Here is a 72089-nt window from a genome sequence, read left to right on the forward strand (position 1 = left end):
TCAGTGGGTTACCTGCGGCTAGCCGCGGGTAACAACCACCATGTCATTCTCTACCCACAACCTCAGGGTGCAGAGGCTATAGCTCCAACCATTATGCCACACTCTCCTCCAATATGAGATCAGAAGTGAGCCAAGTATAGAACAATGAAGCCATTGTGACATCACTGATGAAGTTGGCTCCTAGGCATTGGAGGAATGATGCATTATGACATCACAATATGAGCTTTGGAATGTTGCTACTATTTGGGTTTCTGCCAGGCATTATGACATCAGGGAAAGGGATTGGGACTTGTATGCCACCTTTTTGTAGTTTTACAACCACATTCAAAATGGTTTACATACAGGTACTTCAAGCATTTTCCCTATCTTTCCCAGGGAGCTCACAATCTATCTAATGTATCTGGACAGTGGAGGATTAAATGACTTGTGCAGGATGCTGAGGCTGTAGCTCTAACCATTGCACCACACTCTCCTCCCTAGCCAGAGATGTGTGAAAGGAAATATTCAATCTGATTTCTCATTGCTTCTCACTTTCATGAGTATAATTTTGTTTCAACACACACTAACCTGAAATAACACATGTTAAAATGAATTAACATGCTAATGCAGGAAGCTTCTTTGTGAAGCACAGTGAGAGATTTTCAAATTGGTTTTCCTGGGGGTTTTGGGATCATTAACCCCTCCCCTCTTTACAAAGCAGCTTTAGGTAGTAAAAGCTCTGATGCTCATATGAGTGTCAGCTTTTACTGCCGTGGATGGCGATAAAAAAGCCTAATGTGGCTTCATAAAGGGGAGGGGGATAATTCTTACGTGGTATAAAAATTTGAGACTCCTGATGCAGGTGGGTGTCCACCGAAACATGGCTCCATCTTCAGTTTTGACCTGATTAAATTTTACATTGGAAAAAAAAAAAGACTTGATATTATGAAATTTTACATTGGCTGGAAGACATTGTGTCAGACCCCCTACTCCTCTGCATCTTTTTTTTATTTCCTAATAAAAAACAAAGCATGATAGTTCATTTTAGCATGAGTTAGTGTTTGCTAAATGACATAGATCATAGATAAGATGGGCAAACATGGTTCTAGAGAGACACAATCTAGTCAGGTTTTCGAGATTTCCGCTGAGTATTAATGAGATTGATTTGCATGTACTACTTCCATTGTATGCAAATAGATCTCATACATATTCATTGTGGAAATCTTGAAAACCCAACTGGGTTATGACCCTTGAGTATTGTGGTTGCCCATCCTTTGTTTAGATAGATGTTTTTGGCTCTTTAGGATAAAACCATTTGGCAGGGTTGTTTTGGGGTGGAAGAGAAGGGGCACAGGGAGTGGAACAATTTTCACTGAAGCTAGCACACCCATTCTTCTTCTATATATCAAAAAGATGTCCCACTCCTTTCTTTCATTATTAATTTTGTATTTTAATTGGTGGGTGGATGGCTCAGTTTCAAGGGAAAGGGTGTATTATAACTAGCTGTGACACCTAATGATTTTTAACTCTAACCTTTCAGTGTTCATTCAACTGGAAATTAAATGTATTTTGATGATTAACAATAACTGAGCTCATCACCTTACTTATGAACTTGTGTGAACTCTAGAGCTGCGCAAGGCAAGCTAAACTAAGGGTCTAGGTATGGCTTGGCTTAAAGTCTTCTTGGAAAATGAATCTAAGCATAAGTTGTTACGAAAACTGCCTTAGGTAGACAAGCAGTATAAAGAGCAGCCTAGTGCAGTGGCATAGCGAAGGTGAGAGGCGCCCAATCCGTTCCTACCCTGCTTCCTCCTGACACGCCCCTTCCCTTCCCACGTACCTGTTTAACATTCCTGGCGCATGTAGCAATCCCAGCCCGCTGTTTGTGCCAGCGTCGGCTCTTCCTTTGGTGGCACTTCCTAGGCTTGGGCCCAGGAACTGATATTGGAAGAAGAGCCAACACTGGCGCAAGCATCAGGTCAGGGTTGTTGCTAGTGCCAGGAAAGTTAAAGAGATATGGAGGAAGGGAAGGCAGGCATGCGCGCAGTAGTGGGGGAGGGGAGGCGGCACCAAGATGGCACCTGCAGCAGACCGCCTCTCCTTACTATGCCACTGGCCTAGTGATTAGAGCAGTAAACTAAGGGTCAAAGGAAGCCAGCATTCAAATTCTGCTTTTCCCGCTAATGTTCCTTGTAACCTTGGGCAAGTTGCCTCATCTACATCTTAAGTCATTAGCCTACTTGGACAGAAACCTACAAACTGTACCTGGATTTGTGAAAGTCAAGTAACAAAATCTCATTCCAGAAGCACTTTGATCCTCTCTGGGGTCCACTCCAAAGTGTGAGCTCTTCTGGTCTGGAATAAGAAAGAACAGCTAGTAGTGTGATGGGCACTTCAGTCCCTGAGTTTGAGGCTTGTGCAGATGAGGACAGAGCTTGCAGGGACAGAAGTCATAGGGGTGGGGACAAATTGTTCCTGTGTCATTCTCTACCTCTCACCTCTCTTACTCTAATGCAGAATCTGCCCCACCAATTCTGCAGTTCCGCCTTAACTTGTATTAATTTGTACTGATTCGTGTTGATTTGGGTTTATTTTTTTCATCTAACATTTTTAGTGGATATGTTTTAGAAATATTCATTTCTTTGATGCTCTCAAGCTCTGCCAGTGATGGATCTGTGAAGTGTGCTAGGCCGGGAGTTGTAGTAAAACTTGCACTAAAATAGGACTGTTTGCTATCAGGCCACTTCAGAGACTTTTCTATCTCTTAAATTTGTTTTATTTTATTTTTAATTTTTTATCTTCTTTCATTATTTCTATTTTTTCTATTTCTTTGATTTGGAAATATATTATATGTTGTTATTATATAATTTTTAGTTTATCAGGTACTTTAGCTAGATTGTGAGCCTTTGGGACAGATAGGGTCGTTTTTCTCTAAAGTTAAAAAGGGATAGATTCCGTACAAACATAAGGAAGTTCTTTTTCACCCAGAGAGTGGTGGAAAACTGGAATGCTTTTCCAGAAGCTGTCGTAGGGGAAAACATCCTCCAGGGATTCAAGACAAAATTAGACAAGTTCCTGCGGAACTGGAACGTACGCAGGTAGGGCTGGTCTCGGTTAGGACGCTGGTCTTTGACCTAGGGGCCGCCATGGGAGCGGACTGCTGGGCACAATGGACCACTGGTCTGACCCAGCAGAGGCAATTCTTATGTTCTCTTTCTGGGCTCCCTTTACAAAGCTGCAGTAACAATACCCATGTGGTAAATGCAAAGCAGCCCATTCAATTCCTATGGGCTGCGTTGCATTTGCTGTGCCAGGACTCACTGTAAAGGGACCCTCTGTTACAAACAAGGTGCATTCCTTAAAAAAAGTACAAATGAAGGGACCCTGTTACTATAATGCAGTTGGTTTTGCAGACAGCACATGTTTAACACATGAATTAATGTGCAGCAGCTGCAAAGGGAGTGGTCAGCCTCTGTCTTGCATTTTCCACACAGGGCACGCATTTAATGCAGAGCCATCGTGTTTCTATAACGCAACCAGAAGACCATCCTTACTCGAAAGAGCTTTACAAGCTAAACAGACAAGACAGACAAACAGGATGTCATGGATACAGTTATGGGGAACGGTTAATCTGCTGGCTGGGTTGGTGAGCAGTGGGGAGTAGGGTTATGGATAGAAGGCTATATCAAACAGGTGGGTTTTCAGTCTGCTTTTAAACAAAGTAAGAGAAGGGGCTTGGCAGACAAACTTGGGCAATTTATTCCAGGCATAGGGGGCAGCTAGATGAAAGGAATGAAGTCTGGAATTGATATTGCTGAAGGGTTGTTGGGTAAGATTTGCCTCTTTGCAGATGATACCAAAATCCGCAATAGAGTAGACACGCTGGATGGTGCGAATAACATGAGAAGCTTGAAAAATGGTCTGAAATTTGGCTAAAATTTAATGCTAAGAACATAAGAATTACCGCTGCTGGGTCAGACCAGTGGTCCATTGTGCAAGGTCATGCATCTGGACTGCAAAAACCCAAGGGAACGGTACAGTTTAGAGGGGTGAAGAACTTATGTACATGACGGAAGAGCGGGACTTGGGTGTCATTGTATGTGATGGTCTTAAGGTGGCCAAACAGGTTGAAAAGGTGACGGCGAAAGCTAGAAGGATGCTAGGTTGCATAGGGAGAGGTAAGGCAAGTAGGAAAAAGGAGGTATTGATGCCTCTGTATAAGACTCTGGTGAGTCCTCATTTAGAATATTGTGTACAATTCTGGAGGTCGCACCTTCAAAAAGATATAAAAAGGATGGAGTCGGTCCAGAGGAAGGTTACTAAAATGGTGTGTGATCTTCGTGATAAGGCGTATGGCGGGAGAGGGGAAATATGATAGAGACATTTAAATACCTACGTAATATAAATGTGCATGAGTCAAGTCGTAGCAGCTGAGATTAGCTCAGTGGCCCAATCTGGAACTTATACCTGTTTTGACTTCGTCTAAGTCAAAACATATACATTCCGTACAGGCAACCTGTCAAACTACCAATTATCAGCACTTAGATGACCTGTCTTTTTGATCATTCAAGTGTCAATTTAGGTGGGTTTTTAGACATATTTTCGTTTTGATTACGAACCCCTTAGTCCAGTGATTTTCTACTTTTTTCTTTCCGTATTTTTCTGACGGAATGAAAAAAGTGGAAAATCACTGGACTAACCTCCCCCCCCCCCTCTTCTACAAAGCCAAGATTTAAAAGGCTTCAGGGCTGTTGCCGCACGGCTTTGTAGAAGAGGGGGTAAGTGTATAGCCCTCGATGGAGACTGCCCCAACTTTGTTGGTCGGGCTGAGAACTTTTCAATGGCCCCTCGTAAGATGAAATGCTTTTAGAGAAGTAGGCAGATTCTTCCATTCTTGGAAATGAAATTTAAGCTGATAAAGAATTTACCAATTAGCCCTTATTCCAAATATCCTGTCAGAAAACTTTGCTAGAGTACACAAGTGGATTGAGGTTGGAGTGGATTTGTGTAATTCAGCTGAGAATAGTTGATGTGTAAACAGTTGGCTCAGACTTGTGGTACACACTGCACTTTGCTCTGAAGAGTTTCTTTTTGTTTTTTTGTTCACTTTTCTTCAGAACCTAGTTGGGTAACTTAAATGACCTTTACCAGCTCGCCCTTCTCCACCATCATCAACCTGTCTTGTGTGATGCAACCCTTTCTTTGAGCTTTGAAAGTTTAAGGCAGTGTTAGGAGTTGGTAAAAGAAACAGGCTTGGGAGGTGTCCTCTTTCCTCTGAATCTCCTCCCTCAGCATTGTCTAGGGGCAGAGCTTTCACTTGACTGATGCTCTGGGCTGATACACCTCCTAAATAACTACAGTATATAGAGTGAGGGAACTCTTCCTAATTGCAAGGCTCCCTCAATACTCCCTTGCACCATTTGTGCTACATTTGCTTTTTACAGGCCAAGGCTCTCACTTCTTTCCTAACAAATTTTTTTTGTTCAAGATATTCAATTTTTATTTATAGAAATCATTAACAAAATAACAATGTTAAAAAATACGTACATGCGCTGGAAGCTTCCCTTGATCTGCTTTGTCTGGGAGACTGCCATGATCATCCTGTTTGGGGTTTTTGTACGTTATAACAATGAGGCTAATCCTTCCTGGGCAGAATTTAAGAAAACAGAAAATATCAGTCTTGATATTCAAAATGATTTTTACTACAGGTATCCAAGTAAGTACAAATCATTAAAACTAAGTCAAAATATTTGCTGCCTTTGATCTCTACAATGCAAATTTGGGGTAAATGTGTTTTCATTAGAGTAAAATTGTAATGTAGGCTGGAGGGGTTTATATAAAGGATGTATTTTCAAATAATATATATGTTCTTAGTCATTTTTAGTCCAGTTTCTTTTGCTGTTTACATTACTTCAAGTCTTTTTTTATGAGACTATCAATGTTTGTATTCATCATATGCATTTTTAGAAACTATATGTTTATATTATGTCAAGTTTTTATGAGTTTTATTAAGGTTATCATTTTTTTTTTAAGTTTAAAATTTGTATGCAGTTCTATATGTATTTTTATATGTATCATTTATATGTATGTGTTCAGACTCCTGAGGCAGGCCCTTTGGGCCGAAACACAATCGTGTCGAGTCATGACATATTAATAAAAGATATTGAGCACCAGAGTCTTCCTTCGCTGTTTGCTCATCACTTATTACGAGGGAGTGCTGAAAAGTTCTCAGCCCAACCAACCAACTTCCTAAATTCTGAGTGTTATTCTGCCACTGTAGCCGAAAATAGTGTCATCTTATTTCATTGTGCCAATCTGCAAAAATGAAATTCTCTGTTTTCGCATTGTTTCAGATCATTGATTAAACCAAAGCCACGTCATTCTCTTCTTGGTTGAGCTGAGAACTTTCCAGCACCCCATAGTATTGTACTTATGGCTTGAGAAACTTTGTTCTGTAGGCGGAATAGAAATATGGTAACTGAAATCCAGTTGTGTTGTAGGATGTTTAATATATTGCACCCTAAAAACAGAATAAAACTCCATTCACTGAGTTTTTCATTTTGTTCCATTGTGAATGAACAATTGTTAGCCAGCAGGTGTTTTGTAATATCCTCACATATCAACCTGTCAGTGTACAGACATCCTGAAGTACAGCATTTTCTGGTACTCTGCTCGGTTGGGTCACACTCAAGCCGGTCTCACTTGTGCCCACACAAACAGATACACCAAAGTTTCTGAAACTGTTTTACAGCCTGAAATGCTGTCATACACTTTAGCAGAAGTGAAGTGGCATATTTCTTTGTTATTTTCCAGCTGGTCTGCTGAACAGAGATTACAGATTTTGCCAGATGTGTATAGTGATAGCGTGTCCAGCTGTTGATCCAGGAGTATTTTAATGCGACCAAATTAATTTCTTACTTGTTGGTCAATTTAGTCAGGTAGAATAAAGCAATGCCGTGAAAAGCAGGTGAATTTGCTTGAAGGTATTGCGAACACCCCCTCTTGTCTTAAATTTTTTACTATAATGGTCTCTTATGTGTATGAGCTGACTGGAAATGGTCCACCTTGGGGTGTTTGTGATGCGACAGATGTTGCATTGGACTGAGTGAAGAATGGTGAGAAAAGGGATTAAAAAAAGAAATAGGGAGGAGAGCAGGCAAAAAAAAAAAAAAAGTTTTAGTTCATTGTCAGAAAATTTAGCTTTCTTTCCCTCTTTTTTAAAAATTGTTTTGGTTTAGTTCACACACTTGGTTTTTATTTATTTGATTTTTTAGCCTGTCCTGTCAAAGGAGCTCAAGCATTTCCCCTCTCTGACCTGGTAGGCTCACAATCTATCTAATGTACCTGGGGCAGTGAAGGATTAAGTGTCTTGCTGAGGTCCAGAAAGACCAGCGTGGGGTTTGAACCCACAACCTCAGGATGCTCTAACCACATTGCCACACTCTCTTTTTTTTTTTAAGTTGCATTACAACATTTTAATCCATGCAGTTTTGCTAGTACATAAGCTATTTTGTAGGTTAATGTGCATTGAGTTATTTTTATGAACACTAAAAATTTTAAAGGTGTTTTAATGAAGAGAATGAGTGACAATGAATGCATACACCTACCGGGCAGACTGCCATGCAAATATTTCCGCCTATCTTAATGTGGCTGAACACGTTAAATTTTTTTTCCATAGATCCCAAAACAGGAGAAAAATTCTAGTGCATCTAACCTAATCAATATACCCTCTGTGTGGGTGTCCACAGCTGTTGGACATATACTTTCCTGGGGGAGAGTGAATGTGAGTGCTTGTTTGTGGGTGCACTATTGAAGCATATGTAACTCTGCAAGTGGGGGCAGGGGGATCTTCTCTCATGAACTGTTTCAACCCTCCACTCTCACCCAAATATGTTCTTCCTATCACAGTGTTGCCACCTGTGCTCCATCTCTTTTATCCTTCATTCTCTCCATCTTTCTCTTCTCAACTTCCATTTCTTCCCTTCATTCCAATCTTTTCTCATATCCTTTTATTCCATTACCAATCCCTCTGTCCAGGCTTCCTATTCCTCCATTTTTATCATTAAGAACATAAGAATAGCATTACTGGGTCAGACCAATGGCCCATCTAGCCACAGTGGCCAATCCAGGTCCCAAGTACCTGACAGAAACCCAAAGAGTAGTAACATTCCAGAGCTGAGATTGTGATGTCATAATGCCAACCTCATCAGTGAGGTCACAATGGCTTGATTGTCCTATACTTGGCTCACAGAAGAACATAAGAATAGCCTTACTGGGTTAGACCAACGGTTCATCTAGCCCAGTTTCCCATCTTCACAGAGACCAATCCAAGTCACAAGTACCTGGTAAAATCCCAAATAGTAGCAGCAATCCATGCCACCAATCCAGGGCAAGCAGTGGCTTCTCCTATGTCTGTCCCCAACTCTTTCACTGCCTTCTCCCGTTCCTCCATCTTCATATCATTCTTCATCCATATAATGCCTCCTTTCCCAGCCTTCTGTGTTCCTAGCAACTTGCCTCCATCAGTCATTTATTTCTATCCTTTTCTACATCTTCTGTCCTCTGCCTTTCCCCCTTTCTTCAGTCTGTCACCTGCTTCTTTTGCTTCCTTCATCCAGCATCTGCTCCTGCTTTGTTTTTTTCTCCCTTCCACATTTGCTCCCTGCTTTATCCTCCCTCAGCATCTTCAAATTCCCCTTTGCCTCCATTCTTAGCATCTGCAATCTTTAACCCTCTTTCTCAGAATTTGCTGTATGCCTACATCCCCAGTTTCTGTTTTTCCTCCTTTCCTTAGCATCTACTCACCTGCTTCTTTCCCCTTCTTTCTCTTTCCTCCAGCACCTGCTCCAGATCATCTCCCTTTTCCCCAGCATTTGCTCCTCTGTCTCTTTTCTCAGCACCTGTCTCAAGTTTCTAGTTTATTTAGCTTGGTACACCACTTTATACTTCTCCCTCCATACTTGCGGTTTCAGCACTCACAACTTCGATTATTCACGATTTTTAGCATGCTGGCTGCCCCCCCAAAATTACATCATCCATGGCCAATTTATAGAACTGCCACCAACACCTTTTTTTGTTTTTTTTCTGTGCGTATAAATGCAAACTCGGACACAGTTGCATGGGTTCCAGAAGGGGTGAAAAGAGGGCAGGGAATAACCTTACATACCTGCCATTGCAAAGGGGTGGGCTAAAGCCTCATTTCCACCTGGCCACACTGAGAGAGAACATTGCTTCCTCCAACTTTTACAGACTGCTAAATCTGGGTTGACCAAATATCCAGGCATGAGACCAATTTTGCAGGAGCTAAATTAGCTTCTGATTGGGATCAAGAAAAAATTCAAACACTTTGCTTTAGCTTCAAGGGGATAATTTTATAATAGGGTGCCTAGGTTAAAAGGGTAAGAAGGAATTTATTAGCCGGTATCTTTATAAAATAGAAGTACCTATGAGGTAGGCTTACCAGATCGTATGACTGGAAAATCTGGAAAAGTGACCCTGCCCTCCAGGCCCACCCAGGTCCACCCAGCCCCATCCTGTTCTGCCGAAGTCACTCCCCGTTCCACCCTAGTTCTTTTGGGTCCAATTCTTGAAGTACGCGTCTTGATTGCCAGGCGGTGATAGGCATCCTACCAAGCTTCTAGTAGCCAATCGGGATGCACATTAAAAAAAAATTGTTTGAGGAAAGATGCCTTCATTTTAGGCAGCCATAGTTCATCTACGGAGATGCGTAGGGACGCTTACGCATGGACAAGGCGGGTTTTGTGTAGGTATGGTTTTGCCTGGAAGTGGCCTTGGGCTTAAACGTCCTTATACATTTTCATAGGTGTGAGGCAGACGCCTTAAATGCAGGCCTGTAAAAATGCTGGCCTACATTTAAAGCATCTGTTCATCAATGAAAATGTGATTCTCTTTAGGACGCCAATGCGTGAATGACACGTGATCAGTGGCTGCCTCTTAGGTTTCCACCAAGATCGGCGTCCTAAAGAGAATCAGGCCCTTTGTGCACATAAAACCTGAGTTTCTGCATGGAAAAAAGTTTATAAAGTTCTCATCCGAAAAGTTCAAATTAATCATCTGCTGAATATCTCTTCCAGCTGTTGCTCGCCTACACTTGAAAAGGTAACTGATCCTCCTAGTAGGCCCTTCTGTCGTCCCCACTACTGATAACAGTATGCATATGGCTTTGTGTTTTCAGCTGCTTTGCACCCAGTAAGTGCAATAAAATAGATTTTAAGCTTTGCACAGAAACAACACTTGGCTGTTCAGCTAAGATCTTCCTCTACAGTAGACTTCAGTACAGATGATCTTCCATCCTAGCCCTGTCTGCCATTAGCTGTTGATGTCAGCCTGTTTATTCTCAGAGAGGGTCACCTATGTGTGAAGGCCAGGTAGGGCCTAGTTCATATATTTGCTGTAAAGACTTTTAAGCACTTATGTGTCTGTCAAATTGTTGGGCAAAGCAGTAAATTACACCTACGTGGAAGCAGTGCACATTTAAGTCTGTTTAAGAGTAGGCATAACTGTTTGCATGTAAAGTGTGTGTATTTTATAAAGATTTTGTGTAAGTCATGACTTCCCAAACTCTGCCCTTGAATATGGCTATACGCAGGCCTTCTGGACACCAGACATACTTTTCACTTGACATAACATAGTTAGTTAAAAAATTTACCAAATAAGTATGTTTTTAACAATTTTCGAAATGCCAGATAGTTGTTGGAACTTAATATAAAATTGCCGAGATGTTTATCTCATATACTGGCCTGATAAGATAGAATTCTGCCAAAGAATCGTTTGTAAACACATCCCTTAATAGATGGAAAGTCAAATATCCGCAAACCCCATGTAGGGTGTTTTCTACTAACAAATTCAAAGTGGTCAAGAAAATAACTAGGTAAAAGACCATATAAAGACTTAAAACATATACAACCAAACTTAAACAGTATTCTCGCCAGTGCAATTTTTGGTAATATTTTGTCACATGGTCGAATTTATTTACATGAGTAACAAATGCTTTTCCTTGCAAAAACCCCTTTAAAAATTACACCCGTGAATGTTCACATTGTACTCTTACCTTTTTTCATGTCTTTATCTGCGTATCTCGCATGCAGGGCCACAGCTATGGGTTCGTCTGAATTAACCTATCCACTTTTGCCTCGGGCCTTCCCAGCATCCAGGCATACCAGTTATATAGCTTCTAAGAATCCTCAAGCCCCAGCAGGTGAAAAAAATCCAGAGCTGCCCCAAGTCTGCTAAAGTGTGGCAGTCATCAGCAGCAGATTAGGGCTTTGATGTCATCACTATGAGCATTCTCCGTTCTTAAGCATGCTAAGTTCACGTGTAAGAACTGAGCATGCTTGCAATGTCAGCATTGGCAAATCAACTTGCTGATGATGATTATTGATAAATATGTTAAAAAGCAGTGGTCCCAGCACAGACCCCCGGGGAACCCATTTACCCTTTTCCATTGAGAATCTTGACCATTTCAACCTACTCTCTGTTTTCTGTCTTTCAACCACTTCTTAATCCATAATAGTATATTATCTCCTATCCCGTGAGATTTAATTTCCTCAGAAGTCTTTCATGAGGTACTTTGTCAAATGCCTTTTGAAAATCCAAATACACAATATCAACTGGTTCATCTCTATCCACATGTTCATTCACCTCTTCAAAGAAATGCAATAGACTGATGAGGCAAGATTATCCTTGACTAAATCCATGTTGGCTTTCTCTCATTAATCTATATGTTCTGTCATTTTGTTCTTCATGATAGTCTGTACCATTTTGCCCGGCACTGATGTTAGACTCACCAGTCTATAATTTCCTTTGGAAACCCTTTTTAAAATTCAGCATCACATTGGCCACCCTCGTCTTCAGGTATTATGCTAGATTTTAAAGAAAAATTACAAATTACTAACAACAGCTCTGCAAGTTCATTTTTCAATTCTATCATCATTCTGTGATGCATACCATCCTGTCCAGACGATTTGCTACTGTTCATTTTGTCAAATTGGCACATTACATTTTCCAGTTTTACAGAGATTTGTTCGAGTTTCTCTGATTCATCAGAATTGAATACCATTTCTGGTACCAGTAACTCCTCCACATCTTCCTCAGTGAAGACCGAAGCAAAGAATTCATTTAATCTCTCCGCTATGGCCTTGTCTTCCTTGAGAGTCCCTTTTATCCCTCGGTCATCTAGCGATCCACCCAATTCTCTTCCTGGCTTCTTGCTTTTAATATACCTAAAAAAGTTTTTATTGTGTGTTTTTGCTTCCAGTGCAATCTTCTATTCAAGGTCTCTCTTTGCCTTCCTTTGGATTGACATTCCTTGTGCTGTTTACAATTATTTTCAGTCAGATCCTTCTTCCACTTTCTGAAGGATTCCCATTTAGCTTTAATAGCTTCCTTGACCTCACTTGTTAACCACGCTGGCTACCGTTTGGTGTTCCTTCCTCCTTTTTTAATACATGGAATATATTCGACTCAGTTGTTGCTTTACAAGAAAAAGTGCCGCTTCATCCCATTGATATCTTGGCTAGGGTCTCCTTATCTACTCGCTTTCATATGGTAAATTTTGGCCTGGTTCAGGTGCGGCTGTGCCCTTACATTCCAAGGTTTTGTAGGCCTCTGTTATCTTCAGCTAGTTCAAACCTGAAAGTACGTATTTGATCAACTTCCAAACAGGTTAAAACTGACCGATTGCTCAAACAAGTTTAATTTGCCAATTTAAACCTGGATGCAAACTTGTTTGGAGGAGATTTGTGCAGTCTTATTTTCTTGAGTGGAAGGTTAACCCTTGACCTCTCATTTCAGTGTATACTGTTGTGGTTTCTCAAAGTTACCCTAAACTGTGAACCAGCTTTCTGTTTTGAATCAGAACAAGAAAGACTGCAGTTTCACAATTTCATGTAGGTTGAACTAACATTTTATCTCCCTCTCTCTTTCCAGAATCTAGGACTTACATTTCATCCATTTCATTATGCATTCATCCCATGATGTATTCCATTCAGTGTTTTTTAATGCCATAAGAAAGGTATACAGCAGTGTCTCTCAAACTTTTTCAGTTCTGGCACACTAAACGGAGCAAATGTTTTACACGGCACATTATAATTGAAATTATAAAATTGCAAAGCCAACAAAAAATTACATTTGAGAGTTATTTATTTAAAGTTCTTTAAGCTATGTATGGGTAATTGTAACAACAGTGAAACTAAAGTAGATAGAATTGCTAAGCAATACGATGGATGCAGTGGTCTAGCGAGGGTGAGAGGTGCCCGGGGCAGTGGTGCCCCTCCCCCACCCCCATCCGCGCGTGCAAGCCTCTTCCTTTCCCCCAGATCTCTTTAACGTTCGTGATGCAAGCAGCAACCCCAACTTGCTGCTCGCGCCAGCATCGGCTCTTTCTCAGACGTCACATCCTAGGTGCGGGTCCAGGAAATGACGTCAGAAGAAGAGCCGACGCTGGCGCAAGCAGCAGGTTGTGGTTGATGCTCATGCCATGAACATTTGTTGTCATTTTGCCTGACACTAGGACTGAACTAGAATAATTTAAAGGACTTTCAGGGGGTGTCCAGAAAGGAATATGTTGGACTGCTCTCCATGATTTTTCTTTTCAAAATTCTTTTACTTATTGAGCGTATCCTAATGCCAAAGAGGAGGAGAAGGCAGCAGGCTGTCCCTGCAGTTCCTGTGGCAGGACTGATGGACTGCTTTAATGCTTCAAGCCTTCAACCTGGGCAGTTGACCTCGCTTGTGGAAGGAGTGTCGAGAGGGACAGTGGCTAACTCTATTAATTGAGTTTGTTTTCTATCCCGCTCTCCCCAATGACCTCAGAACGGAGCCATCGATGCCGGTATCAAGGGAGTGTATGCAAGAGGATCTCCCTTTACCTGATCAGGCTCCAGTACATGGCCTGTATGGCCCAAAGATACACCTTGTTTGGCTGTCGTTTCTTTTGCATATTCAGAAAGTGAAGGATTTGTTGCTTAGTCTACAGCGGTAATTCTCGATCCAACGCTAAAGGCACACATCTAATCATTCTGGTTTTCAGGATATCCGTAGTGAATGTGCATGCAATAAATATGTATATAATAGTTTCTCTCGTACATATTCATTACGAATATTCTAAAAACTAAACTGATTACACTGAGAAATGCAGAACTATAGAGCTCTCATTGCACCATCTTTTCAAAAGGACCAAAAGGAAGACAAAGCATACTGTTGCTCAATGTTTTACATGAGGCTGAAATCTTATTTAAATGTCGATTCCAGCTAAGTATTGCGAGAAACACGCCCTTTGATCCTCCTTAATGTCACTATGCAACAACAATTATGTAAAAATGCCACAAGTTCATACTATTCAGTACTGAAATAGTTCAAGCCTTGTTGAATCTATTTATTATGGGAAAATCTTGGGCAGAGTGAAAACAAATGACAAATGAAAGTGTCCAGGTAGATACTCTGGTTGTATGCACAACACCCTAGAAACAGCCACCAATCCAAACAGCATAGTCAAGCAGAGTAAAAACATTTCCAGTTTCACAGTATTTTAGGCCAAGGGCCTTAACAGGAGACTGTTGTGGGGAAAACACAAAAGTCCCAGAATTTATACAGTAACAATTAGCATAAGTTGCAGCAGTTCTCCTTGGAAGGCTGAAATTAATAAGCAGCTTTTAATTATTTGGCTGCTCTTCCATGCTGCTTTCAATGTCAGCACAGCAGTGCTCCGTTACCTTCGATACAATCCCTTTAAATCTAGTTCGCTTAGAATAATGTGGCAAGCTGCCAGGGCAGGATTAATTCGTCGAGGGCCTCTAGGCACCCAAGTACACTGGGGCCCCACCCCACCATACACCCAGGCGGAAACAGGAAGCTGCGTCAGAGGGAAGCTTTGGGCAAGCAGCACCGCTTGCACAATTACAGTTCCTGTTGCCTTTCTTACCTTCGTTGCTTGCTTGTCTTACTTTCCGTCGATTGGGGAGGGGGGGGAGGCCGCATTGCCGATCAATGCTGGAGGGGCCCATCGCCGTTTTAAAAAAAACAATGTTATTCCCTCCTTCATCGGGCCACCCTAACCATTTTGGGCCCTAGGCATGTGCCTACTTGGCCTACTGGTTAATCCTGCCCTGGGCAAGCTCCTGCCAAACAACATATATACATTGGTAGGGTTACCATATGGCTCCACAAAAAAAGAGGATGGCCTTCATTAATAGACTCTTAATTCCACATTCTTCACAACACTGCCTCCGTTCCATTAATCAAAATCTGCTTTCAGTCCAATCTTTAAAACACATCAACACTATGTGAATTAACATTTTTCTGTGACCGCCCCTATGTTGTGGAATTCAGCTCCAAATTACCTACGAGAAAGTACATCACTTACCATCTTCAAATCAAATTTTAAAACATTCCTATTTAAAGACTTATGATCGTCCTTTTAAGGATGCTACTCTTACTTTTTACCAGCTCCAGTGCTACCCTTATGACTCCCTGCCCTTTCGTTCTTTCCTTCCCTTCTTTACTATCCAAAATATTGTAGTTCTTCCTCTTTCTTTATTCTCTTGTAAGATTGGAAGGGTGTGAGGGATGGGAAAAAAGTTTTTTTAATCTATTAGTATCATAAATGATAGAATTTCAAATGATGTATTCATTGACAAATGTTTTATATATATGTATTTGTTGTAAGATGAAAAATGAATAAAGATTAAAAAAAAAAAAAAAATTTTGGAGAATTCAAAAATATAACCTTGCTGTTAAAGAAATCAAAACTAAAACATTTATATACCGACTGGAGTCTCAGCAGTTTCCAAAATAACATACATAACATTAAACAATAATTCAAATCAACTCAAGAAGTGGAACCTAAAACTCCTTGATATCATCCTTCACTATTATTACAGTTACATGAGGCACAAATCCTAGGGAGCAATTCACAGATATGCAACGACAAAAAGCTTAGTTTTAAGCAATCTCTTAAAGCTGAGACGGTCCGAACATAGCCTTAATTGACCCCGTAATTTATTCCATAGAGAAACATTTTTAGTTGTATGGCCACATACCTTATTTTCGTAGCCGATTGAGATATCAATCGTGTGCTACCATCCGATCTCAAAGCGCGGGATGATCTGTAGACCTCCCAAACATCCTGAAACCAATTTGGCACATAATGGGACACAGACTGGTGCAACCGATCTTTTGCTTTCTTGTTTGTAAAAATTTGGAATGAATTCCCTTCAGAAGTTAGACTTCTTCCTTGTTTATCAACCTACTTGTTTCAGAAATTCCTAACTGATTCTTCTACTTTAAATTAATGATCCTAAAGGATGAGGTTTATAATTTAATACTCCTAACATGTTCTATAATTATTTTGTTAACTGAGTTGAGCCCTACTGGAGGGATGAATCCGTATATAAAACCAAGGATTGGATTGAATCTATTCCATCCCCACCCATACCTGCATGAGTCAACGCTATTATTTATTTGCTTGCAGCCCTCCGTTTCCCAACCCCAACAGCTTCCTGTGTTTTTTGGGATTGTATTCACTATTCAACCAATGAGTGTTCCAGCTTCTTCTCTTAGCTTTCCAAGCCTCATTCTGAAGGCACCAGATATTTTGACTACACTCCCACTGGAATCTCATGGCAACTTCTTCCATCCCCAAGGGAATTCTGCAGGTTCCACAGAATGCCCGTAATCCCCATTCCCATGCAGCTCTCTGCACTCCACTTGAGTGTATAAGTGTACAAAGTGGCATTCTCATGGGTAATTGTACACTTACACACATAAGTGGCAACAAAACACCTATAGGCAATTGCTATTCTGTAAGGGTGCATATAGCGGTCCAATGCATAAATGCACATCAGGCAGTGTGGGGTTAACCCCCTACATCATCGGAGACCTTTCCTGGTACATAAAACACCAGTGCCCTTGAGGTGCATGGCTGCAGGGTGTGGCCAAAGGAGCGTGCCCAAAGAAGCATGTCCGTGGAGCTCCGAGTTTAAAAAAAATTTTGATTTCCTATTTTTGCAAGTATGGGGAAGTGCAAAGGTACTGTTAAACCAAAGGTTTGCATACCAATTGTTACAGGACCCATGAATAAGCCTATGACTCCAGTTGGGTCAAAGAATACGCCAAGATTTTAGGTACTGTCCTGAACTCGTCCCCATCCATTAATTCTTCCTGAGATAAGGGAATCCCAGGAACTTTTCCAGTCTCTTTTGGAGGCTCTGTTGAATTTAGCAACTCAACCTCAAATTGTGTCCTTTATAAAGAATCTGGAAGAAACCTTTGGTTCTATAATTCATGTGGATCCTCCAAGATTAGAAAGATTGGCCTCCCTGAAAACAGATTTCTGGGCTGGATGAACCATTAGTCTGACCTAGTAAGACTATTCTTATGTTCCTATGTGTCTCGTCATCTATCAGGGGAAGGAATTCATTTTTTGGGAATTCTTTAGAATGAGGTTTTCTTAAGGGTCATGAGAAATTATCTTAAGCAGTATTGGGAATAAAAATTAAAGCCACTTAAACTTAAGAACATAAGAACATAAGAATTGCCGCAGCTGGGTCAGACCAGTGGTCCATCGTGCCCAGCAGTCCGCTCACGCGGCGGCCTCCTGGTCAAAGACCAGTGCTCTAAAATGAGTCCAGGCTTACCTGTGTATGTCCCAGTTTAGCAGGAATTTGTCCAGCTTAGTCTTAAAACCCTGGAGGGAGTTTTCCCCTATAACAGACTCCGCAAGAGCATTCCAGCTCTCCACCACTCTTTGTGTGAAGAAGAACTTCCTTACGTTTGTACGGAATCTATCCCCTTTCAACTTTAGAGAATGCCCTCTCATTCTCCCTACCTTGGAGAGTGTGAACAGTCTGTCTTGATCTACTAAGTCTATTCCCTTCAGTATTTTGAATGTTTCAATCACATCTCCTCTCTGTCTCCTCTTTACAAGGGAGAAGAGGCCCAGTTTCTCTAATCTCTCACTGTACGGCAACTCCTCCAGCCCCTTAACCATTTTAGTCGCTCTTCTCTGGACCCTTTCGAGTAGTACCGTGTCCTTCTTCATGTATGGCGACCAGTGCTGGACGCAGTACTCCATTGTGAGGACGCACCGTGGCCCGGTACAACGGCATGATAACCTTCTCTGATCTGTTCGTGATCCCCTTCTTTATAATTTCTAGCATTCTGTTCACCCTTTTTGCCGCCACAGCGCATTGTGCAAACGGCTTCATCGACTTGTCGATCAAAACTCCCAAGTCTCTTTCCTGGAAGGTCTCTCCAAGTACCGCCCCAGACATACTGTATTTGTGCATGAGATTTTTGTTACCGACATGCATCACTTTGCACTTATCCACGTTGAACCTCATTTGCCATGTCGCTGCCCATTTCTCAAACTTGATTATGTCTCTTTGTAGATCTTCGCAATCCCCCTGTGACTTCACTACTCTGAATAACTTTGTATCATTCGCAAACTTAATCACCTCACTCGTCATACCAATGTCCACATCATTTATAAAGATGTTGAAGAGCATGGGTTCAAGCACCGAGCCCTGTGGCACCCCGCTGGTGACACTCTTCCAGTCCGAGTATTGTCCATTTACCCCCACTCTCTGTTTTCTATGCTCCAGCCAGTTTTCAATCCACGTGAGTATTTCACCCTCGATTCCATGGCTCGCAATTTTCTGAAGTAGTCGTCCATGCGGAACCTTGTCGAACGCCTTCTGAAAATCCAGATATACAATGTCGACTGAGTCACCCTTGTCTATCTGCCTGTTGACTCCTCAAAGAAGTGCAGCAAGTTCATCAGGCAAGATCTGCCTTTGCTGAAACCGTGTCCTGGCTGGTCCTCATTAAACCGTGTTCGTCAAGGTGATCAATGACAATTTTGTCTTATTTTTAATTTTGTTTGTACTGTATTTTGTTTGAGTAATGCTGGCATTTACAAAGCTGCAGTAGAGGTTTCTATTGCGGGTCGGTGAGGTAAATGCTCCGATGCCCACAGGGCTCTAGGAAGATTTGGATGTGGTACTGTTGTGAGCAAACAGCAACTGACCTAGCTTAAATTAATCTGTTCAAACTGTTCCTCTCCTTCTATAAACTGCTGGGGCCATGTCTGCCAATCCATAAAGTCATTACTAGCTGCTTTTGTGTTAGCAGGCAGCCCTGGAAAACTTCCTGGTATGTTTGTTTATTAAAAGCTTTAACCGCACTTCGGTTTGCCAACAGCATGATATACAAAATATAAAAACAAGAAATGAAAAGAATGCCATGAAAAATAGGAAAGCAAAAGAAGAACAATAAAGAAAGAACAGAAGAAAAATAAAATATAAAAATTTAGTTAAATCTAAAAAAATCAAATCTCAAAGAAAAATAAATTTGTTTAAATCTTGTTTAAATAGTTGCCAGAAAACAGGATCATAATTTACAAAACATTCTCATAGAAATGCTAAACCAAAAAGATATGCCTTAACCGTTGATCTAAATGTTACATAAGACAGTTCTGAACGAATCATAACCGGAGGAGAATTCCAAAGATGAGGAACTGCTGCAAAAATGGCAGACCTCTGCGTTGATGCCAAACATACCAAATGAACGACAGGCAAAGCCAATTGATGAGCAGTCAATGAACATAGGCTTATAAGGAACTAATTTTCCTAAGTAATCTGGTTGACCTGATTGCAATGCCTCATATGCAAGGGTTAAGGCCTTATGCATAAGGCAAAATTTAATGGGAAGTCAATGGTACTCCTTTAAAAAAAAGAGACATGTGATCATATCTCCGAGCGTTAACAAGAACTCTGATAGCAGTACAGTGGTACCTCAGAATCCGAACACCCTAGAACTCGAACAACTTGGAATCTGAACTTTTTTTAAAATTAATTTTTGCCCCGGAATCCAAATGCTGCTTTGGAATCCGAACGTACGGGAACTGCAAGCGTTGCTCAGCCCAAAGCTTCCCCTCTGATGCAGCTTCCTGTTTCCGCCTGGGAGGAAAGCTATGCTCAATGTTTAGAGGCTAGTAGCCTGGGAAAGATTACCGTGATCATATTTAAATATAGGCAAAAGGGGTTATTAAGTATTCCATCCCAATGCACAGAGGAACAGTCTATCCCCTAATGCATAAAATTTACCATCAGCATGGAGCTGGCGTTGGGTTGTGATAGCCTCTACTGGCTGCAGATTGTCTGTGCTCCAAAGAAAATAAAGCTTCCTAAGCAATGTAAACTTTAATTGCCTTCTTTCCTTCAAACAGGCAAAACCGTTTCCTCTCACTTCACCGATAAAAGCAGCACCTACGAGTCCGTGTGGAAGAGGCAGTTATTGTTCAGGATGGAAGAGCATTATGGGGAGGAGGGAGGAGCAAGAGAAAAAAAGCTGATGACTAGGCAGCGGGAGCAGGAGAGCGAGGTGGTCAACCCTTTTCCATTGCAAATGCAAGCAGTGTCTCACTTCCGGTTCACCACACAATTGTTTCCCACGTACTCACCTTTATAGGACCCCCCAGGGACCCCTGAAGAAGACTTTTTGTCGAAACGCGGACCGTGTTGGGTCCTGTATCCCTAGCGGACTAGGTCCTTTAAGGCTCTTATGTGGATGATTTACTTTTATGTGGATGGAATTATTTTATGTGGATGATTTCAGTGTACCTTTGGAACTTTGACACTTTCCAATAAAGTCCATTGAGGAACATCGTCACTCCACAGAGTTTTTTTGGTTTTCTCTGGATTTTCTTCTTTGTGGATATTTTGGGGTCAATTCCTTTTGTTTTCAACCCTTTTCTTCCCCTAGGCATGCACACAAGAATTATGCGTACTGCAAAATTATTGTGCGCATGCATGATGTACGATCCTCCCCCTAACTTCCCAATTCTCAGTGCTAACAACACACGTATGATTTGCATACTATTAGCGATGAGAACTGGAAAGTTTTTTTATTGGCTCTGCCCCGGCAGTATTTTCCGGCTCTGTTCCTTACAGCATCAGAGTTCTGAACATCTGCCTATAGGTTGCTAGAACTTGTTTGCCTTATTATTAGCTTCTCCTAATACTGAAGTTCCTCCAGCCCATCCCCCAAATGACAAATTGGCATTTCCTCTGTCCCTCAGCTCAAAGATCACAGATTCCATCCCTCCTGCATATAAGAGCAAGGGGGTTTTGAAATTCTAGTTCCCCTGCATATCCCAAACTCAAAATACAAGCAGCTTGTGTTTTGATTCCCACCCCATATGCAGAACAAGGCACTGTGATACCCTAATCCAGTCCCCTAGCAAATTCTCATCTTCAGCAAAGGCCCCACTCCCTGCCTACACCTTATGAAGCCACTGGAGCAGGAGAAAGATGATCCCTTTTTGGACCCATTGCTGCTGAAATCCAAAACTGTACTGGTTGACCTCATCTGTTCCTTTATCCCATGCATGTGCATTTCAATGCATAAGACCCCCGTCATTTTTAAAAATCCCATAATCTCTATTTGTCCTCCAGAAACCACTCTAATAATATCAGTGCCTAGACTAGCTGTTGAGTCATATTTTCTTATTATGAGTGTAGTCACCGAAAGTTATTGAGAGAGAAAAAACATTCTGTTCCCGAAGTGTTTTCATTTTAAACCTCATCAAATTGTTTTTCCTAGTTTACCATATTTAACAAGACTAATTTGTGTGGGGAAAACACAGTACTTTCCTGTTCATACATCCCCAGTTATTAACAACAGTCCACATCACGGAATCAGACTCTCGCTTTCCACTGGTTGACGATACGTGAAGAGTGAGAACACGTTTGTTTTCCTGATTTAAGGATTGTCTAGTCGCAGTGGTTCCCTTCCCAACACTGTCCTGGGGGTCCACCAGCCAGTCAGGTTTTCAGGATATCCCTAATGAATATGCATGAGAGAGAATCACATACCTGTCACTTCCATTATATGCAAAGCTCTCTCATATACTGTATATTCATTACGGATATCCTGAAAACATGACTGGCTGGTGGTCCCTCAGGACAGGATGGGGACCCACTGGTCCAATGAAACTGTACAGATATACTGCGGTATGTATAGGCGTCTCACCTCTATGGATTGTGCTCAGTTTTGTGGCTGTGAGGGGTTTGCAACAGTGATGACCTTCAGCTCCAGTGAACAGGAGAATGCGTACCACAGCAGGATAAACTCTAATTTGGAATGGTTCAGATCTGGAGAATATTTTCCTTCCAACCCTTGGATTTTCCATGTACCTGGTGGACAGGAAAGAGGTACAAAAGAACATTTCCATTAAAAAATAGGGAATATACTGTATATAGAGAGGGTTGTTTGGGCTCTTGCTTTTACATTGAATGCTTACTATGATCCTGCTCTTTCTGGCAGCTTGCCCACTGTGAAATGGAAGTAGTTTAATGTCTAACTGCATGGTGTTTCATTTTTACCACACTGGAACTGATTCTTATCTGGAGGAGGGCGAGTTATAATTAAAGTTCACCTTCAGTTTATCTTTGTAATCATTTTGAGAGGTCCTTCTGTGCTTAAGTGCTTTTCGAGGGGAAAGAGAGCTTGCAACGGGCTCATTAATTACGTGTATGGCTTGTCTGTAAGACCATCAGTAAATCTAAACTTAAACTTTGGCCAACCATGGTTGGTTCACACAGTTCGCAGGCCAAAATGAGAGCTGTATTAGGGCTGAATGAATTCTGGAATCTGCCATGAACATCAGTCACAGGGCCCTCTGACCTGAGGTCTAGGAGGCTACGGCTTAAATCAATGTGGACTCAGCCTTAAAACAGAGACTTGCCTACCGGTCATACTTTAATTTCATGGGTGTGCTGCGAGTTTCACCCATTCCGGAATCCTCTTAGTTTGGCAGAGTGTATAAAGAAAGAAGTTGCTTATGTACACCCATTCCTTTAATCCTCTTTGCTCTTGATGACAATGATAATAATATTCATAATTTATTAAATATCCCAGCCTACAGCAGTGGCTCCTCACCCAGTCCTCAGGATGCACCTACCAGACAGGTTTTCAGGATACCCACAATGGATATCTATGACACAGATTGGAATAAAACGAAGGTAATACATGCAAAAGTGTCTCTATTCATTGTGGATATCCTGGAAATGTGACTGGCTGGGTGTGTCCTGAGGATAGGCTGAGATTCTCCGCCATAAAGCCTGAGGTGATTTCCAATAGGAAAAAAAATCCCAAACCTGATAAAAACATGTACTGTGATATTATACAATTTATGCATGTAATACCAATCTTATTAAACAAGTTCATCTGGATAATCCTGTTTCAGGCATTTCCTTAAAGGGTATTTAGCTGATTCAGGATTTCTACGACATGTTCCTTTCGGTTCTAATGACAGCAACTTAAAACTGGCGGGACTGAGATGACTTAAAAGGATATAATTGTACCATACAGCACCTATCCAAATTTCCAAAAATGTGCCTATTTTAAACCTGTTTGACGGAGGCACCTTTGGTTCTTTAAAAATTAGGCTCCCAGATCCACAGCAGCACACAAAAACCAATGCAGGAATGCACACCTATGGAGAGACCAGCGAAAGGTGTACAGGAGGTGATTTGATAAAGGATTTTTCTTGCATAAACTCTGTTCTGTATGCATTAGGCCCCCCCTTTTTTTGTTATATATGGAAGTGGGAGGGGGTGGGGGGGCTATATCTTTTTTTTTGTTGTATGATACGGTAGATTTTCAAGTGATATTGTATTCTAATTGTTTGATATTTACTGTACACTTGATTGTGAATTATAAAATTAATAAATATTAAAAAAAAAAAAAAAAAGACAAAATAGTATCCCAATTGTCAGGTCACCTCCCATTCAGTGCGCGCAAATGTCGGGGCGCAATTGTCAGCGCAAAATTTTACAGGCCACCGGGGACACCAGGTGCTGTAGGCTGAGGGGTTCTATGCTGGGCAGGAGAAGGCAATAGCAAACCTCTGAAGTTGGATTCCCCATGGTGGCATGAGTCAGTGGCATGATCCGTCCATTGGACAAAGTAACACAAATGACTGAAAGCATGCACACATTTACATACGATCACTCACACCAGCTCTAGAGCTGCTGCAAATGAGTGTGCCTAGATATTGCCCACATAAAATTGGCGTCTTTATGTTGCTTTTACAAAAAGACTTATACGAATACCATTTTGCAAAGTCTTCAGAAGTGCCAGTTGTTAGCCAGAAATTTTTTAATGGCTAAACAGTATCGACATTGGCTTCGTCATCAGACCTGCTTCATTTAGTGCTCAGTGCTCTTCGTGACAATTTAACTTAGGGCTACTTTTATCAAGCTGCGATAGTGGGATTAGCGCGTCGGACATTTCATCACGTGCTAACCCCTGCAGCCGGCTAACAAAAACTAACGCCCACTCAATGAAGGCGTTAGCGGCTAGTGCGGTATTACGCGCTTTAAACCCCTACCGCAGCTTGATAAAAGGACCCCTTAGCTTATAACTAAAAAAACTTGACTTATTTCTTATGTAAACAGCTCTTCAGTATCAGAAAGGGGCCTGACGGTTCAGTATGTTTTGCCTCACGGCTTTTTCAAGAGCAGTCGCCCCCTTTTGCTCTTATCCACACCATCCCGATCAAATCTCTTTTATTCCACAAGTATTAGCACATAAATGATAAGAGTTCTATAATCAACCTGTAATATCTGTTTGCTCCACCCACACTCTGCCCAGACTCCGCCCAAGTGCATGTCAATTGGTCATCATGCCACGGGGTGTATTTTTCCATTATGAGGTCATTTTGTACATAAGTCATTTCTTCTGTATATAAATGACTACTGTAGAGCACTCTGAAGACATTTCCTAATGGAGACATTTTCAAAAGATTGAAGTTTTGTGGTCAAACATTTGCATCAGGTTCCCTGAAGCAGGGCCGAAACATGGTCCATGTCAGAACCCCGATTTTGTCAAGCCAAGTAAAAAGAGCTCTTTCATATTTTTTCATACTATTCATATTTTGGAGATTTTGCTATGATTATAAGAAATCATTGTGTGCAATGGTTACACCTTGAACCTAAATAATAATAATAATAACAGTTTATATACCGCAATACCGTGAAGTTCTATGCGGTTTACAAAAGATTAAGAGAAGGTACAAAATGATTGAACATAGGAGAAGAGAGCGAGAGAGGGTAAAAGGTTTAGAAAACCGATATTGAGGAGAGGGAGAAGTACAGGTCAGTTGTCTAGATACAAATCCGAGAGTAGTAACACATTTTCTGTCTCTGGGTCTCTGAGCACACTTCAAAAATACTCTTTGTAGTCAATGACTAATTCCTTTTGATGCTTCCTAGAAATTGTAGGAATTAAGGGTGTTGAACACTGTATTGTTCACATATTCACATTGCTCTTAAGATGTATTAGAGTGAATTTTTCTTCCCATTTTCTGTTACTGTAGAGCACTGTCATTTATGCATCTTAAACTAGGCAGCTCTGTATAGAAAATTATTCCCTTATAGATGCAAGATTAATTTCATACCAGCAACGTACAATAGTATCATTAGCTTCTAGAGCAGTGGTTCTCAGAAGGGTTTTCAAGATATCCCTAATGAATATGCATGAGAGAGATTTGCATATAATGGAAGTGACAGGCATGTAAATCTCTCTCATGCATATTCATCAGGGATATCTTGAAAACCCGACTGGCTGGGGGGGGGGGGGCCCGGGACAGGGTTGAGAACCACTGTTCTAGAGGTTCATTTGCTGCACAATCTAACTGGGTCTTTTTTCCCCAATCCAGGTTTCGTGGATGTCCACGTGATGATCTTTGTTGGGTTTGGGTTCCTCATGACATTCTTACAGCGGTACGGCTTTGGTGGTGTGGGTTTCAACTTCTTAATGGCTGCCTTTGGAGTTCAGTGGGCTATCCTGATGCAAGGCTGGTTTCATACTTTTGAAGAAGGAAAGATCAGAATTGGAGTAGAAAGGTGAGAAGGTTGGAACTGGCCACATGATTACCTTCCATAGATGCATAGATGTCCGATATCCTGAATTTTTAACATTAAAATTATTTAACATTAGAATTATTTAGGTTATCAAGTGAACTGTTGGAAATAGGGTGGAGATGAAGTTGAGAGGAGGGGCGATTCTGATTGAATAGGCGAGGATATTTTTCCCAAATTATGGGGATGGGGATGGGGATGGGCAGAGGCAGAAGTGAAAAGATAGATGACTTGTCCAAAATCAGAAGGAACTGCAGTGAAATTTTAACTGGATTTCCATGTTCTCTGCCCGCTATTATAACCATAAGGCTACTCTTCCATTCAATGCAACACCACACTGTAGTCTAATACATTTTAGCACTGGCTGCTTTACAACTAACTGATTCCTGAGGGGACAGTGCTGAGGTGAGAAGGGTTGGAGCTAAGTCTCTCTAGTCCAGGAATAAAGTGTGGATTTACAAGAAAGAAGATTAGCAAAGGTAAGGTCCTGATCTTTCATAAGTGAACAATCAAGATGTAGGTAATAACCTTTATCATGGGACTAACTTAATGGAAGTTTGACAACCTTTTGAGAGTTATACTCTCTCCAGTAAATGGGTATCACCTACAACTTAATTTTTGACTCTTATTTCCACATATCCAAGTGGACTAACACAGCAATCAGACTTCTTCTACATGGTTGGAAATAAGAGTTAATTTTACTTGGTGACTTTTAGATATGGGAAGCTGCATACACTAGGTTCCTCCTTTAAACATGCTGCCAAGCAAGTCAGACCTCTTAAATGTTACAACTGCTCTACAAAAGCCTCTTCAGTCTCTTCCTTTGAGCTGAAACAATGCCTTCCAAAATAACTCAGTAGGTAGATTGCGCATGACATCAGAAGACTGGACATTTGGATTAAGAAAATTGTACAGGGCTTGTACATTTCAAAATCTTTATCAAGGCCTATACAGGGGTGTCAAACTGAAATCACATAAGGGGCCGAAATCTAGAACACAGGCTAAGGGCTCCTTTTCTTAAGCTGCGCTAGCAGGGTTAACGCGCATGACTTTTCATCACGCGCTAACTCCCACGCTGGCCTAAAAACTAACTCCTGCTCAAGAGGAGGCGGTAGCGGCTAGCGCGGCCGGCGGTTTGGCACGTGGTATTAACCACGTTAAAACGCTAGCGTGCCTTTGTAAAAGGAGCCCTAAGTTGTGGGCCAGATTTTTTATTAAGATACTTACCTCCTCCTTTGCCGAAGCACAGCGTGGGCCCCAGTGCTGGTGGAGGCTCCGACGCTCACAGGACTTCTGTGAGTGTCGGCTCGATCGCCGCCATCAGCGCCAAAACCCACACTGCACACCAGCAAAGGAGGGGTTAGTCTTAGAAGTATAGGGATACAACCTCTCCAACCCCACGCCGGCTACAAAATAAATAAAAAAGACTTTTCCTCTCTTTTAGGTCCTAGCTCACATTCGCGGTCTAACACCAGCTCTGGCAGGATACACATTTCAAATTTGACATATTGTAATCACAAAATAGAAAATAAAATTATTTTTTCTACCTTTTGTTGTCTGGTCATTTTGCTTTTGGTCCCAGTTTCTCTTTCTGATTTTGTCTATCTTCTAATTCTCTTTCTATTGTCTGTTGTCCATTTTTTTCTCCTCTTCTCTCTTGCTCCAGTCCCTGTCTTCAACATATTGATTTTTCCCTTTCAACTTTTCTGCATCTGTCTACTCAAATCTTGCCCTCTTTCTCATCCTTCTCCTTTTTAAATTTTCAGCTACCTATCAATTTTCCATCTTCTCTTATTCTGTGGCTCTCCCATTTCCCCTCTCACTCATTTCCCAGCCTCCTAGTTCCTTCTATCTCTCCTCCTCTCTCCTCTTGGTCCAACATTTTGCTTCCTCTCTTTTCTGTTGTTCTTCTTCCCTCCCCCCTTGATGCTGAACAACGAGATAGAAGGAAAAAAAAAAAGATGCTGCATCTCTCTCTCCCTTCCACCCCCAGGCCTAACATTTCTCCCTCCCTTCGTTCTCCAGATCCAACTTCTCTCCCTTTCTCTTTCCAACTGCCCCCCATCCCATCTCATCTCTCCCCCTGTCTGCCTGCCTGCCTCCCTCCCCCCAGGTCCACCATTTATCCCTTTATCTTCCCCATAGTTCTCCCTTCAAATATATTTTTCCCTCTTCCTCCACACTACCCCAGGTCCAACCTCTCTCCCTTCATCTCGCTCTCCTCTCAGCCCAGCTTGCCTTTCCCTCTAGCGCCGGTCCCTCTCTCCTCACAGCCCAGTATGCCTTTCCTTCCAGTGCTGGTCCCTCTCTTCTCACAGCCTGGCATGTCTTTCCCTCTGGCACCGGTCCGATGTTACCGCCAAGCCAAGGAATCTGCTGGCCTCAGCAATTGAGCAGTGTTGTACAAGGCTCCCCCTCCTGCTTTTTGCCTGCCGGTCTTTCTCCAATGACGCGCAACTTCCTGTTCCCGCCCGGGTGGACGACCGCGGCAGACGGAAGGCAGGAGGGGGAGCCAAGGACAACATTGCCGAATCGCTGTCGAAGCCAGCAGACTTTCCAGCATGACAGCAATGTCGGACCAGTGCGGGAGGGAGGACACGCTGGGCTCTGAGAAGGGGAAGTTCAGAAGCATTACCGCGGGCCACATAAAAAGGCCAGGCAGGCCGGATTCGCCCCGTGGGCCTTGTGTTCGACACATGTGCATTAGGGAATGGGATTGGGGCTTATATTCCTTATCTGTCTCAGTGAGGGTCTTTTTCTGCTGTCATTTACTCTGCGAGTCTGTGTGTGTGTTTTGTACCTGAAGTTATTTGTACCTGACTTTCTCTGGAAATTAGCGCATGTAGACTTCAAAATGCAACCTGCTCACATTATCTTTCTTTCATGGCCAAAAGCTGCTTGTCAGGGGTGCCTCTCCTTAATGTAGCTAAAAGTACTTACACTGTAGCAATCAAGAGAAGGCACAGTTTTCAGATGGTGAAATTACTGTGATACATTAATTGCAAACGGAAATGGTTTTGGAAGGCCTCCATAGGGTAAATGGCCATCTGGTCAATCTCCATTATACTGAACTGCATTGATAATTGATCCAGGATTCCCATGAGGATCATTTTGAGATTTCCCTAGGTTCGTGAGACTCTTGCATTTCTTGTCTTAGAAGCCGTACTGCTTCCAGGCCAAGCAAACTGTCTTATATGGCTTTTTTCTACCTAGTCTCATCAATGCGGATTTCTGTGTGGGCTCAGTGGCTATTGCCTTTGGGGGCCTCCTGGGAACCATCAGTCCAGTCCAGTTGCTGCTCATGACCCTGTTCCAGGTGACCCTGTTTGCTGTGAATGAGTGGATTCTCCTAGATATACTTCACGTGAGACTTTTTTTTCTTTTGTTTATTGATGAAATTTTGTGCAGGGGAGGAGGGCGGGGACCAGTAAAACAATAAGAAATGACAGTTTATTTTGCATAATGCAAACTTTTCCCTGCTGTCCCTTAACGTACCTGAAAGAAATCCGCCTTGTTTGTATGATATGAGGTTTAATGTTTGCTCAGAATGTGTAATGTTCAGATAAAGACTGTAGGGCTGCCGAAAGTGAGGCGGTGGTAGGCGTCCTACTGCCACCTAACTTAATTGTTTTAATTGGTACTAAATAATGCGGTAATTGACTGTGTCATTTAAAACCAATTAAAAAGTGATTTAAAAAAAAAAGCTGCCGCTAAGCAGCATCCCCGACTGGCACCTATCTTCCTGGTGGCTAGCAGCGTGCATTGATGGGGTGATGTGATGCCTGACTTCGACATCACTAACATTACTCATAAGAACATAAGAATTGCCCTACTGGGACAGACCGAAGCTCCATCAAGCCCAGTATCCTGTTTCCAACAGTGGCCAACCCAGGCACCAAGTCCCTAGCTAGATCCCAAGTAGCAAAGCAGATTCTATGTTGCTTATCCTAGGAATAAGCAGTGGATTTTCCCAAACCATCTCAATAAAAACCTATGGACTTCTCTTTTAGGACATTATCCAAACCTTTTTTAAACCCCGCTAAGCTAAATGATTTCACCACATTCTCCGGCAATTGAATTCCAGAGTTTAATTACATGTTATGTGAAGAAATATTTTCTCCGGTTTGTTTTAAATTTACTACTTAATAGCTTCATCGCATGCCCCCTAGTCCTAATATTTTTGGAAAGAGTGAACAAGCGATTCACATCTACCCTTTCCACTTCACTCAATATTTTATAGACCCTAAGCCATCTCTTCTCCATGCTGAAGAGCCCTAGCCACTTTAACCTTTCCTTATACGGAAGTCGTCCCATCCCTTTTATCATTTTTGTCATCCTACTCTGTACCTTTTCTAACTCCTCTATATCTTTTTTGAGATACGATGACCAGAATTGCACACAGTATTCGAGGTGCAGCCGTACCATAGAGGGATACATGGGCATTACAACATTTTCATCTTTGTTTTCCATTCCTTTCCTGATAATTCCTAACATTCTATTTGCTTTCTTAGCAGCCGCCACACATTGAGCTGAGGGTTTCAACGTATCCTCAACAATAACACCTAGATCCTTTTCCTGGGCAGTGACTCCTTACACAGAACCCAGCATCACATAGCTATAGTTCAGGTTCCTCTTTCCCACATGCAAAACTTTGCACTTGCTCACATTAAACGTCATCAGCCACTTTGACGCCCAGTCTCACAAGGTCCTTTTGCAATTTTTCACATTCCTCTTGCAATTTAATAACTTTGAAGGACTTTGTGTCATCAGCAAGTTTAATTAACTCACTAGGTATTCCCATCTCTAGATCATTGATAAATATATGTTAAAAAGCAGTGGTCTCAGCGCAGACCCCTGGGAAACCACACTATTTATAATCAAAACCAAAACCCTATACCAGCTAGAAATTGTATCACTCAAAATATAAGCTGGATCAGTAGGTGCATTAGAATCAACAGAAACAATTGTACATGGAAGAAAAAGCCTCAGACCCCTTTGGGGAAAACCTCTTAAAACTTAAGAAGATTGGTTAGCGTCACTGGCAAAAAAACCTCCTGTACACCTGTGTTACAGCTGCTGAATTTTAAAGAGCTGCATTTGTTACTGCAGTCAAAATTGCATTCAAAAGTGCATGCTTCTTAAAGTGCTTTCAAAGTGCTGGTCAAATGTTCACATAACCAAATGTAAACGCTGCTTTCAAACCGTTCTTAAATGCTGATATGGAACGTTGTATCAAGAAAACTACAAAAACTTATCTGTGGCTCTTATGCAGGCTGTGTGTCACAATCTTATCTCTGACTCTATGCAAGCGTCTTTTCCTGCCCGGGTTATTTTACAATCAGAGAAGTACGGTATAAATGACAGCTCAACTCCTCTTTTGCTTACACCGCTATTACAATTTGGAATAATCTATCTGTTCACATTAGGACTGATATTAATTACTTAAGGTTTCGTATAAATTTGAAAACTTTTTTATATATTTTGTTGTAATATTTGTGATATGATATTTTAATTATCGATTGCTTTTGAACTCTCCTGTAGACTTAGTAGATAAGGACAGGTTGTTCACCCTCTCCAAGGCAGGGAGAACGAGAGGGCACTCTCTAAAGTTAAAAGGGGATAGATTTCGCACGAACGTAAGGAAGTTCTTCTTCACCCAGAGGGTGGTAGAAAACTGGAACCCTCTTCTGGAATCTGTCATAGGGGAAAACACCCTCCAGGGATTCAAGACAGGGTTGGACAAGTTCCTACTGAACAAGAATGTTTGCAGGTAGAGCTAGTCTCAGTTTGACCTAAGGACTGCTGACCACGATGGACCACTGGTCTGACCCAACAGCTGCAATTCTTATGTTATGTTCTTACGGGCTTCATTGGATGTAAATCACCTTGAACCTTTTTGGCAATTAATAAGTTCTGTATTAGATTAGGTATAACTCCATACAGATCCTCTGCAAGCAGTAGTGTAGTGAGGGTGAGAGGCACCTGGGGCAGTGCCACCCCTCCTTCGCCCTTGTCTTTTCCCCCCCCCCCTTCTCTGAACCCACCTGCCACATGTACCTCTTCCCTTCCCCCGTACCTCTAGTTGAAGTTGTTGGTCATGGCAGTCAACCATGTGCTCCTCACAACCCTGTCGGCTCTCCCTCTGACATCACTTCCTATGCACCCGGAAGTGACGTCAGTGGGAGAGCCGACAGGGTTGCGATAAGCACGTTGTTGACTGCTGCGAACAACAACTTCAACTAGAGGTATGGGGGAAGGGAAGGGAAGGGGGGACACATGCGTGGATGGGTAGTATGGGAAGAGGCGGGGAACGGACAGGAGGAGAGGTGCTGGCACCCCCACCAACATAGCGCCCAGGGTGGACCGCCCCCTTCACCCCCCCTTACTACGCCACTGTCTGAACAAGACTGCATTAGCATTAGTCTTACCCGCTTGCTGTGTCGTATGATTGTGTGTGCTTTAACTCTACATTATATGATATAAACTCCGCCTATGTGGATTTCATCTCGTTCCTATAGGTGGTAGATGCCGGAGGTTCAATGACAATTCATACTTTTGGAGCATATTTTGGATTGACTGTATCCTGGATTCTGAATCGTCCCAAACTGGCCCAGACCAACAACAAGGAGAGGTCAGCGTATTACTCTGATTTGTTCTCAATGATTGGTAAGTGATGCAGTTGCTAGAAATTAGAATGACTTCTCTAACTCCCATTTGTGCGATGGATGTTGTTTATAGTGGAGAGTTGATTTTTCTTAGTTTGAAATTCTATTATTTTTCATTTATCTTGATGTAAACTGCTTTGTGTCCTATCTCTTTTCAATAAGGGGAGGTGTGGTAATGTGAATGAGGGCAGAGCCTAGATCAAATGGAGCCACACAACAGGGCTAAGGTGAATGAAAACAATTTATTAAAAGTGACAGGTAGAGGTTCTGCTCAGATTACTAGTAGGGGAGAAAATAAACACAAAAATGTTCCTTAGATATAACAACATTCTTTGTGGTCTGCTCCTGCAAGGCCACAGAGTCTTCTACAGTCTCTCAGCATGGTAGCACAATATACCATATATACTCAAATACGACAAGATTTGTGGACCCAAAAATGTGGGTCTCGTCTTATATTCGGGTCATTGCTCCCCCTGCCCCCCCCTCCCGGACTTGTTTTGCAGGCCTCTGCTGGGCCTGCCATATGGCCTGGTGGGGTGGGTCAAGACAGGAGGGATCCCTCCGTCTTCTGTCCCGGCTGACTCTGCCAACCTTTTTTACCTCCTTCCCATCTCCCCCTATATACCTTTTTGAATCCCTGGTGGTCCAGCAGTGTACCGGGCAGAAGCGAGCTTTCTGTGCTCCTGCCCCATGCTGAATCTCTCCCTGAATGGCCGCCTCAAGTTCTTGCGGCCCAGTGGACTGGACATGAGCAAGCTTTCGCACTCCTGCCTGCCACTGAGCAGCTTACTGAATGGCTGCCATGAGTTCTCATAAGTCCCGCACGAACTCTGGGCAGCCATTCAACAAGTGGCTCAGAGCCAGGCAGGAGGCGAAAGCTCGCTCATGCTCGGTACACTGGGATGCGAGAACTTGAGGCGGCCATTCAGGCAGGGGCTCAGTGCAGGGCAGGAGCGTGGAAAGGCATAACCAGCAGAAGAAAGAAAATAATCATGATTTTATACAGGTTGTTCCTCTGGCCTCATCTTGGCTATTGTGTTCAGTTCTGGAGGTAGGCTAAGGGTTCCGATTTTCCAAAAGGAAAATCTGGCAACCCTAGTTCTGGGAGGCATAATGCAAAAGGCCGTGCAGCTCCATTTGATCTGGCTCTAGCCCTGTCCTTGCTCACATTATCACATCCCCCATTTATTTAAAAAATAAATAGGTGAGAACAGTGCCGTAGTGAGGAGGGTTAGCACCTGGGGCAGTAGCAACCAGCATCGCCACGTCATGCACCTCCACTCTTCCCTGCCATGCCCCCCTGCTGATTGAGCACCGCCCTGCCCACGCGTAATTCTTGAGATGTTCACAAGCACGAGCAACATCTTCCACCTGCTGCTCGCGCCGGTCTCGGCATCCTGCTGATGTCAACATTCTGGTCCCGCGACCGGGAAGTGACATCAGAAGGGAGCAGAGGCCGGCGTGAGCAGCAAATGGAAGATGCTGCTTGCACTGGTGAACATTTCAAGAGATATGCGGGAGGGTAGAGAGGAGAAGAGGCGCTGGCACTGGCGCCCCCACAAAGATGTTACCCGGGGCAGTCTGCCCTCCTGTCCCCTCCTTATTATGCCACTGGGTAAGAAGTAGTTTACAGAAAAGGCAACCAAAATGTTATGCGTTAGGCATCAGAAGTCATACGAGATGATACCCATGGATCTAAATATGTATATCATCACAACCAAACAAAAATGTTCCCATCCAATTACAAACAGTTTGACTTGTTAAAATCATTTGTAAGCAGATAAAGCTCCAACAGCAAATGTTTTTTGTTTAATCTGAATTTGGAGGAACATAGAAACATAGAATATGACGGCAGAAAAGGGCCATCGGCCCAACAAGTCTGCCCACTCTAAGAACCCTCCCCTCTAAGCACTTCCTCGAAGTGAACCCACATGCTTGTCCCATTTTTTCTTAAAATCGAGCACGTTGCTGGCCTCAATTACCTGAAGTGGAAGATCATTCCAACAATCAACCACCCTTTCGGTGAAGAAATACTTCCTAGTGTCACCATGAAATCTCCCAGCCTTGATTCTTAACGGATGCCCTCTTGTTGCCGAAGGTCCTATAAGGAAAAAGATATCTTCTTCTACCTCAATACAGCCGGTAACATATTTGAACGTCTCTATCATGTCTCCCCTCTCTCTGCATTCCTCGAGAGAGTATAGCTGCAACTTACCTAGACGTTCTTCATATGGGAGATCCTTGAGGCCCGAGATCATCCTAGTGGCCGTTTGCTGAATCGACTCCATTCTCAGCACATCCTTTTGATAATGTGGCCTCCAAAACTGAACACAATACTCCAAATGAGGTCTCACCATGGACCTGTACCTCAGTACCTCAGTCAGGGTCTTTAGTAAACTCCCTGGAAAAACAAGGCAATTTAACCTCACAGGCCAAAAAACATCCCAGATACCAATATAATTTGATCTATGAATGTTCAATGCAAAACCTTTGTGCTGAAAACTTATGAAAAAACAATCCATAGGTGCCTTCATTTTTCTATGAAGCTAGGCACCTACTTTCCTTCATAGAGTAATATTAGTATTTACGGTAGCTGCAACCACTTACACCAGCACTAGAACTAGTATAAATATGAACATCTAACTTAGAGCATTCCCTAACTTAGGCAAATATGTGGAAGCCCCACCTATGTCCCTTCCACACACCACCCCTGTGTATAACCCATTGCAAATACTTCCTATGTAAGTTAAGGGTGTATTTGTAGAAGAGCATTTAGGAGGCATGCTAGCATACATTACTACTACTATTAGTTATTTCTAGAGCACTACCAGACATAGGCAGAGTGGTACAGAGCCACAAATGAGACAGTCCCTGCTCAGAAGAGCTTACCATTTAAAGAATCAAGACAAACAGGATTCCAGGGTAGGGGTTACAGTTAGAGGGGATGGTTAAACTGCTGGCTAGGGTGGTGAGCAGAGGGCAGAAGGGTTATGAGTTGAAGGCTGCCTCAAAAAGGTGGGTGTATGTGGTCACATGTGCTTATATGCACATATTTATACATTCATAAACATGATGTGTGCATAAATGTTAGCGGTTAGTTTATAGAATTGAGATCTTACCACCAAATTCTACATATGGTGCCTACAGAATCGGCACTGATCAGAACGACACGTAGCGTGATTCTATAAAAGGCATGCATCATATACAGCACACATGTCAAGCACAAGTCCCAGGGCTCAAATCCGGCCCGCCTGGCCTTTTTATGTGGCCCTCAGTGGCTGTGTTGCATCTAAGTGTCTGACTGTGTCCCAGTGGCATGCCAAGTGCCTGAACGCACTGCCCCACTCCCAGCAGGGCTCTAAGCTCCTCACCTTGCTGCCTCAGTACCCATTTGCAGGCAGAAGGACCCAGTCCCAGTGTAAAAGTTAGGCTGGAGCAGGGGATCCACAGAAGTGCCTGACCGCGCCACAGGTGTCTCAGGGCAAAGAAGGTTCTATGCTTCTACTAAGTATCTTAATAGAAAATTCGGCCCTCGACTTAGCTTGCGTTTTAGATTTCAGCCCCTTTTGTGATTGAGTCGGACACCCTTGATATACAGGGTTACAAACCAAAGAAAGTCCTCAGTGTGAAAAGTGAAGAGAAGCAACAGATCTTAAGACCAGCACAAATAAAGTCAGTGTCAGGTTTTCTGAGGCAGCTGGATGCGAAACTCATCTGCTCCGCTCCAGCACAGATAAGTTTAAAAAAAAAAAAGTTTATGCAAGATTTAAGTAGCAAGATGTTGAAAACTGATCAAATGCAAAGCCATGTTATGTGCTGTGACTGACAAAGGAGAGTTTTCCTGCTGCTGGAGCTCTGCTATGATTTTGGTCTCTTACAAACATTTTTCTGAGCACTCAACATAAATAAATAAATAAAATGCTACATTGTATCTGAATTAAGAAACACTGAGGACTTTCTTTGGTTTGTTTACATTGCATTGCACTGTCTTTCATGACACATCTGGTTATTAAGTATCCATATATAGGGTTACCAGACGTCTGGAAAAACCCAGACACGTCCTCTTTTTAGAGGAATGGTATGGTATAACGATTGATGTAAAATTGTCAACACGTTATATTGTACTCCAAACATCACAGACAACCAATGTAACTGTCGCAACAAGGGTGCAATGCACACATATCTGCTCCTGTCCCAAGGCATGCTGCTGCATTTGGTACCATCTATAGCAGTGGTTCCCAACCCTGTCCTGGAGGATCACCAGGCCAATCGGGTTTTCAGGCTAGCCCTAATGAATATGCATGGAGCAGATCTGCATGCCTCTCACTTCCATTATATGCATATCTCTCTCATGCATGTTCATTAGGGCTATAGTGCCCGGTATCTTGTATATAGACTAGAAAATGGGTAGGTTATGGGCATTGCAGTTAGACCATGGCACTTTACCACACCCCGCAGCTTGTGTAGTTAATGAGGATGGACTTGCTGCCCCTAAATAGGAAGGTGGCATCTTGCTCGGGGCACCGGCATCCCACCTTCTCTCTGTCCCCCATCCCACTCTTCCCCCTGCCATGCGCCCCTTCCCTTCCCCGTACGTTTTTAACTTCAGCGCAAGCAGCCACCGACTTGCCGCCCACGTTGGCTTCAGCGCTCTCTGACGTCACTTCTGAGAAGTGACGTCAGAGAGAGCGCCGAAGCTGATGCGGGCGGTAAGTCGGTGGCTGCTTGCACTGAAATTAAAAAGGGAAGGGTCGCGTGCGGCCGGGGGGAGGGTGGGGAAGAGGAAACATTGCTCCGGGTGTCACTCACCCTCGCTACACCACTGGTGATGAATGCATCTTTGTCACTTTAGGTCTCTATGAACAGCCGCAACATTCGGTACACAGACTTTGCACTTGTTATGTGTTAAATTTTGCATTTAGCATGCTAAACTTTACCATGCTTTAATGAACAGGCCTCTAAAGGGCAATTTGTTAATACAGGCTAACAGTTATGCCCATACCCCTGGATCTTATAAAGGTCGCCCAAATTTGGACGCAGACTCAAGATGTGCATGCAAGCTAATCAGTTCCAAGTTTTCATAAAGATAATTAGAGGTGATATATGGAAATGCAGTAAGAGAGAGAGGAAGGGAAAGAAGTGAGGGGAGGGGGGAATGACATATTGAATTACAATAATTGATAGGATAAGAGAGGGGGTCAGCAAGACAGAGGGGAAAAAGTTGTAGCTGACTCCAACAGGTCTTTTTTGGGGGGGAAGTAATGATATATATGTGAAAGCATCTGCAAAAATGTATGCTTTTAATGTTCTAGATGGAAATATGCTTGAGTATCTGAATAAATTCATGTAAACCATTCTGAGCTCCCTGAGAACAATATAGAAAATTGAATAAATAAATAGTGTGAAAAGCTTCAGATAACCAGAGCTGGTATTGTGACATCATAATGCCTAAGAGCCAACCTCATCAGTGATGTCACAATGGCTTGATTGTCCTATGCTCAGCTCACTTTTACTACATTTTGATTTCTAGAGTGGTGCTGCTCCCTGTGACCCTGGGCAAGTCACTTAATCCCCCCATTGCCCCAGGTACATTAGATAGATTGTGACCCCTCCGGGACAGACAGGGAAACATGCTTGGGTACCTGAATAAATTCATGTCAACCATTTTGAGCTCCCCTGGGAGAATGGAATAGAAAATTGAATAAATAAATAAATCTATTGGCGTAAGTGGTAGGGAAGAGCATTCCAAAGGGTAAGACCAACTACTGGAAGAAGAAATGTTGTGTGGTGTCCTAAGTTATCTAAAGGAAGGAGAAAACCCCTACATAGCGAAACCAAAGAACACGCAGAAGTAGGGGTGGACCGGAAATTTTCCTGTATATGAGGGTAGGATATAAAGTACTCTTTTATTAACAAAGCACTCACAGATTAAAAGACCCAATAAGGTGCCATGTTTTGGCAGATAACCGCCTGCTTCAGGGGTCACCAATACTCTGTCGGATGTTATGACATATGTCGAAAGATGTCAAAGAGCAGAGTCTGAATCTGATAATACTCAAGAGAACCAACCTGTCACTCTCGCAGCCAGTGCTTTGGTCTGAGTATACTAGGGTTACCAGATTTTCCCGAAGGAAAATCCAAACCCATGGCCACGCCCACAGACCTGCCCAGCTCTACCTGTCCCGCCCCAGCCCCGCCCCCAGACGACATCCACGTATGCGCGGATGCCCCCTCCTGACCCAATTTTTACAGGAAGCTTTTCAAAACCTGGACAAAGTGCTGGGTTTTGAAAAGCCGTCTGGACCTCTGGACATGTCCTCAAAAAGGAGGCCATGTCCGGGGAAGTCTGGACGTTTGGTACTCATAAGTATAGAAAATCTGGGCCTTGGCGCCTTACTTGGGAGAAAAGTGTCCTGCAGACCGGGTAGAAAGCAGGAATCGTTGCTCTTTAAATGTCAGCTCTTCCGCTGTTGTTTTTTTAATTCACTCAAGCATTCTTCACCTCCCTCCCGCTTTTCTTCCTTTGTGCCGCAGGGACGTTGTTCTTGTGGATGTACTGGCCCAGTTTTAATTCTGCCATTTCCAACCATGGGGACGCCCAACACCGGGCTGTCATCAACACCTACTTGTCTCTGGCTGCTTCGGTTCTGACAACTTTTGCCATAGCCAGTGCTGTAGACAGGAAAGGAAAGCTTGAAATGGTAAGAGCGGAATGTGTTTATGATCTGAAAGCAGATCCCTGTGTTTTTAGTCTGCATTTTTTGTGAGTTCTTTCTTCTACTGTTTACTGATTTGTTTGCCTTTTTGCCATGAATATACTGGGCTGATACACCTCATGTCCTATGAAGGTAATTCTATAAGGCGTTACTTAATGTTAAACAGCAAATATTACATTACATTAGTGACTTTTATTCCGCCATTACCTTGCGGTTCAAGGCGGATTACATAAGAGGTTATCTGGACATTTCCAGAAGCGTTACAGAGTAGAGCGGGTTGCTTCGGGGGATTGAAATGCTTCCTGCAGTGTTAGTTTGTCTTAATGGATTTCTTGAATAGCAGGGTATGTAAGAGGGAAGTTATTTTTTACTGTTAACCCCAGTTATTAATAACTAGGTCTGATTACAGACAATGGGACCTGCGCTATAAAAGCGTCATATATTTGGGCTGCAAAAACCTGAGGGAATGGTACAGATTAGGGAGGGAAGAGTGGGACTTGGGTGTGATTGTATGCGATGATCTTAAGGTGGCCAAACAGGTTGAAAAGCTAGAAGGATGCTAGGGTGCATGGCCAGTAGGAAAAAGGAGGTATTGATGCCCCTGAATAAGACTTTGGTGAGACCTCATTTAGAATACTGTGTACAAAAAGGATGGAGTCGGTCCAGAGGAAGGCTACTAAAATGGTAGAGACGTTTAAAGACCTCTGTAATGTAAATGCGCATGAGTCGAGTCTCTTTAATTTGAAAGGAAACTCTGCAATGAGAGAGCATAGAATGAAGTATCCTGACAGATTTTACCGGCAATATTAGAGAATCTGGCCCTCAAACTCTTTGCATTCAGGGGACTACCACTAAGACAGTATTTTATCATTAGAAACCTAGAAACATGATGGCAGACAAAGGCCAAATGGCCCATCTAGTCTGCTCATCCACTGTAACCATTATCTCCTTCACTCTCCGAGAGATCCCATGTGCCTATCCCAGACTGTTCCATGCATCTACTTTCTGTAAAAAAGTATTTCCATAGATTACTCTGGAGCTTACCATAGTAACATAGTAGATGACGGCAGATAAAGACCTGAATGGTCAATCCAGTCTGCCCAACCTGATTCAATTTAAATTAAAAAAAAAATGTTTTTTCTTCTTAGCTATTTCTGGGCAAGAATCCAAAGCTCTATCCAGTACTGTGCTTGGGCTCCAACTGCTGAAGTCAAAGCTCACTCCAGCCCTTCTACACCCTCCCAGCCATTGAAGCCCTCCCCAGCCCACCCTCAACCAAAAGGCCATAAACAGACACAGACCATGCAAGTCTGCCCAGTACTGGCCTTAGTTCAATATTTAATATTATTTTCTGATTCTAAATCTTCTGTGTTCATCCCACGCTTCTTTGAACTCAGTCACAGTTTTACTCTCCACCACCTCTCTCGGGAGTGCATTCCAGGCATCCACTACCCTCTCCGTAAAGTAGAATTTCCTAACATTGCCCCTGAATCTACCACCCCTCAACCTCAAATTATGTCCTCTGGTTTTACCATTTTCCTTTCTCTGGAAAAGATTTTGTTCTACGTTAATACCTTTCAAGTATTTGAACGTCTGAATAATATCTCCCCTGTCCCTCCTTTCTTCTAGGTTATACATATTCAGGGCTTCCAGTCTCTCCTCATACGTCTTCTGGCGCAAGCCTCCTATAATTTTCATCGCCCTCCTCTGGACCGCCTCAAGTCTTCTTACGTCTTTCGCCAGATACGGTCTCCAAAACTGAACACAATACTCCAAGTGGGGCCTCACCAATGACCTGTACAGGGGCATCAACACCTTCTTCCTTCTACTGACTACGCCTCTCTTTATACAGCCCAGCATCCTTCTGGCAGCCGCCACCACCTTGTCACACTGTTTATTCACCTTTAGATCTTCAGACCCTATCACCCCAAGGTCCCTCTTCCTGTCCGTGCATATCAGCCTTTCACCTCCCAGCAAATACGGTTCCTTCTGATTATTAATCTCCAAATGCATTACTCTGCATTTCTTTGCATTGAATTTTAGTTGTCAGATATTAGACCATTCCTCTAACTTTTGCAGATCCTTTTTCATATTTTTCACTCCCTCTTCAGTGTCTACTCTGTTACAAATCTTGGTATCATCTGCAAAAAGGCACACTTTTCCTTCTAACCCTTCAGCAATGTCACTCACAAACATATTGAACAGGATCGGCTCCAGCACCGAACCTTGAGGGACTTCACTACTCACCTTTCCTTCCTCTGAGCGACTTCCATTAACCACCACCCTCTGGCGTCTGTCCGATAGCCAGTTTCTAACCCAGTTCACCACTTTGGGTCCTAACTTCAGCCTTTCAAGTTTGTTCAAGAGCCTCCTATGAGGAACCGTATCAAAGGCTTTGATGAAATCTAAGTAAATTACATCTAGCATATGGCCTCGATCCAGTTCTCTGGTCACCCAATCAAAAAATTCAATCAGATTCGTTTGGCATGATTTACCTTTTGTAAAGCCATGTTGCCTCGGATCCTGTAACCCATTAGATTCAAGGAAATACACTATCCTTTCTTTCAGCAACACTTCCATTATTTTTCTAACAACTGAAGTGAGGCTCACCGGCCTGTAGTTTCCTGCTTCATCCCTGTGACCACTTTTATGAATAGGGACCACATCCGCTCTCCTCCAATCCCCAGGAATCACTCCCGTCTCCAGAGATTTGTTGAACAAGTCTTTAATAGGACCCACCAGAACCTCTCTGAGCTCCATCAGTATCCTGGGATGGATCCGGTCCAGTCCCATTGCCTTGTTCACCTTCAGTTTTTCAAGTAGTTCATAAACACTCTCCTCGTGAACAGCGCAGAATCTACTCCATTTTCTCACGTTAGTTTGTCAACCAATCTCGGTCCTCCAGGATTTTCTTCCGTGAACACAGTACAGAAGTATTTGTTTAGCACGTTTGCTTTTCCCTCATCACTCTCCACATATCGGTTCCCAGTATCTTTTAGTTTAGCAATTCCATTTTTCATCTTCTTAACTCCATCCTATGCCCTCTCATTGCAGAGTTTCCTTTCAAATGAAAGAGATTCAGCTTATGCGCATTTACATTACATAAGTATTTAAACGTCTCTATCATATCTCCCCTCTCCCGCCTTTACATGTGGGTTGGAGTTAGGAGTTAAAAGCAGTCTCAAAAAAGTAGACTTTCAGCTTGGATTTAGCCTAAACACATAGGCACATATAAACTCGATTACATTAGTTTTCACCAAGAAATTCCTCCTTTTGCTCTGCAGGTTTATATCCAGAATGCAACTTTAGCAGGGGGTGTGGCTGTGGGCACAGCTGCTGAGATGATGCTGTCTCCCTACGGATCTCTGATTGTTGGATTTATCGTTGGCATTGTATCCACACTGGGCTTCAAGTACCTTACAGTAAGTAGCAGGTTCTTGGGTCAGAAGTAGGAGAGGGGGAAAAGTTAGGCAGGATTTCTAATACTGATATTCAGAGATGGATCCCATTTTGTTTGGTTCTTTAAAATAAGGTTGTCACGTACTTGTCTGCTCAGTGAATTGTTCCGAAGTCCTATATAAATAGTCTAATCTAATCTAATCTAATTCTTAGTCTTATATTTTAAATCATTTCCTAAAAATAGCTCGATTCGATTTACTTAATTAGATCACAAAGAAAGATCCATTAACATTCATTTGTGCTATAGCCTACAAAGCGATGAAACATAGTGGTTTTTAAGGTTTTGCAAAAGATCTGAAGAGATACCTAGTGTACTGTTTCAATTATTATAATTCTGTTATGAGATGGTGAAAATATCTTATGGAAATGAAACTGACCTGTGCCAATAGTAGTGATAGGAAGAGTATATTTTATAGACTCTGTTCATAATTCATGTTAAGCCCACTCACAAGATCTACAAAATCATTTGTGATTGATATGCTGAGGCCTTGGTATTCACTCTGTCCTCGAAGTTCAGGCTTTCAGGATATCTGTAATGAATATGTGCAAGAAAAATTTCCGTAGCTATAACCTCCATTCTACTTTCCAGAACAGGTCTTTATGCATGTAATAAAAAAGTATGTAAAACCAAGCACTGCATTTGGCGACAACATCCTTGAGGCACTGACAAGTAAGCATGCATAGGATGCCAACCTCGATGGCTTAGGGATGTTGCTGCTGCCTGCCAAGCTTGGTAAAAGGGAGCTTTGGAGTCCTCATTAGCTAAAGTATTTATATTTTGAAGGCATGGCAGAGAAAATATTGTGCCCACCCACCTTGGGCTGAGGCCCACCCAAAGCTACACCATTGATGGGGCTGGAAGAATTCTAGACCTCAATGATGTTCTTTGCGAAGTAACTGATGACAAAGACAGAATCCATTGTCTCAAATGCGTCTGACTTGATGTTCAGAAGATTGGAATCCTGAGGAAGGCATAATTTGCTGAAACACAGACCATGTTGGTCCTATTTACATCGCTTATTTTCATCCCTGCTGGCAGAGAGTGGGAAGGACCTCAAGAAGTTGATCCTGAAGCTGAAAGAAGAAAGCGAGAAGATGAGGCTTTACTTGAACATCAAAAAGACCAAAATCATGATTACCGCCAACAAGAAAGTCCACATAAAGATCAACAATGAAGAAATAGGTTGATAGCTTCGTTATCTTTGGATCAATCCCTGATCGCAGTGGCAGCTTGACGGCAGAGATCAAGAGTCGATTAGCACTGGGCCATGCTGCCATGGTGAGCATGGACCAAATATGGAAGTGCAAGGACATCTCAATCCCCATCAAACAAAGACTGATCACTGCTATTGTGTTCTCAATCGAGACATATGGCTGTAAGACATGGTCACTCTTGAAAGCAGATAGAAGAAAAATTTACGCCTTCAAGCTGTGGTGCTGGAGGAGACTTCTACGAATTCCATAGACAGCTAGGATCAGCAACAAAGATGTTCTTGATCATATAAACCTGGAGCTGTCCCTAGAAGGCAAGATTACCAGACAGAAACTGACCTATTTTGACGTGGATGAGGACGAATTCACTAGAAAAGGAGGTGCTACTTGGAATGATCAGTGGTAAAAGGAAGCAGGGGAGACCAAAGGCCCATTGGCTAGATACCATCAAGAATGACACGGGAATGAACATCAAGCAATTGAAAAAAGCTGGCCTACAGAGTATCCAAGGGTCGGACATGATTGAATGGATAGTAGTAGTAGTAGTAGTATTTTCATCCACATTTAAGGATTGTTTGGCATGTACAATCAAACTTTACAATAAATCTGTGATATTAATCTCACCCTGGTTTGCTCTTCCTTCTTCGGTGTGGCCGTATTGTTGTCCCTCATTTTGTACTGATAGAAAAGTATATGCCATGGTGTCTCTGTGTGTACTTTTCTGCATGTAGCCCCTGAGGTAATTGGATAAATTTCCCTTAACACACAGAAAAACGTTTCTAAAATTACCCGATATTTGGACAGGGATCTAGTTAAAGTTATATGTGCATTTTCAGTTATGACACTTACGTTGAGAGTGCCACTGACATGTGTTTAGCTTTAGACAGAGAGTACAAACAGCAGCCCTGACTCTGAATACTGATACCCGTGGGTTTATCTTGTTCTGCATTTGATCATTTCAGCCACTTCTCCTCAAGATTCGGCTCCACGACACCTGTGGGATTCACAATCTTCATGGTATGCCAGGCATCATCGGTGGAATCGTGGGAGCCGTCACAGCAGCTTGTGCCACTGAGGGTGTTTATGGCGCTGAAGGGTGAGATGGTTTGAAATATTTGTGAAGTGCAATTTTGATAGGGGGTGGGGATGGGATTCTTCAAAGATGAAGCTTAAGAATACTCTAACAATCAAAGAAAATCTCTGTGAATAGAAAGAATCCCATGAGACATCCATAATTAAGGAGGCACTGAATCATCAGAATAATCATAAGGGACTCTGGAAATGTTGGATGCGATATTGAAAGGAAATTATCCATGGATGGAGACTGGGCAGACAGTGGCATAGCAAGGGAGGTTGGCATCCAGGGTGGTGACGCCCAGCATGGGCTGCTCTAGTCAGTGCTGGTTTTTTGAGCACTATTTGGGGGTATATAGATGCTTTGGGATGACAGTTTTATGCTGAATTAGACTGCTACATAAGCTCATTTATTTGTCTCTTTATTGAGTGGACAACTTGAGGGATCCTGATGCAGGCGCCATAGGTGAAACACGGTCTGTGTCGGGTTCGTTTTCATGTTTCATTTCCCATTTTTGCCATTAAAGTTTTTAGTTTGAAGGTCTGATCTTCTCTGCTCCTTTGGTTTTTCGTTTTGAGTTTGGTGCAGAGTTTTGGCTTCTCCTTTTGTTTTTTATTTTCTATATGGATACTATTTTTTACCCACAGTGACTTGCAATTGAACATATGCTGACCACTTTAGGCTGAATATTAGGGTGGCTTTGGACTTTATATATATATTTTTTCCATGTAAAAGTGCTTTTACACTGTTAACATTAGCTTCTTTTGACTGCTAGATCATCTCCTCTGCTTAGGGTTACCAGATATCCAGGAATGGACAGGCTTTTCAAAACCCGGCATTTGCCCGTGTCTTGGAAAGCCTCGACAAACTCTGGCTGCATATGGAGGGCCTCTGGGCATGCACAGATGATGTCTCACACATCTCAAGGCCCTCCAGAAACGCCCAGAGCTCATCGCAGAAGAGAGGAGGCTTGCTGGGTCAGAAGGGGGCGGGACTGGAAGCGGAACAGGGCGGGGTTATGTGTCCAGGTTTTTCCTTTGTACAAATATGGTAACCCTACCTCTGCTGGCCCTTTGTTGAGTTTCTATTGGCATGTTCACATCCTTCTTTACCTCTCCTTTTTCTCTATCCTGTGTCCAGAATCTCTAAGAAAAACATTGCTTTTGTTTATTTTCCTTCTCTTGCATAGCTTAAGAAAATTCTTCAAATTTGAGGGTGAATATGCACACCGAACTCCCAGCATGCAGGGAGGTTACCAGGCCGCTGGCATTTGTGTGTCTCTTGCCTTTGCCTTCGTTGGCGGAACTCTCGTAGGTAAGTTGCTTCGTCAATTAGAGGTAGAATTTGAGATGGGTGGCTATGCTGAAAAACGAATAAGAAGGTGACTATTTGGTTCTCATTCTCCTTTATTAGATAATTCCACTGACTCGACATGATCGTGTTTCGGCCCCAAAGGCCTGCCTCAGGAATCTAAAATATGCTAAGATTATATTTACATAATAAAAAAATAAAAGTAATAAAAATAAAACCAAAAAACACATGACAACAAATATAAATTGTGAGGTCAGTAATACATATCACAACCTAAATGATGTCATAATGTATGTATCATGAAAAACATTTAAACTGGGAACTCAATTTAAAACCATATGAACATACATGATGTACACTTTGAAAATTGAACTCTTAATGAGCACATTTTAGTAAAGATCTTCAGTAAAAGATCTCAACTTGGTAATTTCCCAGCAGTACAGTGTAGATTAACATAGTAATATGAGAAACAGCCACAAGATGGTGCCAACTGATTATTTAAACTAAACTAAACTAAACCTTAAGTTTGTATACCGCATCATCTCCACAGAAGTAGAGCTCGACACGGTTTACAGGAATTAATAAATAGAAAGGAACTCCAATAGAAAGAAGAAGGGCTTAGTAAAAAGAAAGAAAGAGGGGACTTAGTATAATGGAGAGGGAGGGAGAAGTTACATTTTAAAGAAAAGCCAAGCTTTCAAATGTTTACTAACCCTTTTGTATGTAAGAGTATATAACCGGGACGATTAATGATGTTGTTTAGGCATGTCTATATTATATGTGATAATCGTAGGGAAACAAGATTTTATGTATGTGATATAGAAACCACATGGGGCTCCTTTTGCTAAGCTGCGATAGCGTTTTTAGCGCGCGCAGAATTGCATTGAGCTGGCGTTAGTTCTAACCACGTAGCGTGGGCTTAACGCGCGCTAAAATTCTACGCGCCCTAAAAACGCTATTGTAGCTTAGCAAAAGGAGCCCACAGTTGTGTGCGGTATATAAATAAATAACAAAGTACTGCATACTTTGTGTGGGAATATTACTAGCAGTCATAAATATTGGACAACTTTTCCTACTGTGTGAGAATTGTATAAACCCATCAGTATTGCTTCTTTTGCAGGTTTAGTTTTAAAACTACCTTTCTGGGGAGACCCTTCCGATGAGAATTGCTTTAACGATGCTGTGTACTGGGAGGTAAGCTGACCTCAGGACTCCAGCCAGAAGAGGTGGAGGTCTAAATGGATCCTGTAACTCCACGATAATACTGGTCCACACCTATAAAATAATATTTAGTTTTAGTCATTTGTTCCTTGTCCGCAAATAAATAAAACAATTCAGAAATCATTCGCAATCATGAGAAATCTGAGACAAGTCCGAAAATTCTTTGAAAGAACACAATTCCAACTTATAGTACAATCCCTAATACTAGGTATATTGGACTACTGCAACATCCTCTTCCTTCCTTGCCCTGTAACTACGATTAGACAACTCCAAACAATCCAAAATACAGCTTTGAGACTCATCTACTCATTGAGAAAACATGACCACATCACTGAAGCCTTCATCAACTCACATTGGCTTCCAATCCAAGAAAGAATCCAATTCAAATTCTACTGCATATTATTTAAAACCCTACACGGAGACAGCCCATCATACTTGAACAATCACCTCATCCAAGCACCCACTACCAGACACAGAAAAACGCACTCCCCATTCATACCCCCCCCAATCAAGGAAGTAAAAAGAACAAAACTACACGACGGCCTCCTAGCCACTCGAGCCGCAAGGCTGGACAACCAGATCTCCAACCTTCTGATGACCACCCCAGACTATAGGACGTTCAGAAAAGAAATAAAAACCATACTTTTCAAGAAATTCCTGAAGCAGCAATAACATCACGACCTCTTAGAAACTCTAAAACTGACATTTGATCTACCCATTACCGCACTAATAATAACAAAAGAACCTCCACTATGACCACCTATTAATTCTTTTACAAACCACCTCACCCTCAACAACCCGTTAAATGTTTATAAGATCTACAATTTACCTCTCTAGCTAATCATTGTAACTCTGTTTTTTTTTAAATTAATCTTTTGTAATCCGCCTTGAACCGCAAGGTAATGGCGGAATAGAAATCCCTAATGTAATGTAATGTAATGTAATGTCTTTGGCAAGTCATAAACTGAAATCAATAAGCCAATCTGATAATAAAATGAAGAGCCTGGGGACAGCCATTTTTCTGCATTGTTAGGATGGTAAACATGCATTTAGCCGCATAAAACTCCTGAAAACTAGCCTAACTATGGGACTCGCAGTAGATCAGTGACATAGTAAGTGGGGGGAAACGGAACAGACCATCCTGGGGGCACCGGCACCTCTCCTCCTTCCCCATCATTTCCCCCATGCCTCCAACTCTTTGCTTCGGGGCTGTTGCCGCATGGCTTTGTAAAACAGGCTTAAGTATGAAAACAGATCCCTTGTGATGAAACAAAGAAATCTGAATTTCCAAATATAAACCTTTGATGGTCTTCATTTTGTGAAAGTGAATTTATAGGCAGTTTCCGCTTTTCTTATTTGCCATTGAAATAGAGGAGTTTTAAACTTCATTTTTATTGATTTTTTTTTTCCAGGCAAAATGAACGTCACTTTTGTCACTTGAAATTGTGAAAACTGCTCCTTTCGCTAGTGCTTGAGTACCTGATTGTAAAATCACTTAGATAACCTTGATAGGCGGAATATAAAAACCTAATAAACTTGACTCAGTGTTATGCTTTTAAATCTCCGATACGCTAAATTGCTGGCAGTTCAGCTTTGTGGGAAGTGAATTTTAGGGTCATGTCACAGCTGAAGAAAATACTTAAATCTTAATTAGACCAAAACTGAATTTAGGAGGTACGAAGAGCAAGCCAGATAAAGCAGAGGGTACTGTTAGTGACAGAATCCAATGTGCAGCCACAAGGTGGCACAAGAAGCCTGTAACAGAAAATGCACCTAACACTCTCCATTCAAATGATAACATTTTCCGGTTCTCTTTCCTTCTTCACCCTCCAGCCCGATAATGAATAAAATGAGCCAGAACTGAAACTCTTAGTCATTCTTTTCTTCTATCTTTTTATAGCTCGCTGAAGAAGATGAAGAGGTTGGCAACCATTATGCCACTCCAGAAGCTGCAAAACAAGTGTAACATAAGGCAAGTGGCCAATTACTTATTTTCCTAGGGCTCCTTTTATGAAGCCGCGTTAGCGGCTTTATCGCGCACGACTTTTAATCACGTGCTAACCCCTGCGCTAGCCAGAAAATTACCGCCTGCTCAAGAGGAGGCGGTAGCGGCTAGTGCGGCCAGCAGTTACGCACATGAAACCGTTAACGCGTCTTCGTAAAAGGAGCTCCTAGTTTCATTTTATTTACTTATTAGGATTTACAGTATTCACTGCCTTTTTGAAGAAGTTCACCAAGGTGGTGAATTTGTGGTGTCCAGGAAAAGAATCTCAGGAAGGTCCAAATGCTTAAAACAGATTTGCTTGTTTGACTGTGTCATCCAGCATTGTCCAATACGGCAATTACTTGCACCTTAACATTCTGCGCATACGTCATGGAGTTCGGGTCTGATCACAGCAGCAGCTCAGCATACATGAGCTTTCAATTCAGGGGTGTCTGGTGCTAGTATAGACATGTAGGTCCATATATCGATAGGCTCCGATATTTAAAATCCCTTAGACAGCAGCATTAAGTACCAGCTTAAGTATCACTGGCCAGGTCTGTCCAGTGATTTTCAGCCGCAAAAATCATTACTGACCACCTTGGCATTATCCAGATGGTTCTGAAGACTTTACTGGACACTAGTTGTTAAATTTGGGATATCACTAAAAAAAAAAAAAAAAAAAAAATTAATTGTGTACTGGGAGAGGTTTTTATGCCTATGACTCTATAAAGGCAGCAGGACTTTTTTGTGTGATTGATACCTGTATGAGTACTAGCCCTAATTTCTGAAGCTTTTCCTACCCCCAGTTAATGAATGAAATGATAAGATACATTTTGTTATTCTGGGTTAGTCTGGTGGATTTTTTTCTTATTTATTCAGTCTACTGATACTTGGTCCACTCCAAAATGTCTGCATAATTTACCCAGATGCTTTGGACCACTGGCCATCTCCTAAGTTATCTAGATAATGGGCTGAATATTGCCAATGCCTGGATAATGTTGGTGATTGTTACTATCGGTGGCATGGTAAGGGGAGAGGGCTGGAGGGCAGACTGCCTCAGGGGCTATCTTGGTGAGGGCGCTGCCCCTCTCCACCTCCACCCACCATGCTCGTGTCCTCCCTTTTCTGCCCCTCCTTTACCTCTTGAAATCTTTGCCAGTGCGAGCAAGTACCCTGGCCTGCTGCTCATGCCAGCCTGGCTCCCTCTGAAATCACTTCCGGGTCGCGGGGCCAGGAAGTGACGTCAGAGGGAAAGCCAACGCTGGCGTGAGCAGCAAGATGGAGAAGTTGCTCAGACCATGGCAGCTGAGTATTTGCCAAGTAATATTTAATAATAAAAGTGGGTTGCATCACATCCCTAAAGAATTTTATTTGCCTCTTTCTTGCTTGATCTCTTTTCTGGTATTCGCGTTACTATGTTTCATTTGGGTGTTTGTTAAGGACGGACCAGGTGGTTAAGAACTGAATTGAACCGAGATGTTCTGTTCTCTTGCATGGTCAAGGCATTTTTGGCACATTACCAAATATCTGAAAGCCCTTTCAGCTCTTTTTTCAGGCCAGATTTACTCACCTCTTCCTCTCCTTTCCTTCATTACACAAAATTTGCTACTACATACAGTTGTTACACTACTGTGCTGAGATTTGGCAAGACAGGCGAGGCGTGACCTGGGAAACCTGAGCCAAAGGCCCACTTGGATTCCCATCGACATAGACAGCAATGCTGCATATCCAGGCGCACAGCTTCATTTAAGTAATCCAAGCACATCATCCCCAAGATTTTCTATCTGGTGCGCAAGCAGCTTAATTGGCTACCAAGCAGTAACTGGTAGCCAATGACCAATGATTGATACTAATTGACAGCAATTAGGATTTGCACAAGCATCTGGCTGCACGCTATTCTATAATGCCAGGTGCCCAAATCTGGTTGCGTGTCGCTCACAAGGAAATGTAGCCAAAGGAGGGTCTTGGGTGCATCAGCGGCATTTTGAAAAGTCGTGTGCGTTGGTGTTGGAGCACAATCCCATAAAGGTGACATTGCCAAATATAGCAGTACTTGCTCCGAGGCCATGTTGGAGAGTAAGTCTTGAAGCAAATACTGCTATATTTGGCAATGACACCTTGACCCTGATGAAGAAATTGAAATGTGAATTCATGTCAGGAGGGCTGATGAACGAGTCTGTTTTCTGTATTTAAGATAAGTCTTATTTTTTGTTTGAACATTACTGTACTAAGTTTTGGAACATATTATGCTTTTTGAAAGAAGATGATGATACATATATAAAAAAATAAGAGATCAATGAGCATTTGTGCTGTATTTTTACAGAGTTACCTGTAGATCTGAAGATCCATCGAAAACATTTTGGAAATTTAGTAGAATGCTCGATATAAATTTGGAAGCATTTTGTGATTTGTATTTGATTGACTAGTATGTCTAGAACATCAACAATCAATCAGATAGCCTAGGAAGTATTTCATACTCGTAAGTCACACTTGTAGCTGTGCGCTCCGCCCGTGTGTATGCCCGTCTGTTAACTATACATTATCAAATATGCACATTGTTACAGACCAGTGTGCATCAAAATTTCTGGTATGCATGTTATGTATGTGCACATGAATGCATGTATATACCAGTATTCTGGGGTTTTGCTTATGTATTACCCCTTCTGTGTACCATCTGCATAACATCCTCTGAATAAAATGGAGCCTTTGCCTGGGGCTGAACCATATTTCCGTGCAGCGTTGTACAGGAATCTTGGGCATGGTTCTGTTATCTCCCATTTCAATGAGCTGACAGGGCCTGGGTGCACTGCAGAGGTGAAACACTTAAGCCCTGGGAGAGGGGAAAGACAGGTGTGAATATGTGAATGACTCTTGCTGATGGTCAGGCATAAAGGCTTCCTCTCAAGCCCTCTGCCAAAAAAAGGTGCTGAGGGAAGGAGAGCAGAGAGAAACCTTGACAAGATACTATAAACATTTTCTTATGAAATAAGTGTTTTTATTTTTATGGAAGCTTCAGTGAAATGAATAGTCAGCCTGTGGTTATGAAACAGCAAAGGTGGATTCTATTCCCTGTGGTCAAGAGCAGACAGACAGAATAAATATATCCTATTTGGCAGATAACGAGCGCCTTTTTTGTGCTTCTTCTAGATTTCTGGCAGCAGTAGTCAGTACATTGATTCATCCCCAGTCTCTGGAGCATGACACGGGAAACCTGTTTAATTCAGAATTAAGAGAGTTGGCCGTAGAAAGAACCTCGGAGCTGCTAAACTGCCAGAATCCTAAAATGACTAATCAGATCCTTGATGTTATCTGTTATCCTGAATGATGCTCACACCAGCACTTCACAGAGCGAAAATCAACCAGAAATAATACATGATGTCATAATGTTATTAGTCTTCAGCAGAGAAACAAATGCTTTCCTAACCAACATTTAGGGGCTTTTATTTTGACTGTTTTGGGAGGTCCTGAAAAGTAATACATATACCAGTATTTCTAGCATCTTTATTTGTGGTTTTTTTTGCAATATATATTTGTGAATAAATATATTTTATATTATTAATTCTATGAAATTACATTTTATTGATTGAACTGGCACTATAAGAGGGCATCCGCTGAAACTCAGGGACGGGAAATTTCACGGCGACACCAGGAAGAATTTCTTCACAGAGAGAGTGGTTGACCTTTGGAACAAGCTCCCAGAGCAGGTGATCATGGCCAACAGCGTGCCTGATTTCAAGAATAAGTGGGATGCCCACGTCGGATCTCTACGAGGGAAGTGTAAAGGTATCGCCACCTGAGTGTGATCTCTAGGAGGGTAGTTAGGGAGGGTTAATAGAGTGGGCAGACTTGATGGGCTATAGCCCTTTTCTGCCGTCATTTTCTATGTTTCTATAATTATGGCTAAGAGTTTTCAGGGCTTACAAAATGATGAAGCAAATTTTCAAAAGGACTTAAAGGTTTTCCAGCCACTGATAAAAGTATAAATCCATTGTGCACTGAATTCAGCTGCTGTATAATAATAATAATAATAATTTTATTCTTATATACCGCCAAAGCCATAATAGTTGGAGGCAGTTTACAATAAGAAGAGCTGGATAAAGCTAGGATCAAACTTGGTCTATTTCCTGGCAATTCTATATCTGGGGACTCCATTTAGATGCATAGTAAGGCTTATATTTAATGGGAAGAAAAGCCAGATTGGTCAGAGAAACGGGTCCCATTGGGAATAGCAAACATAAGTGCAGGTTTTAAGTTTCGTATAAGATGGGCTATCTATTAAGTAAATTAAAATGTATAAAAAAGGCTAAAAATGGCTGCTTTTTAAGTACTACATCAAAAATTAATTTTAAAACTGGTGAATTTTTGAACATGATCGAATAAGTGTATGGGGGAAGTTTTTCAGGATCGAGGAAAGACGTGGAACCTTCATATGTAGACCTAACTTGGTTTACACAAAACACGGTCGTCAAGACCACGTACGTGGGTCACTGCTGGCCAATTTTTTGACCTACTCTGGAACAGCAATTGAGACCCAAGAAGTTTCCAAGCAAATTATTTGCACGGAAGTCCCATCTGATCAGTCGCCCTGAGAGCGACTGATCCATACACAGAGCTGGTTTGGGGAAGCTCTAACAACTGAGTGGCAGGAGAAACCCAAAGCAACCTTCTACCACTCAGCTGTTGGAGCTGTTTTCTTTTTAATGGCACAGATGTTGTGTGTGTGTTACACTTACACAATATCTTCCACATTTAAAAAATTCTGTGCCACCCCCCCTCCCCAAATTGATTACGCTCACCGACACTCCCACTGAACTGGAATGGAGGGATGCCCACTCCCTCTTACCACCAGATGTGCCCCCACCCCTGAACTTCCCCCGTACCTGTCTCAGAAATTGACAGCAGGAGGGATGCCCAATTCTCTTATTCCTCTATCCTTTCTCCCACCCTTCAATCTTCCATTTTCCTTTTTTAACTTATCTACCTACCAGCTTCCCATCTCCCACTCACCCCCACATTTTTTTAAGACCCTCATTACCACCCAATGTACTCACCTCATCTAGCCTACATCTTCTGCCTCTTATCTCCTTACCTGCTCTAGCTCCTTCCCTATCACTCCACCCCACTCAGCCTTAGAGAGTGACGTGAGGACAAAAATTCATCCCTGTTCCCTCCCCCACAGTGAAGTGCATTTTTCAACCTTGTCCCCTCCTCATCCCATCCCCATAACTGCAGTCTTAATTTTTTCCCCTCATCTTCCCGCTGATAGATAGATAGATAGATAAAATAATATTTGCAGTATTCTGGAAATATATGGGGATATTTTAATATTTAGCTTGCCAGTCCAATATCTTCCTGTTGGCCATTTAAACAGGGATAGTTTAGCAGCACTAACCAAAAATCCTGAGGTTACTAATGACCATTAGTGTTTTTGATAGGTGGTCAAATGGCCACCAGGCTTCAGCTCTGCTAGCTGCTCCTTGAAAATCTTGAACAAGTCACTCAACCATCCATTGAATCGAGTGTAAAACTTACATTGTAAGCCCTCCAGGATGATGAAAATACCTACTGTATAAAGGTGTGATCTAAATCCAAAATCCAGTAACAGGCATATTGTGAAGTCATACAGAGCACTGCAAATGTCACCCAGAACCTGAGGAGAAATTCCACCTTACCATAATAGCAGTAACATCCATGAGTCACGTAACGAGAACATACATAGGAAAACACAGCACCAAACACTGCAATGGATTCCAGAACATCAATAAACCTACTGGAAAACTAAAGAAGCCAGATTAGTACAGATTCATCCTGCACAGTTAATGCTAACAGAAAAGCATGTCTCTTTCATATATTGTGACCGGGCACGGCCAAGCTGGGCTCAGCAAGTGGACACAAACCTCGGCCGAGCTGTTTGCGAGGTTGTTTTGGTAGCTTGGTAAGGCTCAAAATAAGAGCTCAAAACTTTGGGTGCAATTTTCTTGGGTACTGTTTATTGTTTCACCAGCATAAACAAGTGTCAAATCAATTCTCAGGTTTGTATCACTTTGTGATAAAGTCCAGCATTCACAAACCAAACAATTGCAATTTAAGCCAAAACATAAAAGCCTTATTTCAACAAAATGAAAGTTTTTCTTCTGCCAGGCAAAACTCCCTTGGGGTTAGGCTTAATGCCCCAAGAGTGGGATCCTCTCCACATAATTTTCCCTTTATGGATCAGCTTGGAAAGATCCCCTCCCCAGAGCCCAACAAAATGACTGCCTGCGGTTTGTATTTAAAGTTCAAAATAAAACTTCAACATTTCCAATAAACTTGAGCAGACTTTGCTTTTCCCTCCAGCTCCCTTATTAGCAATGGCTCTCAGCCTACGTCCATACCTTCAGAGCTGGGCAAATCCAAACATTCTATTTCCATATCATTAACCGCACAAACCCAGAACCAACCTCTGCCTGAGTTTGTTGCCAAGAGGTGGACTGTTGCTTCCTGGTTCCCTGTGGCTGGAGTGGGCTGCTTTCTTTTTGCAGTGTGGCTCTGGCTTTCTGAGGCTGGCCCTGGAACTGTCTCTGTGTGAAAGCTAAACCCTTTTCCTTCATTGCAGGGAGCTGATTAGCCCTCCCTGCAGGTATGTTAGGGTAGCCTGCCCTCAGAGAACTTCTCACCTGGCCTGAGCCTGTTTGGGTGTGGCCAGTATTCTATTCATTTCTCTGGCCCTATGGCTGCTGGGAGATGTAGTCTTTCTGCCTGTTTTCCCTCAACTGGCTCAGAATAGATAAAGCTAAACCAGTTCTGCCTTCTTTAGGCAGGGCTTTAGGAGATTTCCATGCTGGAAGGCTAGGGACTGCTTTAGGACTCTTCTTAGCAGGCTTAGGAATACTTTCAAAGGTTTTAACCTCACTTCCCTCACTAGGAACAGGGGCAGCCCTGTGACAATATGCAGAATACAGACAGCCCCTCACACAGCACAGAATAATTAACCATATATAAAATATAGAAACACGTAGAAAAATATTAAATTGAATCTCCAAGAAGCCACAATGCAACACCAGAGAAAGAGAAAAAGTGATATCCCTCTGTACTGTGAAACAAATAAAGATAGTAGTTGTAAATTTCAAAAACTGACATTATAATCACTACGTTAAACATTACATGTTGTGTATCTCTCCCTTCCTCTCCTACACCTCATGTTCAACATCTCTCTCTTTATCCCTCCCTTGCACCTTTCGTCCAACATCGCTCTTCTTCCTTCCTCCATGCAGCATTCTCTCCCTTTTTCTGTTTTGTCCAACATCTCTGCCTCTCTCCCACTATCCACCATCTCTCTTTCCCTCTTTTGAGCCCTGGGTCAAACATCTTTCCCTTCCTCCTTTCCACCATATTTTTTTAACATTTCTCCCTCTCTCCCCATGCACCCCTATTCCCCAACATTTCTTCCTCTCTTGTCCCCTCCTTGCAGTCTGTCTTCCTCCCCTCTACCCCATATGTAACATTTTCCCCGTCTTGCTCCTTTCTCTCTCCCATCTTCTCCTCCACCCAATGTTCTCCGCTGCTGGGTGAGCCAGAGCTGCCCATTGCTATAAACCTGTCCCCCTTCCTCTACTCTGCCATCCCTCATCCCTCCCTCCTTGCTCTGCCTGCCATCCATCCGTCCCTCTTTCTCCTCCACAACCAACCATCCATCCGTCCATCCCACCTACCCTCCCCCCTTCCCCCCCCCCCGCTGGTTCAACCCTGACGCCGACCTGATCTGTGATGCAATCCCAATGCTGACCCTGCCATCCGCACCTTCCTCCCTCCCTCCTACCCACCCGCCTATCCCCCATGGTGCAATCCTGACACTGATCCAACCCCCCTACCTTATTATCCCTGGTGGTCCAGTGGCTTTTTCTGATTCTTTCCTGCCCCTGTTGTTAAGAGCCGCACCGTTCTGATGATTTATTTATTTAAAACATTTCTAACCAGCCTAGACCTAACCGGTTTACAAAGCTACAGACATAATCATCTTATAACCAATATACAAATAAGTAAACAAACATATCTAAAACATCCTCTGTCAAGATCCTAGGCCAATCAAGAGAATGCCTTCTCAAACAAAATTGTTTTCAATAGTTTCTTAAATTTTTGGATATCAGAAAGCAACTTCAGCTGTCCTGTTAGATTGTTACATAAAAAAACACCTTCAACTGATACTATAGATGTTCAAAGTCTCACGAAGCTGCCCCATGCAGTCTCGGCAGCCATTTGGCTCTTTCCTGTCCCCGAAGAAGCCATAAGACCACCAGGGATAAAGTGTGTATGGGGAGGAGGGTCAGGTTGGCATTGGGGTTGCACCACGGAGGGGAGGGGGAAGCGGGGGTAGGGAGGGGCGGATGTCAGGGTCAGCATCAAGATTGCACCATGTGGGGTTAACCAGGCAGGAGAGAGGGGAAGATAGCAAGATTGGCGTTGAGACTGCACCATGGGTGGGGAGTAGGCGGGTTGGAGGGAGGAGTGGATGGCAGGGTCGGCATCGGGATTGTACCACAGGAGAGTAGGTGGATGGGAGGGAAGGGCGGATGGGAGGGGAAAGAGTGGGATGGATGGTGGCTTGAGCATCGTCAGGGGCAGGAATGGAGTTGGGCTCTTTTCTGCCCCAGAAGAAACTACTAGACCACTAGGAATGTAAAAATGTAGGATTGGAGAGTGTGCTTTGGGTCCCCATTATTGTGGTATTACCATGACAGTGGTTCCTGTTCCCGTGGCATTACCAGGGACCAGCCAACCACTACTGCAGGAACACCAGGCAGGAGCAGCAAAAGTTCCCTGTTAGCGTGAAAATTACTGTGGTAACCGTGGATTTACCTCAGCAACGGTTACTATGTCACTCTCTTCTCAGCCTCCTATGCCTCATCTCCAGTTTTCCCCTTTCCTATCCCCCATAGCCCCTATTCCTTTTTAATTGCCTCCCAAATTGTTCTAAGCCTGTCCAGATCCCACATCACCTTTTTTCATCTTTGCACACCTCTGCTACACACCCGTAACTCATATCCCCCAGGGCCACACAATCATTTAATCCCCACTGACCTAATTTGAGATTACCTACTTTCCCACCCTCTCCAATTGCCACCTAAGTCCCTATTTATTTAGTTTATTATTTATATATCGCTTATATATCCCCAAAGGAGATCCTAAGTGCTTTAAATTGAATAGTCAGGTACTCTAAGACAGTGTTCTTCAACCTTTTGACACCTATGGACCGGTGGAAATAAAATAATTATTTTGTGGACCGGCACCAGTCTGCGGACCGGCAGTTGAACACTGGGCTAAGTCGTGGGCCAGACCCTATCCATCTCCACCCCAGACCCCTTCCCCATAATAGTACTAATTGTAACACCATTTTTTCCATTCATTTTTCATATATACACACTCACAATATAATCATATTAACAACACAATGGTTAACCACACTGTATGCAAATACGGGACCAAAAACTAATATATACAAACAAACCCTAAGATGCAAGACTCTGCAAGCAGTACAACCCCAGAGGAAAAGAAACAAATTCATTTCTTCCTGAACAGACAGCAGATGTAAATCAATCACTAAATTAAAAAATAAAATCATTCCGCCTACCGCTGTTGTCTCCCTCCCTCCATGCTGTGCCTTGCCTTCTGGCCTGCTTCCGCCTGGCCATTTTATGCCGCCTCCCGATGTTATCTTCGGCCAGCTCCCTCTTCCTTAGTGCTGCAATGCACAAAGCCTTGGGCAGAGGCTCCTCGCACGTCCCACGCTTCATCTGGAAGCCTTCCTTCTGATGTTGCGATGTCAGAGAGAAGGCTTCTGGTTCAGGCACAGGACACTTGTAGGAGCCTCTGCCCATGGCTTTGTGTACTGCAGCACTGAGGAAGAGGGGGACGGGCCGAAGACTACGCCGCATCGATCGTACCGTGGATCGGTGGCTGAAGAGTACTGTCTGGGGCCCGAAGCACGTGCCGGCCCTGTGGACTGGCAGGAAATTTCTGCAGACTGGCACTGGTCCACGGATTGGCGGTTGAAGAACACTGCTCTAAGTGCTTTCCCTATGTGCCCTGGTGGTCTCACAATTTGCCTATGGTACCGGGGCAATGGAGGGTTAAGTCACTTGCCCAGGGTCTCAAGGAGAGGTGTTGGGATTGAACCTGCAACCACTAGGCCATGCCACCCAATCGACAGTCAATCTGACTCTCTTTTCTTCTACTTTTCCTTGCTCACCTCATACCCAAGCCTTCAGTATCTACTCTCCTGTCTTCTTCACCCCTTCCTTTGCTTCTGTGTCCCTTCTATGGTATCCATTCCCTCTGTCTCTCCTTCTCATTTCCCAACATCTGCTTCACCCTCTCTTTCCATTCACTCAGTATCTGCCCTTTGCCTCATCCTCTCATCATCTGCCCCTCCATCTCCCACCTTTCAACAAGCATTTATCCTATCTCTAGCCCACCTCCCTCCCTCTCTCATCATTTGCCCTTCAAGCTCATTCAGAGCACTTAGATAGCAAAAATTAGTCCTTCCACCTCTACCACTCTGTAATCTGTAAAGCGGTTGGCACTTTCATTATTTGTGGTCAGATATCAGCATTAAAGCAAAGCTATAAACCTCACAAAACTTTGCAACTGAGTACAATAGATAGCCTAAGTCTAGTGACCTGAAGCAACATGAACACATTGAGAATATTAGGTAATACAGAGGGCAGAGAGGAACCTGCGGGCCAGCAGAATATGGGGTGGAGGGCAGGAGTGGGCTGTTGTACAGGGCTCCTGGGAATTCTTGTTTGGAAAAGAACCAGTTGCAGTGATAGCCTTGTATTGTATTAAACAGGAGAAACAGAAAACTAATCAGAAAACAGGCAACAAAGCACTGAACTGAGAGGAAAAAAATGGCTCAGAAAGAAGCTAGAAAGGGGAAGGCTTCAAAATGATTTTAAAGCATGTAATTCTTACACCTGGAAGGAGATGAAAGTGGCTATTCATTCTCCCCAGAAAGAGCCCCCCACCCCATCATTCTTCACGCTGGTTAAAGACAAAAAGAAATCTCTTTTTTAAAAACATGTTGCTGAAACTTGTCAGCACCTGCCTGTGTAACTGGCTTAATTAAACGTCGGCCCAAAATGGAAGCTAGTAGCTCTGTTATAATTGGACGCTTTCCATTTGGAAAGTGAAAAAACATTTTGACAAAAGAGGTTGAGCTCTGCCAAACCTATGCCGTGTTTGACCGTGCACAAGAAGAAACAGAAGCCTTCTGGGGGTTTTTGAAGCCACAAAAGTGTTTTCCTTCCTGCAGTGAAATGTGTAAAACTCAGAACTGTTTCAATATTTTAGTTTTATTAACTCGTTTTAAACAAAGGGCATCAACCATGAAGGGCTCAATTAATTTGTAGTCTCTACCACCAAGTCTGCCTATTGTTCTATTTTATGCCATATAGAAGCACTGGCAAAAGCATCAGGCTTTAAAAATTTTTTTTTTATTTAGAGGCTAAATAGTTCTAAGAGATTTTTAGAGACTGATCATCCTTCTGGATCCATGCCTATCATTTTATACGTCTCTGTTCATTCATCATCTATCCAGGGCCAGCCCGAGGGTATCTGATGCCCTAGGCCAGGGGTCCCCAAAGTCCCTCCTTGAGGGCCGAATCCAGTCGGGTTTTCAAGATTTCCCCAATGACTATGCATTGAAAGCAGTGCATGCACATAGATCTCATGCATAGTCATTGGGGAAATCCTGAAAACCCAACTGGATTGCGGCCCTCGAGGAGGGACTTTGGGGACCCCTGCCCTAGGCAAACTTTCACTATGTTGTCTCCTCCTGCTTTGCATCCCCAAAATGAACACCCCCCTCCAAGAGTATGCTGCCCATGGTGAATGACCACTATGCACCCCCAGGGAGAACCTCCACCCACCTCTGCCCTCCAACTACGTATTTTTGTTTTGAAAATTAATATGAAAAAGAAATCTGCATTTATAACAAGTTTATCACTAGGTCCAGCATCTCTCCATCTTTCTTCCCTTAGTCCAATCTCTATCTGCCCCCTCCACACACTTTCCAAGGGTCCAGCGTCTCTGCTCCTCTCTTTTACCACCACCATCTATCACTTTGAGCTCTTTTTATTAAGGCGTACTAATCAATTTAGTGCATGCTAAAGATTAGCATGTGCTAAATCAGTTAGCACGCCTTAATAAAAGGACCCCTTTTTAACTTAGGCCCAAATTCTGTAACCAGCGCCTAAAGTTTGGCCCCTATTTCGGAGGCGCCCAACTAGATAGGTGCTTATCTAAATTGAATAACAAGCCTAATTAAGCTTTTTAATCAGCACTGATTGAAAGGTAGGCGCCCATCAAGAAAGCGTGCTTCTAAAAACTTAGGCGGCCTTCAAAAAAATAGGCGCTATGCATGTTAGGCGCCTTCTTACAGAATCACTGCTCTTAAGCGCGCTTAAGCGCTCGCATGGGCGCCTAACTTTTACTTGTGCCTAGAGCTGGCCTATTTTTAGGGCGCCTCCAAAATAGGTGATTCACTAAACAGCACCCAATTTTACTTGAATTGCGCTGAGCAGTGCCTATATCGGCACCTGACTTTTGGGCGCTTCTTATAAAATTTGCCCTTTAGTGTCTTCAAGTCTTCTTTCCCTTTTCCTCTTCCAAATATTGCAGTATCTCCTTCTCTCTTTTTCTTTCCTTTCCTTCCCACCAGGGTCAACATCTCCCTCTCTCTATGCCCTCCTTCCCTCCAAAGTCAGTAGCTCCCCTCCTTCTCTTTCCTCCCCATAGTCAATATTTCCCCACATCATGTCAGAATCCCCTTGTCTTTTCACCTCCCTCATCTCCATTTTCCTCTCTTCCCCCCTCCCCAGTAACTCTCCCTCTCACTTCCCTCCTTCACATTGTACAGGATTTCTCCCTCCCCTCTCCTTCTTCCTTTCCATGGCCCAACATCTCTCCTTTCATTCCCGTCCTCTTTGCCCACAACTCGGTAAGTTCCCGTAAGGTATACATTCAAACTTTCTTTTACTTCTAAATATCACTGGCAGGCAATGATTCATAGAAACATAAAACCATGATGGCAGATAAAGAAAAAATGGCCCATGCAATCTGCCCATCTACAGCATCTACTATCTCCTCTTCTCCCTAAGAGATCCCATGTGCCTGTCCCACACTTTCTTGAATTCAGACACAGTCTTTGTCTCCACTACCTCTACTGGGAGACTATTCCATGCATCTACCATCCTTTCAGTAAAAAAGTATTTTCTAGATTACTCCTGAGCCTCTTAACCTCATTCTATGCCCTCTCACCCTGGAGTTTCCTTTCAGCTGAGACTCACCTCATGAGTATGTATGCCGCATAGATATTTAAACGTCTCTATCATATGTCCCCTTTACCACCTTTCCACCAAAGTATACATATTGAGATCTTTAAGTCTGCCCTGTACACCTTATGATGTAGACCATCAACCATTTTAGTTGCCTTTCTCTTGACTTGACTCTATCTTGTTTATATCTTTTTCAAAGTGTGGCCTCCAGAATTGTACACAATATTCTAAATGAGGTCTCACCACAGTCTTATACAGGAACATCAAAACCTCCATTTTCCTACTGGTCATTCCTCTCCATATGCACCCAAGCATCCTTCGAGTTTTTGCCATCGCCTTTACAACCTGTTTGGTCACCTTAGGATCATCACAAACTATCACACTCAAGTCCCGCTCCTCTTTCAAGCACAAAAGTTCTTTACCCCCTAAACTGTACCGTTCCCTCAGGTTTCTGCAACCCAAATGCATGACCTTGCCTTTCTTAGCACTCAGTCTTAGCTGTCAAATTTCAGACCATTTCTCAAGCTTCACTATGTCCTTCCTCATCTTTCCACACCATCAGGGTGTCTACTCTATTGCAGATTTTGGCAAATCTTACCAGTCAGCTCTTCAGCAATATTGCTTACAAAAATGTTAAAATGAACAGGCCCAAGAACTGAACCTTGAGGCACACCACTGGTAACATCCCTTTTCTTAGAGCCATCTCCATTGACCACTACCCTCTGTCACCTTCTACTCAACCAGTTCCTGACCCAGTCCATCACTTTGGAGCCCATCCCGAGGGCACTCAGTTTATTTATTAGACACTTGTGTGGAACAGCGTCAAAGGCTTTGCTAAAATCTAAATACATCGTATCTAGCTCTCTCCCTCTATTCAATTCTCTGGTCAGCCAGTCAACGAAATTAAAGCTTTCCCTCTGACAAATCTTTCTGTTTCCATCAGGGAAGGACATGTAAGAGGGAACTTTTCTGGTGCAGGTACACCGAGGGAGGGAGTGGAGGACTTACCAGGGGAATAAAAGGAGAGATGCTGATCCACCAGCGGAAGGAGGGGACAAGAGAAGGAGATGCTGGACTGCAAATAGAGGAGAGTGAGAGAGATTTCTACCTCTCAAATTGATATGTAGTTTGCCTAATAATAGTGCCAGCCCATATTTGGCCTTATTTAACTCAGGGGCAGTCGAATGCCTTTTTGTTGGACATGCCAAATAAATCAATTTCCAGCACAACCCCTAAATTTATGAATTGCTGATGCTATGTTAGGCAAAATATTGGTTGGGCCTTGCCCCCAGTGGCCTATTCAACCCTCTCTTAAATGAGCCAGAAATATATACCATGTGGCTTCTATTTGAATTTACTTAAATGTGTTTGCCAATCCAGTTTTTCAGCTGATATGATGGAAAGTTAGAAGAGGAGTGTGCCTTATCTGTCTTCCATGTGTCCAACCATCTGTATTCATTATTTTGGCTTATCTTTCGGAAAGAGACCACTGACCCTTATTATTACATGTTAATTGTCAACAATTCCTCCCAGTGCCCTGGGAGTTGGGAAGATCAGAGATGAGAAGGTCAAATGACTCTCAGTAGCTTTACAAGGTCACTAACTAGTCTTTCATTAGGGATCACATTGTTTGCCAACCCTCACAAAGATTTTATTACTTTTGGGTCGGCCTCCAGGTCTTTATGAGTCACATTAAGGTCACAGAAACAAAGATTCTCTGTTCCTAGTCTCTGCCCTTCAAAGTCACTTTTCTATCAATCTGTGACCTGGCTGACTGGGACAGTGAAATCATGTAATGGCAACTCAAATAAGAAGTAGAACGGAATCCACAAAGGATTCTGAATTGTCACAGCCACTTTCTGTCCCTTACCATCTCCAAGCCTTTAGCTCAACCTAAAATTCTCTTTTCTAATTATTACGTCCTATGCTTAATTACAGAGTTTGAAAGAAGTTGACTTCTTGAGGTGTCAAAACAATAGGCATGTAGGGCCGGATTCTCTAAACAGTGCAGCTAGCGACGGCCATTTAGAAAAGCAGCACCGATTCTATGCCAATCATTCAACGGCACCATTTAGAGAATTGAAGCCATGTTTTACAGGCCTACATTTCTGGCACCTACTTTTGACGAGAATCATGTCATAGAGCAGGGGTGTCCAATGTCGGTCCTCGAGGGCCGCAATCCAGTCGGGTTTTCAGGATTTCCCCAATGAATATGCATGAGATCTATTAGCATACAATGAAAGCAGTGCATGCAAATAGACCTAATGTATATTCATTGGGGAAATCCTGAAAATCCGACTGGACTGCGGACCTCGAGGACCGACATTGGACACCCCTGTCATAGAGGGACCTACCAATGCCTACATTAACTTCTGGCATAAATCACTCCTATTTTAACCGTAGGTGCCTCTATGGACAGGAGTTGGCCGCTGTCATTTGTAGGCACTTGCCATTTGTAGGCCCCTCCCAGGGCATCCCAGGATGCACAGGGAAGGAAGCCTAAGGCCCTAATTGGTCCAGCTGTGTTGGGAGTGTCAGAGTGTCGAGTGGGTGTTGGGGAATGTTGGGGAGTGTCAGGGGTTTGGGGGATTGACAGGGTCAATTGCAGGAGGGAATGGGCATTCCTCCAGCTGATTGGATGTGGAAGGGGGTGTCAGGGGTGTTAAGCAGGAGGGAGTAGGCATCCCTCCTGCTGTACAAATGTGGTGTCAAGGTCCTCTGTAATGCCAGCTCAGCTGATCACAGCAGTGGACCAGATTCTTAGGCCACTCCCAGGGCATCCCAGGGTGTACAGGGAAGGAAGTCTAAGGCCCTGATTGGCCCAGGTGTCTAAGGCCCATCCTATGGGAAGAGCCTTAGGAATCTGGACAAATCAGGTCCTTAGACCCTTTCCCGGTGCATCCCATTTTGGAAGAGGCAAGCCTGCTGGCAGGAAGGAGTGGGAATTCCTTTTGCCAGCCATCTCCAAAAGGTATGGTGGGGTTGTAGGGGAGTCTCAGTGGGTGTCGGGGAGTGTCAGGTAGGTGTTAGGGGTGTTGCGGAATGTCAGGTTGTTGGGGAGTGTTGGGTGGGTATTGGGGAGTGTTGGGGATGTTGGGGGGTTGGAGAGTGACAGGTGGTTGTTGGGGGCATATCAAGGAATGCCAGGGGTATGGACCGGCAAAAACAAAATAATTATTTTGTGGACCGGTGATTGAAGAACACTGGGCTAAGTCATAGGCCAGACCCCACCCATCTCCGCCCCAGACCCCACTCCCATAATAGGACTAATTATAACACTATTTTTTCCATTCAATTTCATATATACACACAATATAATCTTATTAACACATACTGGTTAACCACAAAATTAAACTACACAAACTAAGCACACTGTATGCTTCTCAACATTAATTCTTACCAGAACACAGAAAACCTCTATACAAATACGGGACCAAAAACTCAAAGTACTAATATATATATAAACAAACGTTAAGATTCAAGACTGTATGCAGTACAACCCCAGAGAAAAAGTAACAAATGCGTTTCTACCTGAACAGTGCCAAATACAGACGGCAGCTGAAAATCCTCAACATTGACACGATTCAATCAGTACATTAACAACTCCATCCGTTCCCCTTACCTTTGTTGTCTCCCGCCTTCCGCGCTGTGCTTTAACTTCTGGCCGTTTTATGCCGCCCCCGCCGTTCTCCTCTTCCTCGCGGCCTCAGGGCCCAAAAGCGCGGGAAGGGGCTCCTCGCGCCTCAGCCGGATGCACGTTGCGACGTCAGAGGGAAGGCGCAGGACGCGTGTAGGAGCCGCTTCCCGCGCTCGGGGGGTCACTGAGGCGGCGAGGAAGAGGAGGCTGAAGAACACGGTCCTAGAGTTGGAGACTGCGCCAAGAGGTTAGTAAGCAGGCATTAGGAATCGCTTTGGCAACGAACTGCCCGAGAGCGCCGTGCGCTGCCGCGGGAAGGTTTCAGAGACGGTGTCCCTAATCGTTGGCACTGGCGCCACTTTCGGAGCCAACCGCCGTCGCTGACTCGCAGGTGAAGTGATAAAATACGGGAGGAACACTCCAGGTACTTGTTATGCGTTTATTTGGGTGAAAAGCCAACGCGACAAAAAGGCAGCGAACTGACATAATTAGAAGGAACAGAGTGGGAAGAAAAGAGGGCCCCCCGCCCCAGAGAGCTCGGAACATCCACCGTGTTACAAATTTACATTACACAGGGCAACAGTTGACATCCATAGAGTTACAATAAACATTAGCGTTACCGTTGGGCAGTGCAAGGATTATGGCTTTGCAATCAACATGTGCAGTATGATACATCATTTCCATAGGCATTTAATTCGCTTAGCATAGATTTGACAGTTGGGCTCTCATGGTGTAAGCATTGTTTATATGATAATGGCCTACTGTACCAGTTGTTTGGGCTGCAGTTTCTAGGGGCACATAACTATGCAGAGTCACTGGGTATTTCATTGTGAAAGTTGGAAGCAGAGCAGCAGGAGGCAGTTATGCCCTCTTTTACCCCATCCCTATCTTTTCTTCCAAGACTTTGGACTAGAGGTCTGCACGGGGACAGGGATAGCGGGAATCCCCCCTAACCCATGGGACTCCCACGGGGAACCCCTCTGGCCCACGGGACTTCCAGGGGGGACCCCCCTTTAGCCAATGGGACTCCCACGGGGATGGAAGGCTTTGGAAGCAGAGTTTGTCCATATAATATAATGGACATGTCAGCCTTAGTAAAAGAAGGGGTTTATAAGTTAACTAGTCTTTAAGCCCGTTACATTAACGGGTGCTAGAGATTCCTCGGCTTCCTCCCCCTCCCTTTCCCCTTCCCGTCCCATCAACCCTCTTGTTTCCCTTTGCACAGTCTCCCTGCTTCATCCGCTCCTTCTCCTGCGTGGGCCACCGGAGCAGAGAGGACTGGGCAGAGGGAGCTGCCAGCCAGGTCCGGCGGAGAGGAGCTAGGCGGCTGGAGAATAGCAGCAGCCGTTGCCAATTGCAGCCTCCATCCCGCCTTCGCCTCCCTGGATTTGCTAGAGCGGCCTGCAAGGTTCGCTACAGTGGCTGGCGAACCTCAGCAAGCTGCTTTGAAGAGGGACCAGCAGTGGGAGGGAGGAGTTGCTGGCACACGCGCTAGCGCAGGTGCCGTGAGCACTGGCACAGAAGCACAGCTCATGCCACCAGGACTCACGGATTTTTGACAGCACATGCGCGCTTAGCCTTTTATTATTATGGATTACCTGAACAGAAAACAAAAAAAGGGTTCCACCAAAGAGATTCCACAAGGAAAACAGCAACGCAAACACAAAAAAACCTGTGGAATTGATGATCCTGTCAGAAGTAATTGCTGCTTTTTATGGAGACGGGTAGGGATGGAGGTAATTCCTTGCGGGGATGGGTGGGGACGGAGAGGATCCTGGCGGGGATGGAGAGGATCCTGACGGGGACGGGTGGGGACGGAAAGGATCCTGGCAGGGACGGGCGGGGATGGGTGGGATTTCTGTCCCCGTGCAATTCTCTACTTTGGACCAGCTGCCAAAAGGGTGGCAAGTGAGGCTGGGGGGGGGGGGGCAGGGGAGGGTCAAAGGTATATTGTGGCCTCAATGTTAGGGGTGGGGGATCAAATAATATTGGGCCTTGAAAGATTGGGGGGTCAAGCTTGATAGGTGTTTGGAGGGTTCAAGTTTGATAGAGTTATGAGTCAATGTTTGGAGGTGACCAATGGTGTCCCTCCAGTGTTAAAATTGTGAAGGCTTTATGGACATACTATCATCCAACAGCTGCTTTGTGGCAAATGTTACATTTTAAATCTTGATGGTGGCAAAGAACAATTTATATAGTTTGGCGTGCCTGTTAAATCCTAATTTGTATCTGATTTTCTCTAATTTCAATACTTACATGCTAATGTTTTCTGACAATGTTGCATGTTTCAAACCTGCCATACTGTATATACTGCTGAGACCATCTGCTGCTAAATTCATTCCCATGCTAGGTAAATAAATAAATAAATAAAAATTCTTTATTGATTTTCTAAACTTCAGAAGTGCAATACACAAATATATATCATATAATAAGTTAATAAAAGCACATTCAAAATATGCATAACCAAACATTTTCTCCCACCCACTCCCCCACCCAATGATTATTCAATAAAACACAGAAACATAGACTATCCCAATAACCTTACCCTATTCAGATTAAAAATATCCTCCCACCCCAGGTGGACATACTCAAAAGTCAGATTAGGACAGAAATAGCCCCCCCCCCCTTTCCTGGATATGTACAAAAATAAACAAAAACTGACTAATAAAGACCTAATACAGTGAAGTAATATATGATGTCAACAGCCCCCAAACCAGCTTAAATAAATTACTGTGCCCCAAACTATCGGCATTCATTTTTTCATATCTATAGCTGGAGCACAAATTTGTCCACCAGAAAGGAAAATTTAGACGATCGTAGTTCTTCCAATTTCGGGTTACCATTTGCATGGCTATCCCGGTCATGACAAGAAAAAGACGGCATTTATAACAATCCATAGGGGGTTTAACAGGTAATAACGTTCCACATATGACCGCCTCATACGTTAGTGGACTTGATGATTTCAATATGTTGTTAATCGTACCCCAGATTGACCTCCAAAAGTTAAGTATCAAAGGACAACAGAACAACAGATGATCCAGTGTCCCTATGTCCAGATGACAATGCTAGCATCTATTAGATTTAGAATTGTCTAACTTGTGTAACCTAATAGCGGTTCAAAAATGTCTATGTAACAGAAAAAAACCATGTTTCTCTCATAGATTGCTGACGCTGTACATCTCATCCTCCAAGTCCAAATTCGTGGCCATCGAGATGCAGAAATATACTGCTTAATCTCAATGCTCCAAATGTTTGTAAGTCCATTTTTTTTGTTTTTTATTCAAGAAATCAGATATTAATTTATACCATCGGGCAGCCTGATGCCCTAACGAATCTATCTGGAAGCATAGGACCTGCAAGCTGTAATAATTTTTTAGGTAAACTTTCTTATTTAAAGCATACAAAACAAGACCCTAATGATTCCTATCTCTTGCTTCTGGCTCAAGGGAAGTGTTTTTGACTCTGAGTTTCTGACTGGCCTTCCTGCTCCCCAACAGAGCCTCATAAATCTGATAATATGATTGTTGAAATTCACTCAATTGACCCCAAAGAGCCTCAGAACAGGAGAATTATATAAAGTACAAGGTTTTCTCATTTGGCCTTTTGGAGGTCAGGGGGGAAAGTGTGGGAAACATAAAAACCAAGACCGCAGGGTCTAGGCTCTGAGGGATTAAGAAGCGCAAATTGGATGGGAGGGGATATACCCATTGACCGAGGCTACCAGAAGTCAGTTTCCCATGGGGGTAAGATTAAAGCAACCCATGTTCAAGTAGTTTCTTGGCCTGGCCTTGCTGATAATCCCCTGTGATCTGCTGGCTAGAAGTTGAAAAGAGGTCAGCCAATTCTCATGTCAAAGATGGCTGCCAGGCTGGGCCTGTTTGTCTGAACTGTGAGGGGCTGTGTAGATAGTGAGAGGAGGGGGAAGCTTGAGCCCTTAATCCTGTGGTTAATAGGCAGGCAGGTGGGCTCAGATCATACTTCATGCCCTGAAAGGGCTACCGCAGAGCTGCTTAAACTGAGAAGGCCTACTCAGATCACTAGCTTCCCTGGTTAAAACAAGAATTCCAGTGTTTACATATAAGAGCGTGTATGAGTGTGCGCGTGTATACACACCACATACATGTGTGCATGCATGAGTGTGCACACAAATTTGTGCATGTGTGTGTCTCCTTATGTGAATGTGCATGTGTGAGAAAACCCCTTCAGGTCCTTCTGAGCAAGCTCTGTACATTCTAATCAGATTAAGGAAGCCAGTCACTTAGAGCCCTTGAAAAGGGCATAAGGTCCCTAATCAGTACCTGGCATTGAAGTTCACAAAGGGGTTAAATAACTCTGCAGGAGTTGGGACGAGGCCCAGTCGACAAATTGGACCTTTGAGGGAAGGAAGGCGGGGCAGGGGGGCCCTCTTTTCTTTCCACTCTGTTCCTTGTAATTATGTCAATTTGCTAGGCAAACTGTTTGCTTGAGTGGACAGTGGGGCTTATTGGAGGAGTGCAGCTCGACCCCTATTCATGTGGTAATGTGGGAAGAAACACGGCCCCTGACTGGGAGACATTCAGGCAACAAAAAAAACAACATCAATAACAACAACTACAACTCAATGGTTGAAAAGGAACACCATTACCTTTTTCGCTCTCTGTGCTGTAAGAATCCTGAAGGTCAGAAATGCTGGGTTGTAGCAACATAAAGCCCCATATGTTCTACTTTAATTTCTCTTGATTCATTTTATTGCTAACTTTTTAAAATTCTATCTTTATTTAGTGTTTACTATGTTAGGGAGATGAAGTTGCTTTTGGGGCCCCTTTTACAAAGCTGCAGTATCAATTCTGCCACGATAAATGCACTGGAGCCCATAGAAATTGAATGGGCTTCAGCTGCCGTGGTTTTGTAAAATGGGCCCTTAGTGTGTTTGGGATAGAGGAGAAAATAGCTTTTCTATTTATTTATTCAATTTTCTATTTGTTTTCCCAGGGGAGCTCAGAGTGATTCACATGGATTTATTCAGGTACTCAAGCATTTTTCCCTGTTTGCCCAGTGGGTTCACAATCTATCTAATATACCTGGGGCAATGGGGGACCAAGTGGCATGTCCAGGGTCACAAGGAGCAGCGTGGACCTGAACTCCCAGCCTCAGAGTGCTGAAGCTGCAGCTCTAAACCCTGCATCACACTTTCTGACATAGCAGATGTGCTGTGGATTGTGGGGGGGGGGGGGGATTGGATGAGAAAATGTTTGTTGTTATAATATGTCTGAATATATCTGATTATGTAGGTTTTTACTGTAATCCATTTAGGCATTAAGCAGAGAAGAAATTTTTAAAATAGATAAATAAAAAATAGGATGGTATATCAACGCTTTCCAGCATCTTCTTCATGACCAGGTTGTCCTCATTCGGATGGACAACCAAGTCGCCATGTATTATATCAACAAACAGGGAGGGACGGGATCTGCCTCCCTTTGTTAAGAAGCTCTGAAGGTTTGGGACTGGGCAATCCGCCACAATACCTTCCTCAAAGCTGTCTAAATCCAAGGGGCGAACAATTGCTTGGCAGACAACTTGAGTCGTCTTCTGCAA

General features: G+C 43.1%; 1 protein-coding gene across 1 annotated transcript; it reads left to right on the plus strand.

Annotated features, from left to right (window-relative positions):
- Positions 1–5383: 5383 nt before the first annotated feature.
- On the plus strand, positions 5384–53124 carry RHCG (Rh family C glycoprotein). The gene is made up of 11 exons (XM_033920612.1): positions 5384–5695; positions 25721–25907; positions 29136–29286; positions 32441–32588; positions 39122–39288; positions 42588–42725; positions 44937–45070; positions 46239–46363; positions 47481–47554; positions 49482–49553; positions 52713–53124. Exons 1-10 carry the CDS (start codon positions 5509–5511, stop codon positions 49545–49547), a joined length of 1377 nt encoding a protein of 458 aa, XP_033776503.1. The 5' UTR covers positions 5384–5508; the 3' UTR covers positions 49548–49553; positions 52713–53124.
- The last annotated feature ends 18965 nt before the right edge of the window (positions 53125–72089 follow it).

The sequence above is a fragment of the Geotrypetes seraphini genome, chromosome 14, assembly GCF_902459505.1.
Source record: "Geotrypetes seraphini chromosome 14, aGeoSer1.1, whole genome shotgun sequence".
NCBI lineage: Eukaryota > Metazoa > Chordata > Amphibia > Gymnophiona > Dermophiidae > Geotrypetes > Geotrypetes seraphini.

Coding starts and splice junctions, on each gene's coding strand:
- RHCG (XM_033920612.1), top strand. CDS start 5,509: ATGTTAAAAAATACGTACATGCGCTGGAAGCTTCCCTTGATCTGCTTT. Junction 5,696..25,720: donor TTTTTACTACAGGTATCCAA/GTAAGTACAAAT, acceptor TCCCCAATCCAG/GTTTCGTGGATGTCCACGTG. Junction 29,287..32,440: donor TTCTCCTAGATATACTTCAC/GTGAGACTTTTT, acceptor TCGTTCCTATAG/GTGGTAGATGCCGGAGGTTC.